Consider the following 72,089-nt stretch of genomic DNA (forward strand, 5'->3'; position numbering starts at 1 on the left):
CAAAGGAATTCTAAGGATAATGAGGGAAGGTTATTAACAACTTTATGACAATGAACTGATAACACTGATGAGCTGAACAAATAACTTGAAAGACACTAACTACTGAAGTTTACTCAAGAAACAGATAACTCGAATAGCCATATATTACCACAAGAAATTGAGTATGTCCTTAAAAACCTTCCCACAAAGGAAACATGTGCAAATGGTTTCTCTACCAAACACTTAAGGAAAAATAATACCAAGCACAATTCAAAAAAATTTTAAAGGAGGGATACTTCTCAACTCATTCTATTAAGTCAGCGTCACCCTGAAAACAAACAGACAGACAAAACCAGTACCAGAAGAAAAGTATCAATAACTTTCATGAAAATAGATAGAAAAATTCCAAACAAAATTTTACCAAGTAGAATATAAGAATAAGAAAATATAAAAAGGATAGTACATCTGGACCAAATGGGATTTCTGTCAGGAATACAGGTCGGTTTAACATTCGAAAGTCAATCAATACAATTCATCATTTAACAAACTATCCTCGTAAATCCATGTGTTCATCTCAAAAACGGCAGAAAAAAACATTTGTCAAAAAACAACAATCATTTTCTATTAAAAACAAATCTCAGCAAAGTAGGGATAGAAGGGAACCTCATCTACAGGCATCTCTAAAAATCTATAGCTAATTGAAACTTACTGGTAAAAATCTGAATGCCTTCCCTCTGATATGAGGAAACAGACCAATAAAATCTGTTCTCATCACTTCTATTTAACATTGTACTGGAGGTTCCAACCAGTACAACAAGGCAAGAAAAAGAAGTAACAAGCATCTAGATTGGAAAAGAAAAGGTTAAAATGTCTTTATTCACAGATAACACAACCATCAATGTAAAAAACCTCATGGAATTTGCCCCAAAAAACTACTGAAGTGCACTTAGCAAAATTTCAGGACACAAGATAAATATGCAAAAATAAATTATGTATTTACATACTGGCAGTGAACAATTAGAAACTGAAATTGTTTAAAATGCCATTTGTAACAGTATCATAAATATGAAATGCTTATGGAAAAATCTGACAAAAGATGTAAATAACTGTATGCTAACGACAGAAAACTACTGAGAGAAATTAAAGACCCAAATAAATGAAGAGATATGTCTTTTTCATGTACAGGAAGATGTAGTATTGTTAAAGTGTCAATTATCCCCTAACTAATGTACATACAATCCCAATTAAATCCCAACAGGCCTTTTTGTAGAATTCGACAACTTGATTCTAAGATCCATATGTGAATGCTAATGACTTAGAACAGTCAGAACAATTTGAAAAAGAAGAACAAATCTGGAGAAATAACACTCCATGATTTTTTTTTTTAACATTTATTTATTTTTGAGACAGAGAGAGACAGAGCATGAACGGGGGCGGGGCAGAGAGAGAGGGAGACACAGAATGGGAAGCAGGCTCCAGGCTCTGAGCCATCAGCTCAGAGCCCGATGCGGGGCTCGAACTCATGGACCGCGAGATCGTGACTTGAGCTGAAGTCGGACGCTTAACCGACTGAGCCACCCAGGCGCCCCAACACTCCATGATTTTAAAGCTCGTTAAAAAGTCACAATAATCAATAAAGTGCGGCACTGGCATCGAGAGATATGGATAAACCACACAGAATGGAGGGTCCAGAAATGGACATACACGTATATGAACAACTGATTTCTTTGACAAAGACACAAAAGCAACTGTGTGAAAAGTAAGTTTTCCAACAAAGAGGGCTGGAAGAAGTGGATATCCACATGCAAAAAATAACTTCAAGCCATATCTCATACCATTTACAAGAATTAGCTTCATATGGAACATAAAACTAAATGTAATACTTCAAAAAATAAAACTTCTCGAAGAAACCACAGGAGAAAATCTTTGTGACTCTGTTACCAGCAATGACTGCTCAGATAAGGGCACTAAAAGCACAATGTGTAAAATAATCCAAATTGATACACGGAACTTGGTGAAAATGAAAATCTTCTGCTTATCAAAAGACACTATTGAAAGAATAAAAAAACAAGCCACGGACCAAGAAAAAATATTTGGGAATCATATACCTGAAAAAGAATGTGTTTCCGGAATACATAAAGAACTCTCAAAAGTCATTAATCATAAGTGACTCGATCAAAAAATACAGATAAAGATTTGAAAGGACTTATCAAAAAAGAAGATATGTCGATGGCAGATCAGCACATGAAAAGATGCTCAACGTCATTAGTCATTATTTCCAACCTGGCAAAATTCTATTCCCAGCCAAACTATGGAAGGTTGAAGGTAAAAGAAAGGCACTTTTAGATGTGTAAAATCTTAAAACGGTTACCTCCAAATCACCTTTCTCAGGAAGTTACTGATGTTCATTCATACAACCACCTAAAAACGAAATGAAAGCACAAGACAAGAAAGAGAAAGAGGTGGGCTGCAGGAAATGAGAGATTTGACATGGCAGGGGAGTGAAGAGGCCAGCATGATTTTGATGGGAAGATCCAGGGCAACAGCGGTGCAGGGAGCCGTCCAGCCCAGACAGAAGGTAAGAAACGTTCCAAGAGAAAGGTCTCCAAGGATGAAAACACTACCAATCAACCAGATGAGGAGTTTGGCTCTGTTGGGTGAAAGTGCAAGATCTGTCAGAAAGTCTGAGGTCAGAGTGGCACATATCACTTTAGGGGGGCGGGACGGGGCGGGGGTGTGTGCGGAGACAATTAGTAGCTCTAAGGAAAACAAGAAAGTGGTAGTACAATTGACAACATATAGTTATGTGATTCAGCTGTGAATTGTCCTACATCGCATGGAATTTCAGGATCCTACACCTCACTAATGCTAAGCAGACTTGAACCTGTACTCATTAAGTGGGCTCTATGCACGTCAGAAAGTAAAGGGATGGTGGCTATGAGAAATGGAGACACTTAACCATAACGTCAAATGAGAAATGTGCCAAAGTCACACCTTCTGTGTGACTTGTTTCACCATCAAAACCTGTCTGTCTTGTCTCTAAGGTCAGCCTGGATCTTATTTTTGCAGTTGCTCTCCCCAGACAAGGCTAATAATTCTGGCCAATGAAAAGAATCTCCACCTCATCTAAATCAAGACCCAATGCAAAGCCTGGTGGTCAGGGGGGAGAGAAAGAATTTGGGCACGAGTGCGATGTGTACGTGCACAGAGGGTGGGTATTTGATAATAGTCACTTTCATTTTTCATTATAAGAAGGTCGATGCTTTCATTATAAGAAAGTAATAGGTGAGACAGCAAGTCAAGAAATAGGCACATGTCTAGAATGTGTACTGTGTGCCTCAGTTCCAGTTCCATAGCTCAGAGCATTGTATAAGGAAGTGCCCCACAAATCTGTTATCTTAGCAACTAGTCTCTGTAATTCTCTAGTCTAGAAAATGACAATAATCAATGCACAATCTGACTTGTGAAGAAATAGGAGACAGATAGGGGAGAGGATTATAGAAGCAGCAGCTTTGAAACTTGCTATTCATACCCGTAGTCCATACACAGGAGAAGAGCAGTCAGGAAACAGGGTTGACCCTACAATCTTCTGCATTCACAGTAGCACCCTTGTCCTGGGGGCCGCATTCAATCTTTGAAAAGCAAAATTTAGGGTCACATCATAACTTAACCACTAGAGGGAGTTTAAATAGCTATTAAATATAATGGGGAAAAGACGGGTCACATAAAAGGCAGCTTTTTTTTTCTCATTTGGAGCCATGGCTATAACTCTTAGGAAAAAATTATGACAGAAATATAAACAAACAAACAAACAAACAAATAAGAGTTTAAATGGTGATAACATGTTAGCGTAGATTTTTATTTCTTTTCAATATTGGAAGTGTTCGGGGTGCCTGGGTGGCTTGGTCAGTTAAGCGTCGGACTTCGGCTCAGGTCATGATCTCACGGTCCGTGAGTTCAAGCCCCGCATCGGGCTCTGTGCTGACAGCTCAGAGCCTGGAGCCCGTTTCAGATTCTGTGTCTCCCTCTCTCTCTGCCCCTCCCCTGTTCATGCTCTCTCTCTGTCTCAAAAATAAATAAACGTTAAAAAAAATTAAAAAAAAATATTGGAAGTGTTCATCTTCAGGTGATTAAAATACTGCCTTCAGCGTAATGGTTTTTTTCAACTGTGTCTCAGGTGTTACAACCCCCAGTTTAATATTTACATGATATTGATAGGTTTTCCTTCAATTATGTATTCATCAATGCAGCCCTGACTGTAACAGGAATTGTTTCACAGTTCTGTATTTCCTTAGGACATTCACAGGGTGGTGCAACTAGCGGCCAGAGCTGATTTTCAGAACATTTGCAGCATTCTCTAAACAAACCCAGGACCCCATTAACAGCCATTCTCCAATCTCTTCTACCCTCAGGCCCTGACGACCGTCAATCTACTTTCTGTCTACATGGATTTGCCTATGTGGCACTTCATATCCACAGACTTGTATAATATGTAGTCTTTTGTATTTGGGTTCTTCCACGTGGCTTAATGTTTTCAAGGTTCATCCACACTGCAGCAGGAATCAGCACCTCATGCCTTTCTCTGAGTGAATATTCCATTATGTGGACATGCCACATTTTGGTTATCCATTCATCCACCGAAGGGCATTTGAATTGCTTCCTCCTTTTGGCTATTCTGAAAAAAGCTTCTATAAACAGTTGTATACAAATTTTTATGTGGACATTCTTTCATTTCTCTTCAGTATATATCTAGGAGTCTAGCTGGTTGATGTGGTCATTCTACATTTAACTTTTTAAGAAACGGCCAAACTGTTTTCCAAAGCACCTATACCATTTTACACTTCCACCTGCATTGTACGAGGGTTCCAATTTCACCGCATCACCACCAACATTTGTTACGGTCTATGTTTTTGGTAACAACCATCCTAGTTGGTGGGAAGTGTTATCTCACTATGGCATTTTCCTAATGATTAATGATGTTAAGCATTTTTCCTTGACTTTATTGGCCATTTGTATGCCTTTTTGGGGAAATGCCTATCCTACTCCCTTCTTAAAAATTTCATTTATTTATTTTGAGAAAGAGAGAGAGAGAGAGAGAGAGAGAGAGAGAGAGAGAGAATGAGTGAAGGAGCAGGAAGGGGGCAGAGAGAGAGGGAGAGAGAGGATCCCAAGCAGGCTCCGCACTGTCAGCACAGAGCCCGGCACAGGAATCGAACCCATGAACCATGAGATCATGACCTGAGCCAAAATCAGAGTCAGATGTTAACCTTAGCCACCCAGGCACCCTGCCTATCCAAGTCATTGGACCATTTTTTTTTATAATTGGATTATTTGTCTTTTTACTGTTGAGTTATAAGAGTTCTTTATATATCCTGTACACAGGATATGTATATAAATAACCTGAAAATTTGTCTCCCATTTTGTGGGTTGTCTTTTCACTTTCTTGAAGGTGTTCTTTGAAGCACAAACTTTTAAAAATGTTTTAGAAATCCAATTTATTTTTTCTTTTTTTAATTATCTTTTTTGGTGGTATATCAAAGAAATTACTGCATAATCTAAAGTCATGAATACTTATTCCTATGTTTTCTTCTAAGAGTTTTATAATTTTAGCTCTTACTTCTAGGAGTATAATCCATTTTGAGTTTCATTTTTGTATATGGTGTGAGGCAGGGGTCCAACTTCATTCTTTTGCATGTGCAGAACAGCAACCATTAAAAGTGTTTTCAATACAGTGTTACAATACACCATGCATATACACATGATATTCAGTCATTCATTCAACAAATACACACAGCAAGAACAATATTGTGAGATACGAACTGACAACTTTTCTTCCTCTGTTTTCCCCATTCCTTCCCAACATTCAAGCACAAAGCAGGGAGGCTTCCTTGCTTAGGAGAGGTTTATGTCACGGTAGCTTCCGGGGGCTTTTATTTTCCTAAATACCTAAATTGTGGAACCACAGAATTAGAGGAATGGACTCAATTCCAGAAAATCAAGGAAGAACTGGGTTCTCCCTCTGCCAGAGTAGATAGGGAGCCTCCAGAGATGAAGCAGAATGGAGGAGAAAGGGGAACTAACAGGGGATCTGTACTTGGCTCCCGGACATACTGGTGTGGATGCGTCTATATCATATACATCTCAGCTCGGATTCTCAACCCTCAGTGTGGCATGAGGCAGCTAAGATCACTAAACCACAACAGTTTACAAGGACAGGAACAAAACAGCAACAACTGAGCAAACATCATATGAAATACCTCACATATGCATACACACACTATTCTTAGTGCAGTGCTGCATACTGTGCAATCTGGGTGTTACCCTGGAGCTATGTCACCTCTTGAAGAAGCAAGGGGCCATGATGAAACCCAAGAAATATTTATAAGGTCGTAATCTCTTTCTCCACCAGCAAGGCAAAATGGTAACTCAGAGTCAGAAATCCTGTTTCTAGGAAGCAGTTATATTTCTTTCGCCTTTGATCTTATATGTGTGACATCAAACACATTTATTGAGAACCCACTATATGTAGGGCATCCTGCTAGTCTAAGTTGCGGTAGAAAATACAGAAGTCAATCAAGTCATGGTTAGCCAAGGCATTTATAGTCTGGTAAAAGCACACAAGAGTTACTGTAATTAACACTTATTACGCACCACCGGTGTGCACACCAGGTGCTACCCTCTTTGTAAATGGATCACATTTAACGGTATCTTCCTCACAACAAGCCTTTGAAGCTCAGAGTTTTAAAGAAGGCAAGGGACTTGGCTAAGGATGCACACTAGTAATCTGTGGGACTTGGATATGAACCGCGATACATCTAACTAACTCCCAGTCTATTTTCATTCCTGCAGTTATGACTCTCTCCCACGAGAGATTAATATGAATGCTATCCTTTAATAATCAAACATCCATTGGATGTAGACTCTGGCTCATGTTTTCTAAGAGTTAGGATAGGGGTTAAGTCAAGCAAACCTTCTCTAACTTGGTGTTCAACGCACCCATTGGCAGATGACTAGCCAAGGTCAGATGAAGGCCTGAGGCTGGACAAGAGTCATCAGGCAAATTCATTCCCATGACCATTGGACCCAGGGCTTTGACTGTATCTGTCAAGATGTGTCAGCCAGTTCCTCCAAACAGTCTAGATTCGCATTACCACTCACACTGTCTACATGTGCAGCAAAGAAGTGACATCATTGATTTGGCGGTGAAATCCCAACTTTTCTATCTAAAGCAAACAGAATTTTGGAAGGAAGAGTTTGGTTATAAGCAAAAGGCACAGAAAAATCTCATAGAGCTGTTTTGCTTTGAGATCCAGGAACTTAAGTCCATCCCTAAGAAACTATTTTAAAGTCTTCTCGGATGCTTCCTAGAAACAGTAAAAGGAAAATAAGTTGATTCTGGCAATAAAATGTTAATAGCTTTTCCTTAAGTATTAATCTACTGAACAAATGCTGAGAATGAAAGCAGCAGTCATATAAACGCTGAGATTTATATATTTTCTTTGCTGCTTCTGCTATTTGATCCTGGGCAAGTGACTAAACCAAATCTCAAACCCCGAAGAAAAGTATATTGAATCATACAAAAAAGTAGGAAACACAGAGAAATCTAAATGATAAAAGACGAATATCTCTTCCTTTGTGTCCTTTTCTGGAAAAAACTCTCCCCATTTGGGGTTATAGAACCATTTAACTTTCATTTTCTCATATACAAACTGGATTTCATCACTGAAGACCCTCAGAATTCAGTTGGTCCACCGTCCCATTCTGTAAATGGGAACATGTGAGATTCCATGAGGTGAAGTGACTTACCCAGTGTCGTGTGTACATTAGGACAAATAAGGTTATTATTTCAACTAAGTGGGAAGGGTGTTGACATAGGAATGAAAAGATCTGGATTCTCCTTTCCACACAGCCATTAATGAGACTTTCTGTATCAAATAAAAGTATTAGATTAGGTGCTTTTGAAAATTCCTTCCCTCCCTGAAGGTGCCATAATTCTGTGAACGTGAACATCAGTTGTTCTTGATTGTTTTTCTTTCTAGAAACTCAATAACTTTCTTTGCAGTTACGATAAAGAGGCAACATATACAAAGTTGTGAGTTCAGGCTCTGACCCCAATCCCAGCCCTCACATGTCCGTGTAGGGAAAGCCTGAACAAATTAACCTGTCTGCCTCATCTGCAAAATGAAGCCTGTCACAGTATCTGCTACATATGGTCCCCATAATGATTAAATGCAGTAACACATGTCAGGTATTCAACACAGTGCATGGCACATAGTAACAACTCAGTAAACAGAGGTCGCCATAATACCACCATAAAGGAACTAGATATGACGTCTTCGTGTGAGTTCTAAGAAAGGCACCCCTTCCTCAGGGCAGAAGCACCCCAAGTACTAAGGTCCACATCAAGACAGGATCTCATTCTCTACGGCTATGTGCCTGGCTTTAAAAACAAAACAACAGGGGCGCCCGGACGGCTCAGTTGGTTAAGCCTCAGATTGATCGCCACTCAGGTCACAATCTCACAGGTGTGAGACTGGACTCTTCGCTAAGCAGGAAATCTGCTTGGTATTCTATCTCTCTCTCTCTCTGCCCCTCCCTGGCTCCTGCATGCCTGCCTGCTCTCAATCAATCAATCAATCGACGTTTAAAAACACACACCCAAAACAACAACAACAAAACCAGTTTCCCAAACTCCCTTCCTGCTAGCGGTAGGCAGCCAACACTGTGTTGGTGTTTGCTGTAACAAAGGACTTCTGAAATGCTCTTCAGACAGGGCCTACTTGGATGGCAGGAACACTTTCCAACTGCCCTTTCCCTTTTTTTTTTTTTTTTTTTTCCAGCCTGGAATGCAGAAGTAATGGCTGGAGAGTCAGCACCTTACTGATCATACGGGAAGGACTAAAAGACTCAGAAATTCAGTCCTTGAGCCAATAATCGAACGCCAGCAACCACTGACTTCTGGACTTCTTGTTCAGAAACTCATGTCCATATTTAAGCTACCCTTATCAAAACACACTTCCTAACCAAAAAATATCCTCCAAAATCTATTTTTCTCTGCTGTCAACAGATATTTGCAGACTTCCTGGTCAGCTGCCTACTTGCTCCTGGCCACTTAGGGGTCCTAAGTCTTTGGCCATCACTTAGATTTTGGCAAAAGGTCCAAGCTGTCCTTGAGGTCCTTTCTACTCAGTGTGGTGTGTGGACCAGGAACACAGCGTCACCTAGCAACATGTTGGACATGCAGAATCTTTGGTTCCATCCCAGACCTACTGAGTCATAATCTGCATTTTAACAGCATCCCAGGGATATCTGTGTACATTAAAGTCTGAGGCTCCGGACTAGACTTTCAGGGTCTATTCTGTCCTTCCTCTTAATTAAGCACTACTGCCAAAAGAATCTTCCTGAAGCACAGTTCTAACAATGTCACTCTCCTCGGAAAACTTCAGGGCACCTCACTGCTTACAGATGAAATTTTTGACTCCTCAGCCTGACACTCAAGGCTTTCTATGATCTTATGTCTTCCTGGAAATGTCCATCAAAGTGCCTGCCATGTCCATAGTAGGTGGGCAATAAATAATGTTCTGCATAAAAGAAAAGAAAAGTGAGTGTACCTGAGAAACAACATATTTCTCAATTCTGGCTGTACTACGCTAGGCATTTGGGATAGACTAGTACAAAAAACAGACATGGTCCCTTGCCTTCATGGAGCTTAGAGACTGGCTGGAAGGATAGAATTTTAAAACACGAATAAAACTATGCAATGATAAATGATAAGCGCTAGATAAAAAAAAAAAAAAACATAAAATAAAATAAATGATCAGGCAGTGATACAGAGTAAGGTGGCCTGGTCAGAAGGATGGCCCCAAAGAGTGGAGTGGGGTGGGGTGGGGTGGGGAGCAGCCTGCTGGACCAGGCTGGGGGACGGCGCGAGCAAAGCCTTGAGAGAATTTCAGGATCGGAAGATCGGCTGCCCTTTCAGGCTCACCCAGAAAACAGACTCCCTGGGGGGCTATGGGGTGCACCTTCCAGGTCACTTAAGAGAAAACGCTGAATTTCTTTTCCCTCACATATGTCTTCACTGGGACCACGGGTTAGGCCGAGAGCAGGGCTCGCTGCAGAGTCGCGGGGAGTCCAGCCCTGGAAATTAGACCTAGAGATACTCGAATCCGCCACTTCCTGGCTCGCAACTCCCTTGAGCCCTAAGCTTCTGCTCCCTCAGGTACTAAGTGAGGTTAAGAAAAGAAGCAACTTTGCAGTCACTGTGAACGTCAGGTTGATAACGCTTGAAAAGCTGCCCAGAACACTGCCACCCACATCGGTGCTCACCTGAACGTCGGCGGCTACATGATTACGACGGTGACGATCACTACTGTTAATCATTAGCTAGTGGGCAGAAGGCTCTACCCACAGATTCCTGCCCGCCCCCCCTCCCCCCAGGCCTCCCGACCCTGCCATCCCTAGCCACCTCCCCCCTGCGCACGGCCACCGTGACCCCAGCGCGGGCGCCAGACGCCGCCGCCGGACCCCCGTTACCTGGGGCCAAACGCGACTTGTCGCCACCTTGCGTCCTGGGCCCTGCCTCCCTCCCGGCCGCCTCCCGGCCCCGCGGCTGGCCGCGGCGGCGCCCCCCAGCCCAGCCCGGCCCGGGCGGCGCGGGCTGCCTCGGCGGGGCTGGCGGCGGCGGCCACGCTGCGCGCTCCGGCAGAGGGGAGGGGGCTCCGCGGCGGCGGCGACGGCGGCGGCGGCGGCAGCAGCGGCAGCGGCGGCGGCGGCGGCGGTGGCGGCGGGCCCGGCGGGGGGCAGAGCCAAGAGGCGCGGCGGCGGCGGAGGAGGAGAAGGAGGAGGATGCGGGGGGCTGCGGGCGGCGGCACGGCCCTGTCCGCAGTGAAGCCCGCGGCGCCCAAGGTGCAGGGAGTGGCCGTCGCCTCCTGCGCGCATCATTCCTGAGATGGCGGCGGCGCGGCGGCGGCTCGGAGAGCCCGGGAGGGGCCAGCCGGCCGCGGGCTGAGCCCCGCCGGCCGGGGAGCTCGCCCCGGGGCCCGCGCGGCGGCGGAGCCCGGGCCGGGCGGGCCTGGGGAGCGGCGAGGCCGGGAGCGGCCCCGGAGCGGAGCGCACGGCCTGGGGAGGCCGCGATGGCGAACGCTAGCGAGCCGGGCGGCGGCGGCGGCGGCGAGGCGGCCGCCCTGGGCCTCAAGCTGGCCACGCTGAGCCTGCTGCTGTGCGTGAGCCTGGCGGGCAACGTGCTGTTCGCGTTGCTCATCGTGCGGGAGCGCAGCCTGCACCGCGCCCCGTACTACCTGCTGCTCGACCTGTGCCTGGCCGACGGGCTGCGCGCGCTCGCCTGCCTCCCGGCCGTCATGCTGGCGGCGCGGCGTGCGGCGGCCGCGGCGGGGGCGCCGCCGGGCGCGCTGGGCTGCAAGCTGCTCGCCTTCCTGGCCGCGCTCTTCTGCTTCCACGCCGCCTTCCTGCTGCTCGGCGTGGGCGTCACCCGCTACCTGGCCATCGCGCACCACCGCTTCTACGCCGAGCGCCTGGCCGGCTGGCCGTGCGCCGCCATGCTGGTGTGCGCCGCCTGGGCGCTGGCGCTGGCCGCGGCCTTCCCGCCGGTGCTGGACGGCGGCGGCGGCGACGACGAGGACGCGCCGTGCGCCCTGGAGCAGCGGCCCGACGGTGCCCCGGGCGCGCTCGGCTTCCTGCTGCTGCTGGCCGTGGTCGTGGGCGCCACGCACCTCGTCTACCTCCGCCTGCTCTTCTTCATCCACGACCGCCGCAAGATGCGGCCCGCGCGCCTCGTGCCCGCCGTCAGCCACGACTGGACCTTCCACGGCCCCGGCGCCACCGGCCAGGCGGCCGCCAACTGGACGGCGGGCTTCGGCCGCGGGCCCACGCCGCCCGCGCTCGTGGGCATCCGGCCGGCGGGGCCCGGCCGCGGCGCGCGCCGCCTCCTCGTGCTCGAGGAGTTCAAGACGGAGAAGAGGCTGTGCAAGATGTTCTACGCCGTCACGCTGCTCTTCCTGCTCCTCTGGGGGCCCTACGTCGTGGCCAGTTACCTGCGGGTCTTGGTGCGGCCCGGCGCCGTCCCCCAGGCCTACCTGACGGCCTCCGTGTGGCTCACCTTCGCCCAGGCCGGCATCAACCCTGTCGTGTGCTTCCTCTTCAACAGGGAGCTGAGGGACTGCTTCAGGGCCCAGTTCCCCTGCTGCCAGAGCCCCCAGACCACCCAGGCCACCCTCCCCTGCGATTTGAAAGGCATCGGCTTGTGAGGGGCTCTCCTGCCTCGTACGCCCCACCCGGCCTTTCCCTTTGGCTCGGACAGTGACGTCGTTTCTCTCTCTTATGCCCCCTTCTTAATTTTCTAAGCTGCCTTCAAAATGACTCTCAAAGTGGTTAAGCACTTGGATTGTACAGACTACTTTTTTTTTGGTGGGGGGGGGGGAGGGAGGGATGGGTTTCGATGTTCCAGCCCCACCTCCAGCTCCGTGCATTTGTCCTACTAAGTATATTTTCATCCTGAACAATAGGCCTTGGAGTCTTTGTACTGGTACTGACGTCTTTTATCCCATGTGTTCCTTTTTTTTTTTTTTTTTTTTTTTTTAATAAAGCCTACACTAATTTTCTTCATGCAACGTTTCCTAAAGACCTTGGCCAGTTTTCTACAGAAGCTATTTTTGACAACCTCAAGTGGCATTACATTTCGCAGTGAAGTAGAGGAACCTAGGGGACTTCACAAGTTCGATTTCTTGAGGGTCTTCTGTGGGAAGCAGGAGAAAGGGGGGGAGGGGAAATTGTCGTCAGTTCCCCCTTGAGTTGCCGGCCGTGGGGTCAGTTGTGCTGCTCTGGTTCTTTGAAAGCGTTGAAAACTTTGTTCAGTATGGGTAATGAATTTGAAGAGCAGAAATGGCAGCGTAAAGTAGCGAGGCAGTGTTTTTTCAGCAGTGACAAGTGACAAGATTTGTTTCCTACCTTACTTTATACTACTAGAAAAATACACATCAGCGGCAACAACTGCTCTCTGTATTATACCAATCTTGAGTGGAAACATTTCTGTAAAATTGTAACTTTTAAAAAGAGTAAAAGTGTTTTGGTCAGTGATGGTGTGGAGAAAAAAAAACCAGTATTGCATGTTTTTGTACTGATTGTGGTTCACGGATTGGGAAGGCTCTGGGAAGCAGAGTCAGAACTAAGTCAGAATTGCTTAGGTATTTTTTGCCAATAAAAATGAAAATACGTTTATGGAAACAGCTTGTGCTTTGAGACGCCCAGTTTTATTCTGTCTTATGAAACTAATTTCCACTTTGAAAACTGTTCTCCTTTTGTTCATGGTATCAATGAATGGAATATAATGATAACTCTACTTCTACAAGACAAAGCATTTCCTTAAAATGTTTGCTAGGTTAAGCTGTGCTGTTCATCTGATGGATATTTTAAATTAATAATGACAACCATACTTTTAAATATTTGGTAGACACACTGTAATCTTAAACGGAAAGACTAAATTCTGCAAGTACTGTATAATATTTTTTGCTTATAATGCTACATTTTTATTAATGTACCTTCCGTTTTGAGGATTTATATCTGTATTTCTCTTTGCATTATACAAATATACCAGTATTTTCATTCTGGAGTGGTTTCTTGTTGCTGTTGTTTGAGACTGTGACTGGTACTGATACACTTCTAAATACGGTATTCGTTCCATTATCCTGTGAGTGCATGGCTCTTGAGTTGACCATCAGAATATCTAAGGCATTTGGAGTCTAGCTAAGATACAAGATAAAAAGATGCACATCTTTTCTTTAAAGGAACGCAGTAGTATATATTGCTTTAAAACTTTTTTTTTTTAATTTTTTTTTCAACGTTTATTTATTTTTGGGACAGAGAGAGACAGAGCATGAACGGGGGAGGGGCAGAGAGAGAGGGAGACACAGAATCGGAAGCAGGCTCCAGGCTCTGAGCCATCAGCCCATAGCCTGACGCGGGGCTCGAACCCACGGACCGCGAGATCGTGACCTGGCTGAAGTCGGACGCTTAACCGACTGCGCCACCCAGGCGCCCCTAAAACTTTTTTTAATAAACATACGGAAGACGAGTGTGAGCAAAGCGATCATTTTGATAAAAACAATAAATATGAGCACAGTAAATATGTTGAAATTTATTGTAGTTCATATTGTATAATATGAACTATTAAGTATTCAGTGCAAGAGGGATAAGTCATAATGAGGGTGTGGCGAATTTATCTCTGATAAATGGTCAGCAGTATTCTTTTTTGTCCGCAGAAGACAGTCTGAAGATGGTCTCATAGTTGGAAAATACAAGTAACAATTACCTTCTTCCTCCCCAGGTCGTGAGACCAGGTAGATGTTAATTATCCGACAGCCACTTGCCAGAAATCTCAGCTAACCCAAAGACAGACAGGCCCAGGCTCTTCATCTAACCCTCCTCTGCCTCCCAGGGATCCAAGTTCAAAACAACAGAAGTCACTAAGCCCATGTGATTTGTAGACTATTTAGCACCTGGCATGGAGCAAGGCCCAAACCATTTGACCCCTGAACATCTTCAGCCTTAGGCAGCAACCTGACTGTTGAGACAACCCGTTCAGACTGCTCTCTATATATGGATTTGAGTTCGTGGTTGTTTTTTAACAGGAAAATCCATAAACCCGTGATTCTCAAATTTTAATATACATAAGAATTACCTGAAGTGCTTGCATGGTCCAGAGATTATTAGGAGGGGTTGTGGGTGGATCCAAGAAAGAACATCTTTAAGAAGCACACCGGTTGGCTGGAGATATACCAACAGGCCTTTGTTCAAAGATTTACTTTATTATTTTATTTCTTAAAAAAATGTATTTGTTTTGAGAGAGTGAGCGAGCAAACACGAGTCAGGGCGGGGCAGAGAGAGACAGGGAAAGAGAGCATTCCACACAGGCTCCGTGCTGTCAGTGCAGAGCCCAACCCGGGGATCGAACCCACGAACTGTGAGATCATTACCTGAGCCAAAATCATGCGTGGGACGCTTAAGTGACTGAGCCACCCCGGTGCCCCTCAGACAGAGATTCACTTCAGATGGCATGTCTACACATTCGATTATGTGGTTCTGTTTTGTTGTGCTTCATTCTGATTAGGTGGATGATTTCTAATGAGAGTTCAGGTGAAGAGTAATGAGAAATGACAGTCAACTGTAAAAGAAACAGAAGAACAAAGAGGCAGAGAAGCGAGCTGTCTAGGGGAATGGTGTAGAGATGCAAAAAGCCCCTCACACCTCAACAGCTTTTTGGATCAATGAATCTATTAACATGTACTTTGATTGCTAATTAATAAAACATCATCAAGAAAAAGTTTAGTTGCGTTTCAGAATACTCATCAATTGCCGGACAGGTACAAAGTCTTTGGGGAAGACTTCTATTAAAATAGCACATTTGTTTACTTGGGAAGTTTATTTAGCACGTCTCCACCCCTCCCACTCTCCCGTGAGATAAACAGGTAATCACTGCACTTGAGGCAATGGAAAATAGATTTCATGTACATAAATCTTCATCTGAATGTCCTGGCATGGAACTGTTGGTTCAAAACTATGCATTTTTACGTGTTTTGATATCCTACGTCTATAAGCTTTGCAGAAAAAGGGTATCTATTTACATTTCCACCTAACTGTTCCTTTTTTAAAAAAAGAAATATCTCAAGTGGGGAAGCATATAACAAGCCAATAAACAATGACAATAATCTATTTAGTATCCAGCCTTGACAAATCTTGTCATTTTTTGCCATATTTGTTTCCACTTTCCTTTTCTTTCTTGACTTTTTTTTTTTACTTTTCCTTCTTTCTTTGTCCCTCTTCTCTATTCCCTCTCTCCACTCTTCTCTCTCTCCCTTTCCTTTTTTCCTTTCTCTTTTTGAAAGATGTAAAACATGGCACAATTACTTTTGCCAAGTCTTGGATCTCACCCCCCCCCCCCCCGCCTTCTCAAGTGCCTTGCCCACTAAAAGATAACAGGTGCTGAGTCCTAGGGCTGAGCTAGGGTTTCCTTTTGCAGAGGGATGGGGGGTGGGTGGGGTGGGATCCAGTCTAACCTTTACCATCTTTCTAAGGCCTGCAGGATGGAATGCAAAGACATCCTCCCTTTGATGATGACCTTTGTATATGCTCTCCTTGCAAAGCCTATGTCCCCTTCTCTGGGAATCTCTCACCAATCCCTCCAGAGCAGAGGCAATATTTGCAGTATTTAAGAACTGGGATGGCATAGGTGGAACTCACCTGTATACCCATACCTCTGGGTCCTGGTGAACATTGGGTTCGTGCTGGACCCAGATCCAAGACTTTGCAAGCCTTTCTTGGCCCAGCCACCCTCCTCCGGGCTCTCCTGGTGCACTGTGTTTACCTGTATGAATCCTCGTGTATGCCCGTGGCTCTCAGCTCCCTTAGCTTTCACCTCTGTCCTTTCCTTTCCCAGGCCCTGCCCTCCAGCCGCTCCACAACTGCCATACCCTGAACAGATTGCAATGGGTCAAGTCTTTGCATGTATTGTTCCTTGTGTCTAAAGTCCTCATGCCCATTCCCCAATGCAACTGCTACTAAGCGTTCAGATGTAAGGTGTGAATTCCTAGACATTAGGAGTCAACTAGCTGCCACGGGGGAGGGGAGGGGGTAAGACGGTTCTAGGGCAAACCCTGCAAAACGTTCCAGTCTCCAAACCTACTCTTTAGATCTGAGGGCCATGGTGGGTTGAGTAGCAAGTTTATGGTCTTACTGGCATTCTGAATTGTCTGTGTGCTGAGATATCTGGGGTTAGAAAGTGCAGTGGATGTAAAATATTGTTCTCCATTCACCTGGCAGATGTGTCATTCTGTGTCACCTGCCAAGGCCGCTGAGCTTCAGGACCCTCTCCATGAGAGGCAAAGGAGGTAATGGGAAACTGTCTCCACCCACTCACATTCTAGACCAAAATCAATAATATACTTTGCATTGCTTTTTAGCTGCTTCTGGAGTGAACAGAAGTTAAAGCAAACTTAGTCTGAGTCGAAGGGGTTCTTTATGCCTTTTCCTCAACTTAGACAAGACCCTGGGGGTTCAACCCAGCCCAAGAATAGAGCTCTCTTGTCTTCCCCCAGCCCTACCACTTCCTTTCTTTGGGGGTGTTTTTGGTGAGGATTTGGCATTGGGAGCCACAGCAGCCATCTTGCAACCATGAGGAGAGATACTGTCAACACAGTGAAGGTAACAGACCAGAAAGGCATCTATTTTAACAGAGGTGAGCTGCTTAACCAAACAAGCAAGCTCATGGGATGCCTGCGTGGCTCAGCAGGTTAAATGTCTGACTCTTGGTTTCTGCTCAGGTCACGACTGCACAATTTGTGGGACTGAGCCCCACATTGGGCTCTGTGTTGACAGCTTGGAGCCTGCTTGGGATTTTGTCTCTCTCTCTCTCTCTCTGCCCCTCCGCTACTTAAACTCTCTCTCTCTCTCTCAAAATAAATAAACATTAAAAAAAAACCCATAAGCAACCTCATACCTATAGACTCCTAGTCTTGAAATAGAAACTACTATTGCTTCAGGCACTAATAATGATGCTTTTTGAAGCAACAATTACCGGCAACAGTACTTAAAATATTCGATTCCCTTCGCTCCTTTGACAGGAATACTTGATATCCTAGAACTGTATTTAAAAAGTTAAAAAAAAATTAGACTTATTTAAATCACTCACTCTTTCCAAGTATCAGGTCATTCAGCCTGCTGTTGACTGTTGAATTAACCTGCCTTTGGAAAAAGAGGAACTTTGACCTGATTTCTTAGAATGAAATAAACCTAGAAGATGAAAAAGACTACCTATTACCAGGCTAGTTTTGACCAGTGTATGTTTAAGATTTTGACATCATAAATCTAGTTACAGGAAAATGGAAAACCACTTGAATAAACCCATGGACAGTAATCAATTCGTATTGTAAGCTAATAAGCAGCCAGTTTCTGTGTGTTGGGCAGGGCGGGAGGAGACGGGGATATGGAAGGTCCCCGTATGCTAATGAGTTAGCAAGCTAATTGGAGACACCTAGCAAACGTGCCTCGAGCCACAAATCAAGTCAGAACATAATATATGTCCAAAGCAGGCCCTAGATAAGGCCCTTGGGGATAATGAGGAGATCAGACATCATCATCAATTGTCTGGGATCTCTGGTTACCCAAGTGAGGAAAGGAGGAAAAACCGGAAGACTGGAACAAAATTGTCCAGTTTTCTTCTTCCCCCTCCTCTTGGGTTCTTCTTACCTTCTGACTCCCACATTCTCCTCACCCTGGTGTCCATTAAAAAAAAATAAAGTCCTCTAAGTGAAATAAAACCACGTAATTCTCTGCTCAACATTTTCTGTTCCAATTCTCCCCAGATGTCCAAGCGCCAGTAAGGAATGTGGTCATTTTAATGGAGGAAATTTGTTATATAAAATCTTGCTTCAAGGAGAGCCCGCAAAGCCATTATTAATTAGACAAGTCAGAACTTAACAGAAATGAAACAGGTAGTCCTCAAGAAGACCACTCCACTTCCCTGCCAAAAGAAGAAAGAGTAGCAGGCTTTCACTACAGAAAAAGGTATTTTGTGCTTTTGGTCAAGGAAAAAGCAGGGGGAAAGCCTTAGTAGGTATTTAGTGCATCCTGTGTCCTGCATGCAGTCATTTAAGAGAAACAGGCAGCTTGAAATTTGTTATCTGAAAGCCTCAAGTCTTGAAGTCACTTCAAATTACATGGTGAAAACATGCAAAAACATTTTAAGCTGCAATGTCAAGGCATAAATACAATTCTCTTATTTCTCTGTAACATCAAGGAGATGGGTACATTAAAGCTAATATTACTTGGCTTCTAGGAGGAATAATTTCGCCATTTATAAATAAAGATTTAAGTGACCAGTCTACTCTAGGTGGAGAACATATAAACTGTTGGCTAAGTACAGATGTAAAAATTTCCCTGATTGATTTCTACTACCTGAATGTGCCAATCTACGGAGCTTTCTAGGATATGCCAGGATATGATATGTGAGAGGAGCACATTGTTTTTTGGTTAGGCCCTGTGTTGGAACCTGGTCAGGGCAATAAATGGTTTCATTTTCCTGAACTACAGACGTGCTGTAATTCCAAAAGGCTTTGGAAAATTATTAAAGTTTCGATGCTGACTTAATACATGCCGTATTAGAATATTCTCCAGAGATCATGAAATGTAAAATGCATGTGGAGATGAAACTTTTCCATGTCTTCGTCACTTCACATTTTATTTTCTCCCCGCTTATTCCTCCATATATTTTCCCCAACGTGTTTCCTGAGCACTGACCAATTTGCATGGCAATGTGCTTAGTAGAAGAGGAAGAAGGAGACGAGACAGGGAGGAACCCCTGTCGCAGGTTCGCATCAGGGATAGCGACATAAAGAGTGTAACTGTACATTGTGTAATTCTTTCAACCCAGTCACGAGCAGTGTAATTTGCATATCTATCTTGAGGAATTATGGGATACCCGGAGCTATTTCTAGAATTTGATTTGCATAATTGTTCTAATCCTTTATGAGTATGGTGACATGTGGTCTGACAAAAGATTTCCTTTTAATTTCTAAGTTTCCTTATAAGTTTTAGAAAGGTATTAGAATTAAACACCTTTAGATATATATTTAATAACCTGCCTCTATTGAAAGGAACACAGTTATACAAAGGCATAATTAGTCTTCTGCTAATGGCATATTACTTTACTTTTTGCTACTTGAAAAAACAGCTTTGTTCACTCAAAGTTTGTCACTTAAAGTCTTTTTTTTTCTCTTCCCTTTATCTCGCGCTTCTTGGTGAGATTAAAATTCATTTAAACATCCTAAGAAAATTTACAGTCATAAAGGGCCTCAGGGACATTCCCTGTCTCCAAAATTTCTTAATCCAGGGATAGAGGACATATTTGAATTAAGAGGAGTGGCATAGAGAAATGGATTTATGCATTTTCTTAGGTCTGGAGAATTAATATTTTCATGACCAAAATACATAAGTGAGTTCAGCCATTACTGGTTTGAGGATTATTCTTCCATTTGATTATCAGGTTCTCATGAAGATATTATTTCAGGGCTGCGATAAAGAGGAAAACCCCAGTATGGATGTCTGAACACTGCTCTCAAGCCTCAGACTCCCCTTTTCTTTTTGCCCTACAGCCGAGCTACCCAGCCCCAGCAGGCAGGAATTCTCAGGTTGGCCCTGCCTCCTGATCACAGTGAAATCTACGAACAACCAAACTGCCTGCCTAGTGCCCCCTGGACTGATGTGCGCCTGCCCCACCCTTGCCAGCAGATCCCAGGAGTCATAAATCTTGTCACATCCTTTGGGGGTGTGCCATCACCAGTCCCCAAATGCCCATCAGTTTTGGGTGGGGGGCTGATCCCACTCTCTGCAGGACAGCTGCTAAATGAAAACACGGACGCTATGTTTTTCAAGGCCACAGAATGAAGTCTGAAGTGTAACGAAATGATGCACTTTGGGAAAGAATGACTCCATTAGGATTGATTAGGGGAGAGGTGGAAGTGTTGGATAGAGACCCAAAATAAGAGTGGCTCAATTGTTTCTCTGGGGTTCTGGAGGCCTGCTTCAGGAGGTGATCCAGCGACTGGCTAGTGGGTCAGCTCCATTATCTTCCCCAAGTGCCTCCTACCCTCGGGGCTCAAAGTAGCCAGGTTCATTACTGAATCTCCCTATTGGGGAGGAAGTGGAGCGTGATGTCCTTTGAAGCAAGTGGGGCAGAGGACTGGTGCTCACATTCCACTGCTAAGATCTCAGTCATATGGCCACACCTAGCCAAAGGATACTGGTAAATGAAGTCTCTAGATGGCTAGATGAGTGGCCATGTGCCTAGCTAAAACTTTTGGGGGAAGGGGAAGGAGGCAGAGGAGAGGAACGAAGGAAGGAAGCAAGCAAGGAAGGAAGGAGGGGAGAAGAGAAGAGAACGTGAGAATAAAGGAATGAATTAGGGAAGACAGATGGAGTTTACCAGTCATGTCTTCAAGGATTTTCCCAAATCCTTCTCACCAAACCCAGGGAAATTAATAGAGAATACTAACATTTGCTATCCAAAGGACTACTGGCTGCAGACGACATTCAACTCCCCAGAACCCAATCACAACACCATAGTTGGCATATTCTCCTGTGAGTCTCTTACTTTGAGCAGCAATTATTTTCTTTTAAAATTTTATACAGGAGAAAATATTCTTTCGTATGTTCTTATGCCAGGCCTGAGATATTTTTCTCCTCCATTTTGAACTCCAACTTGGGATATGAAAAATGTATCTCAAGAGTAAATGGGTAGGGGCATAGGCTGATCAGTGAAAGGACCCTAGCAAGGTCCAAGCAGAGAGCTGCCCTTAAAAGAAAATGGACTGATATCATCAGTAACACACAAGACTGTGGCTCCCTTTCCCTTAAGAGGCCCTTTCTATCGAGGACAAGACTGATTTGCTTCAAGGCCACACAGGAGAGGCAGAGGTCCTGGGGTGAGAAGCAGTCAGGTAGAGCTGGCTTTGAGATGGGGACTGCTGAGAAGATACTGGATGATGAATACATGAGGCTGTCTTACACAATTTTGATTACTTTCATGTTTAAATATTTCCATAATGAAAGGTTTTTGTTTTGCTTGGCTGAACCACACACACTGAAGCCCAGCCTCAGTCCTGCCTAATGGGAACAGGTCCGTACTCAGTCGCACTCAGAAAACTCAATCTGTGAAGCTTCTCAATAGCTATTCAAATCTCATTTAATTAAAAAAACCACAATTTTCTTCAACTTTTTTTTGTGAAGCTTTTGAATTTCTGTGACAAAAACATTTTTCATAAATTATATCACATTTTAATCAAGATGGTGAAATCTGGATTTGAACAATGTGGAAATTTGCTCAGAAGTCTACTCCAAAGATGTGAAATCTTTCATCTCCTCTTGAGGTTATCTGAGCCTGTGGCCTTAAGCTTTAATGAGTGGCTTATTAAAAAATTTCTCCCTTGAAACAGTAAACTATACAGCTGACATACAATTGATATTTCTTTTTTAATATATACATATTTTTTACTTTAGAGAGAGAAAGAGAAAAAGAGAGCACATGTGAACCCCCCGGGGGAGAGGGGTGGAGGGAGAAAGGGAGAAAATCTCAAGCAGGCTCCACGCTCAGTGTGGAGCCTGACACGGGACTTGATCCCACAACCCTGGGATCATGACCTGAGCCAAAACCGAGAGTCAGACTTTTAACCAACTGAGCCACCCAGGCACCCCACAACTGGTATTTCTTTGGTTGGCTATTAGAATGTATCAAGTATTTACCTTTCCATTCTTTTGAATATAAATGGTAGTTTTCTATTTGTGTTTTTTAGTTTTTAGAATACCTATTTGGTAGAGCCCCCATTTGGGGGTTTAATTTTTTAATACTGTTGTTTCAAATTTTGTCTGATACTGAAACAAAATTGATATGAGCAGACACAAAGTATCTTCAGACGACACCAGTGGGTTTCGTAGGGGGACAATTTACCCCTACCTACTCATTTGGTAATGCCTAGAGACATTTTGGGGTGTGACGGCTTAGGGGAACTACTGGCATCTAGTGGGCAGGAGACAGGGATGCTGTTAAACAGCCTACAGAATACGGGACCGTGCCTCACAACAAAAACTGGCCTGGCCCAGGAAGTCAGTAGCGTCAGTGTTGACAAATCCTGGATGAAAGTGAGCGAATGCCTGGAAATACCCCCCAGCTGCCCCTGCAGGGCGCAGGCCCCGTTTTGCCTGGCTGTGGCACAGCTCATGAGTGCGTGTTCCAGGCCTTCATGATGATGAAAGTCCGCCGTGGACACAATGGTACACACTGTGTACGTACATGACACAGCTTACCCCGGGCATTTGCCCCATGATTTTCTACTTTCTTGCCTTTCAATCTCTTGTGGCATATGTACGTTTTATTAAAATGCTTACTAATGTGAGTTACTCAGTTACAATCTGCTGCGATAAGTATTTTGAGGATTTATAGCTCCAGTAACATAGAATGAAATCTGGAGATATATAGGAACGTGGGGCTAGGAGAGGGGGCAGTTCAGAAGCTATCACCTGGGAGGGTATGCCTGGAGGATGACCGAGGTCAACAAACCAAGGGAGCCGGCTGCACAGCCTCCTCAGGGCCAGCAGGAGAGCCAGCACCAGCCAGGCTGCACCCAGGCCTGCTTCCCTAGCGTAATTCAGAGGAGCTTTGAATAGACTCCTCAAATGAGCTATGTAACCCACTAAAGTTCTCAAGCAGGACCCTTCTGTGAAGGTCCCTCTAGAAGTCGTGGTGGGAGAAGAAAAAAAAAAAAAACATCCCAAAACAGAGATTCATTTATGCTTGAGGATCCCAGGGACTTTTGAGGGTGGCAAGAAAAGGCAGACATTAGCTACTTCTTCCACTTCTCATCTAGTTACAAAGGTGTCTCGTAAAGGGGTTTCATGGGGAAGCAACAGTTCTATAAAGCATATTCCTTTGTTCTTTCTCAGTGGCTCTCAACCATGGGTGCACCTTAGAATCAAATAAGTAGCTTCCAAAAAAAAAAAAATCCCAACACCCAGGCCTCACCCCAGACAAACTGAACCAGAATAAGGGTGATAGATAATGGGGGGGGGGGAGTGGTCCTTCAAGAACAGTGTACTAATGGCATCTCGACTCTTGGGAGATGTGTGCTCTGAAAAGTGCCCTGACTTTTGGGGGAGTCAGAGTAGAGGGTAATAAATTTACTTAAGGATTATGTTGTCAAAGATACTAGAAGATAAACAGTTCTCTTTAGTACCGTAGGGTGTACTGACTGTTAACAAATCAGGGGGAAGATGTCTAAGAACCAAAGAAATATTAATTCTGGGGATATTACTGGAAATACAGGGCAACATGTTAGAAGAGAATGATCGTAAAAGGTTGTCAGTGAATTTTAGGCAGTGATCCTCACTGAATACCAAAACTGTCCTGTTTTTAAAACTAAAATGGTCCCCAACTTTAATCCTCTAAAAAAATGAAGTTAGAAAATTCTGAATGGGATGAGGTTTCTGATACTGAAACCAATGAAGAAGAAAATTGGCTTAGATGAGTGATCTATCACTGGACTGACTTTACAGAGCTCCAACACTAGAACAACACTGAAATGCTGGGAAGAAAAAAGGCCTTCAGTTAGATGAGAGGGTTTGTAAGGAAAGACTTTTAGCACAAACTTCTCTATGCTCAAAAAAAGATGTTGCTTTAAAAAAAAAAAAAAGGTTGAAGTCCGAAATGATAGTTTTCAAGAAAGTCAGTGTTTGCAAAGGAATCCACAGGTCCACTTGAGTTTAGCTCATAGGTTCTGGCATCAGATCTGTTTCTCTCCCAGCATGGATGGAATTCACACCCGATAATGACATCAAAGTAGATTGCTGACTTTAACTTTTCTTGCGCAAATTTTCAGTTTGCCTTACCTTGCAGAAATTCTGGCCTATGAAGTCCCAGTTTCAGGGAGAGAGTGTCCTGAGGAGGGAAGAAACAGCAGCACAGTCTTTATAGTGCAGGAATTTGTGCACTTTGTGTACAGTGAGCTTAAAGAATCTCCATGGAACATGATTATGAGTTTTTGAAACAATTATTCGAAAGATGCTAACCCTGGTGACAAGTTAAAAGAACAGTAACCAAATAAAGCTGTACCTTACAAAGAACGGAGTTAGTTATTCCCCAGTAAAAATAACAATCGAGGGGAGAGGTTAACAAATAGTAAGGTTCTGTTTTTCTTTGAATGGTAGTAGGTGAGTCAGTAGATATAGTTCTGAGTTTTCTACACAAACCTCACATTCCTTCTCATGGCTATACTACGAGCTACCTCTTTTTAGTGATTTTTTTTTTATTGAGTTGGTTGATGTAAAAGCAGAATTTTATAAAAGTCGTAAGCTTTTTAACTTGGGTGAAAATGGATGGTTGACCCAATCAAGTTTTCAGACTTAAGAAAAAGGATGTACCACACATTACAAGAAAACAACATTTAGCGTAACGGCTGAAGTGCCTGCCTCTTCACCCATAATTTCACTTGCTGAAGGCGATGTTTTTCCAACAAACTCACTGAGGAATGCTTCTCGCACACAAACTAAACTGAACCAAAAATAATACTTCTGTGACTAAATATGGTAATTAGTACAGCAAAATCTCATTCATTTATTTATGGGACATGTTAGCCCCCAGGGTAACGTTACACACAATGTGCAACTGTGAGCGCCGGCTGAATAAGTTAAGTTACTACAAAATGGACGTTTCTTTTTTTTGCAACGGTTAGTGGGTTGGCATGGTCAAGTTTACTCAGTTGAACACATTTCATAAGCTGTTTATTTGTTGACGTTGATTCCATTTACAATACTTGGTGGGTTTTGCAAGGCTGGGCCACTGGCATCACCTTAAGGCTATCACCTCGCATCCTGCCTGACCACTCTTGGTAAACACTGGGTCACTATATGCTGAATCAATACAGTGAAATCCCATGAGTCCATTCCTGATTACAACCAGTTCTGCATATCACAATTTTCCTTCTTGTTCCAAAACCCTCACCGATTTACACATTGTTTATTTTTTGTACTACCTTACAATTTCATGCAAACAGAACTTTCCTGTATGTAAAGTGAACACGCAAATACTGTTGGTGCTATTTTACCAATTTGGGGGTCTTTACCCATTTTAGAATGTGAGCTAATAGAAATCTGCTTGTAATAAAAACTGACAACAACTGTGACAAAAATAAGGATATAATATTAAAATAAATCAAATGATATACAATACTGTCATTATTCTGATACAGAATTTTTACACAGCAATATTGATACAGGGACACATGGCAGGATGTCAGGTAACCCATTACAATAGACCTTTTGGTTACAAGTTTAAATTACAGCTTAATACCGACTTTAAAATGGTAACTAGTGTTATGCCAGATTAAAATTAATACTTCCTCTTCAAGGGACATTTTCTGGAAAATCTCTAATTATGAGACTTAAAAAATAAACTTCACAAGAAGAAAAAGAAGTGTAACATATTGGAGAAGTGTTTCTTACTAAAAAACCCAAAAAACCCTAAATCTAGAAATAAGGTCTAAACGGACTTTCCATGCCTTCTGAGCTCACACCTGTCACACAGCGGATCTGAGGTTCTGTCGCATGGACAGGTTCCACGAAAGCTGGAGAGTATGCCCACCTCTACTTCGTCCAGGAAAATTGTGGAGTGTCTAGTTCAACCACACACCCTTTGCTGTTTAAGTATCAGGCAAAAAAGCTTGATTTTCCACACTGATTTTCCCAGCAAGCTGAAGGATATCTAACAACCCTGTTCCCCTCGTTAAAATGCTAGAGGGCCCAGAAGGGAAATGGCAAAGAATAAGTGGGGGCCTTAAAATTCTTTGAGGAGAGAAAAGAGACCAGAGGGTGTGTGTGTGTGTGTGTGTGTGTGTGTGGTGGTGGGCAGGGCTGGGGTGAGGGGGTTTCAGACAAAAAGTTTCTGTAACAAAAGACCAAATTCTTATTCTCCTCATTTCTGTGAAAATGGGTGAGTTACTGGCATTAAAAAAGGCCAGACCAAGCCAAAACACAAACAGGGAAATGAGAACCGGTTCCATGATGCCCCGCACTCTACATTTCTATCCAAAATAGAAATCCTCTTTCAGAAAAAAAAAAAAAAAGTCATTTAAACATCAAAGATAGAAACGTTACTTGGATAGCTGAGGAAGCAAGAGCATTTCTTTCTGGCATATTATACTTGTTGGGCACAATCACAAGTAAATAGACTTTACAGACATCATGTGGTTGTTCACATTTAAAGTTTCTACTCTGAAGTGATTACTTTCGGGCTAAACAAATAAATCGATTAAATGAAGTCCGTAAACAGGCTAAGCCCGGCATACATGGACATGTGTGATGCATTCTCCGCCCAAAAAATGGAACCTAAGATAAAAGAAAAAAACTGAGTCAGAGCAGGAATCATTAAAAACAAAACAAAACACCAAAACACCCAAACACACATAACAAAAAACAATTCTCGAGAAATCTCTGAATAACAACAGCTGGTGTTATATGGTGAACTATTCATCAAGTAATATGCTCAGCTCTTTATATATTATCCTTTTCCATCCTTACAACCACTCTGTGAAGATGACAAATGCTTTAATTATACCCATTTTACAGATGAGAGACGGAGGCACAGAGAGATTAGTAACTTGCCCAAGGTCACATACCCAGAACTCGAAGCTTGGCTGGCCACCTGGGCCAGAGAGACCAAGCTTTTAACCACCAAGCTACACTGCCTTTCACTTCTTCTCATTTTTTGGTCTGTATATCATCCTACTAATGAAGCTCATTAAGGAGGGCATAACATTATGGGCATGTTCACATTGATATAATGAGTAAATATGAAGTCACTGACAAGGATCAACACATAAATTCACACATTTGCACACAGATGGCAGAGGGGTCAAAATTCCGGGGGGGGGGGGTTGGAGAAGAACAAAAGAGAAATTAGGGAAGGAGGCAAGCTCGAGTCACAGAAATGGAACAAACCAAGCCCTGGCCTAGGGAGAGCCAGCAGAGAAAGGTCGGATTCATTCCAAGAGTCTTCCAGTGGGTATTTCTCAGTCTTGCCCATGCCACGAATGAAGCTGGGCTAAGGAGGCAAGTGGCATGGTGGTCCTTTGTCTGAGGGGCACGGGAGTACCTCAAAGTACATATTCTTTCTAGAGGCAAAGGACAACATCCATTCTCCCTCCCCTGGGAATCGTGCCCTCTTGAGAATCTGTCTACTTTGCAAGTTATAGCAAGAAACTTTCAGCCCAGGCCTGGAGGCAGTTGATAATCAATGAAATGGCAGATTACTCCCAGCCAGGGTAACGTGAGAGAGAGGCAAGCTCTCAGAGACTCATGCCTCAGGGATCCTTTTTCGGTTGACACATGGCACAAAAATGCATCCTTTCTGTTTCTCAATTCAAATGCTTTTTCCGCTAATCATTCTTAGTGGATTTCCTAATTCTATTCCACCAAAAGAGGCCGCCCCATACCAATTATCTGTCTTGAGGAGGAAATCTCGGATACATCTTCCAGATGCCTTCTAAATAATTTCTTTGCACATAAGAAAAGAAAGACTGTGCAGACAGTGACAGAACCATTCTAACCTTCTTTTGTGGTTGAAATAATAGGACAAACCCAACTGTATGGTGGTCCAACAACGGTCAGGACTGATTATTCTGCGCATTGTCTTTGGGTTGGTACCATGCTCATGTCCTTCTTACCTCCTTTTTCCTTTTTCTTCTCTTCCTCTTTCTTCTCTCCTGCCTTCCATTTCCAAAATGGTTCTGGAAGGGCCAGGGAAATGACTGTGATCAATAAATACAAAAGGAAGAGAGGGAAGCAATAGGAGGGCAGGGTGTGCATGGGGTGAACAGGCAGAGACACCCTTCTGCCTTTTTTTCACAAGGGCCTCATTTTCAGTGCCTACACGCAGGTGCCACGGCCGTCAGCTCCATGCAGACTTGTGCGCAGAATGGTTCTGTCACTGTGTGTGTCAAAGGGCACACAGATGGCTAGCTCAGTTGTTGGCATGGAGACCATGTCAGAGGAAGTGGGTGCGGGTCGACTGGCTTAGACGATCACACGTGGACCGTATAAGAAGTTAGCACCCAGGACCTTCATCATCTATTCTAGCCCTGAGCCTCTGAGTGCTTCACTTTGTCAGACCTAAAACCACTAGCATGGGCCAGAGGTTCTGAGTTGGGGGGGATTCTGTCCCAGAGGGCACATCTGGCAATATCCAGAGACACTTTGGTTTGTCACGGCTTGGGGGAAGGAGTGTCAGTCACATCCAGTGGGTGGAGGTCAGAGAATGCTGTTTAACAGCCTACAATGCACAGCACAGCCTCCCAACAACAAACAACTATCTGGCCCAACGTGCCAACAGAGCTGGCGTTGAGAAAAACAAACACGGGCAGCAATAATGAAGGAAAAAGACCCGAAATAAGCGTACGAGAACTATAATGCACACGTCCGGCTGTTCCACATGGACAACGCCAAACGTGTTTCTTTCATTCACTCATTCAGCAGTAGTTCAGTGAGGGTCACCAGCACATCCATCCTCGTTCTAGGTGCTAGGATACAGAGATGGACAGGAGATGAAAGGCCTCTGCCGAGCATGGAGCTTACTTCTTAATGAGGGAAGACAGGTAACCAGCAAGACAGTTTAAGCTATGAGTAAGTGTCCTCATGGTGCTTACAGTCTTGTGATTTGTCCTTCAAGACACCATGATCACTCTCTGGCCTGTCATGTGGGTTCTCAGTACCCTGAAGAGAGCAGCAAAGGAAAATAACAGTGGAGACCTGCCATGGCCAGGCTTCATAAGGCACTGGGCATCAATGTCACACCAAACCCGTGTGCCAGATTTTTGCCTCATTTTGACACAAGCCAAGTGGCTTCTTCTTTTTTTCAATGCGTATTTATTTTTGAGACAGAGAGAGAGCAAGAGAGAGCAGGAAAGGGGCAGAGAGAGAAGGGGACAGAGGACCTGAAGCAGGCTCTGTGCTGACAGCAGCGAACCCGAAGTGGGGCTCGAACGCACGAACCATGAAATCATCACCTGAGCTGAATTCGGAAGCTCAAGCGACTGAGCCACCCAGGCACCCCGTAAGTGGCTTCCTCTTGGGCTGAAGTAATGTGGCTGACTGCAGTCACCCAGCTGAAAGTGGACATGTCACAGACCCAGTCCCACTTTCTTCCAGAGTTTGCTCTTTTCTCAAATACCACCATCCCCCCCACTTTGAAGCTTTGTGAAGAAATCTCCTTTGTGAGCACATGGCACTTAGCCTGGTCCACAGGAGACACTGGAGAAAATATGTGTTAAAGGCCTCTCTCCTGGCAAAGCCCCCACCACAGACTATGTGCCACCTGAAGGCAGAGGGGTGGCCTTCCCAGATCCTGTGGCTTCTGCTCACTCGGCACACCAATGCCTGGCACAGGCAGGAACCCAAGGGGCTCATGCCACCAAAGTTAGAGATGGATTTACTGCGAAGCCAAAGAGGGTGAGGGCCTTCACTCGTGTGGTTCCCTGCAGGGCTTAGGTAGGGCCCTGGCAGTGTGTTCACAAGGTCACAGGTCTGTGTGACTCTTTAAAAAATATTGTGGGGGGCACCTGGGTGGCTCAGTGGGTTGAGCATCCAACTTCGGTTCGGGTCATCATCTCACAGTTTGTGAGTTCGAGCCCCACATCGGGCTCGCTGCTGTCAGCAAAGAGCCTGCTTTGGATCCTCTGCCCCCCTCTCTCTGCCCCTGCTCTTTGTGCGCTCTCTTGCTCTCTCTCAAAAATAAATAAAACATCAAAAATATTGTGAATTCTTCTTTTTCTTATTGAGGGCACCAACAGGGTATTAGCCTAGGCCCAGATCTGCCCTGGCAATCTTAACATAATGATTAGACTGTCTTACAGGACCTTTTATACCTGGATTCCCTTGTCTTATTCTTATCAAGTCCACTTCCCCTCTTTCAATATCTGTCTTTCTTTCACCCCCTGCCATAGATATTTTTCTTTTTCTTTTTTTTTATCTGCACCTGCCCTTAGCGGGTTTTCCTCCTCCCCTTCCATCTGTGAGCTCATAATGACAAAGAACTCCATTTCTGATATTATACACTTATTAGATACTTGACATTTTCTCAACAGGCCCGTTCATTTCTAGATCTACATATACTGTGTGACAAACTTAATAGATATCTAACAGCCAGATACATTACAAAGTATATAGAAGATGCATATTCAGAGGCATATATATAGCCAAGGAGCTAACTATTCAGTCCAAATTTGATGGCTTATTTTAGAATTAACTCAATCCGTTTCTTATAGACTAAAATTTGAAACAGAAAATTCTAGAAATAGCCAAGGTAGAACCTTTAGAACTTTCCAGAAGGCATGATTCTTATCCATTTGTGGCATTTTTAAAGAGAAAATAATAGCACTGCCACAAAACAAATGTATTGTTTGTGATTTCTCTCACAACAGAGTCAGTTTTGCTAAAGAAAGAAACATAAAGAAGGATACATGAGGGTGCCTGGGTGGCTCAGTCAGTTAAGCGTCTGACTATTTCAGCTCAAGTCATGATCTCACAGCTCATGGGATCGAGCCCCGCGTCGGGCTCTGTGCTGACAGTGTAGAGCTTGCTTGGGATTCTCAATCTCTTTCTTTCTCTCTCTCCCCCGCTCCTCTCTCTCTCTTCCCACCCCTCCCCTGCTTGTGCTCTGTCTTTCTCAAAATAAATAAATAAACTTAAAAAAAAAGCATACATGAAGAAAACTGTGGTCATGTCACATAAAAAGCACTAGTCCAATATGGGAGGAATTGGGGGGGCAGGCAAAATGGGGAAAGGGGGTTAATGGAACAGTGGCAGATGGTAGCTAGACTTTGGATGGTGATCACTTTATACTTCAGACAGATCTCAAATTACAATGTTGTTTGCATAACTTACATAATTTATATACCAATTTTATCTCAATAAAAAAGTTACGTGTTTTTAATAAAGCCAGTTTTGTACATTAACTTTTGTCAACAAAAGTACATAGTTCACAAAATTTCAAATAGCCATAGTAGTGCCTAAAATAGAAGCCCAAAATCTCAGAATTTCTGCCACTCCCAGTCTCCAGTTTTAATAATTAGGAAGATCGCCAATGTATTTGATTGGGTCAAGTCTTAAAATGTTTCTTCAATTTTTTTTTTTTGGAGTAAGTATATATTCATACAACCCTAAATAATGCAATTATTTGTCTTCTTGTGAGTAGAGGGTTCACATGGAACTGCACTGTGCCCTCTGAAAGAGTAAAGGAAAACAGGGAATGAGGGGGTTGGCCTCATGGGTTGTGTGGAACTTCACGTGGGTTGGGGAAGCTGTTGGCATATATGCCCGGGGCCTCTGGGTCTAGAGGGGAGTAAAATACTGGCAAGAAGTAAGGGTGGTAAGGATGGGTCTAGGGGAACCCACGTGGCTCTCATCTGTGGCAGCCACAAGTACCCCTTGTGGTAGGGAGGACACACGAAGTATGTGCCTGGGTAGCTGCTGGGCACCTAATACAATGGTGCTGCTGTGTCCCCTCACTGCGCCCTGTGAGGCTAAGTACAATGTAGTGTGAGGCCAGGGGTGCCCAACCAGAACAATTTCCATCTCCCAAACTGTCACAGGGAACATTTGTCATAGTCCGGAGACACGGCTGGTTGTCACAACTGAGAGAGGAGGCTGCTGACCTCTAGTGGGAGGAAGCCAGGGATGCTGCTAAAACATCCTATAGGGTCCAGGCCGGCCCCCACAACAAAGAGCTATGGGGCCCATACTGTCAGCAGTATATTTAGTATATCTGTCAGTATACAGACTAAAGTATATTTATGTCCTCTGAGTCTTTCTAACAATGAACTTGTATGCACAGCCATGATGCTGTCCTGAGGGAGAAAATGTAAATAGTGGCTTCTGACACCTGTGATAGGAAACATGAGGAAATTAATGTACTAAGCTTTCTTCGACCCATCTTCCACTAAATTCTATACTTACATAAGTTATATTTTAGTTAATATTGTTTTAAGAAGTACTCTCTATCCTGAAATTATAATTACAATGTTTTATCATTGTAATTCTAAATTTATCATTTTAAAATAGAAACAGCTAATAATTTTTAAAATCTTCCTTTAAAAAAAACACAAAAATGTCCCAGGTTTTAACTGGAAAAAAAATGTTTTTTCAGAAAAGGAAAATATATTGGTCAAGTATTGAAGTGTCATGCCATATATATATATGTGTGTGTGTGTGTGTGTGTGTGTGTGTATATGTGTGTGTGTGTGTGTGTGTGTATATATGTGTGTGTGTGTGTATATATATATATATGTGTGTGTGTGTGTATATGCGTGTCTATATACGTGTATATATATACACACATATATATATATATATGTAAAACCCAGAAAACAAAAAACAAAACTGGTACAAAAAAGTGTTAAATATACAAAACAGAGCAGAAACAACTTTTTGGAGGAAACACAGTTGTTTAAAATGAAAAAATAGGGGCGCCTGGGTGGCTCAGTCGGTTAAGCGTCCGACTTTGGCTCAGGTCATGATCTCGCGGTCCTTGGTTTCGAGCCCCGCGTCGGGCTCTGTGCTGACAGCTCAGAGCCTGAAGCCTGTTTCAGATTCTGTGTCTCCCTCTTTCTCTGACCCTCCCCTGTTCATGCTCTCTCTCTGTCTCAAAAATAAATAAATGTTAAAAAAATTAAAAAAAAGAAAAAATAATAAATCACACATTATAAAAATAAAAGTATTAATCACAGAATGATAAACTTCCAAAGCCAAGCAGTAATCAGAACAGGATAGAAATGGCTAATCTTTGTCAACTGTGAAAAGTGTTGGTATTAATTAAAATATTAAAATAATGTTTTTCTTTTTAAACAGTAAAATACTCCTTGCAGACATACGATTCAGCAATTCATCCTTAATTGTTAGAAAATTGTTAAAAATGAATACATGTTAAAACTTTCATTTGACCAAATATGTATTTGGAAAACATACACTCTGTCCTTCTTAGGGAGGATGATCTTTTATTCTACTTTTGAATTATCAAATGTAAACTTAAAAACTGTACAATTATAAGATTATAGCCTAGCAGTCACTATAAAGTCCACAAGTTAGTTAATGCATCTGAAATAAAACAGTAAACTGAATCCAGTGACTATCAATTCCTACCTGTAGTTTGTAATTTCATTCATCAAATATTATTCACTTTATCAAAATAAACACACATTTGTGGCTAATGACTAAGTCAAGCCAGAATGGAAAGTTTAAAATTTAAACAGGAGCAGTCTGCACTTACAGTCTGGTGTTTTAAAAACACTGATCCCTGTGACCCTTCTTTAAAAACAAAGCAAAACAAACAACCCCCCCCCCAAAAAAAAGAAGAAGAAAGAAAGTACTGAACACGTCATATTAAAATACAATTTTCTATGCAGTGTCTACATTTTTACCATTTACCGATGAGCTATTAAACTGTAGTCTGAAGTTGAATTCTATATATTACATTCACCAGGAAACATTTACAAACATTTTTTTCCTCAAGTTGTTTTGAATACAATATAGTGGAGAGATAATCTGGAAATAACTAGATTTTTACCAGGATAAGTTAATTCCGCCCAGAACAAATAATAACTCCTGGACCTACTCTAAAAATAGGCCACTGAAATAACCGATGAAAACGTATTTTCAAGACAGAAAAGTATCCAGGATGAAAAGTTGTAACACTGAGTTCTAGAAAAACTTTTCAGGTGGGCATCTGAATAGGGGAAAAGTTAAGATCTGACAAAAAGAAACCTTTCTTTTTTTTTTAATCCTTCAGTTCTTTTATCACTTAATTCTAATATGAAAACCATAATTTGTCATTAAAGACTTCATTATTAAAACTATGGTAAAAACAAAGTGCAGAGATGTACCTGGGTTTATGGGAGAAGAATGATTTTGTTTACTCTCAGAAATGACCTTGCACGAGACCTGAACTGGAAGTTATCTAGAAACCCAGGGAAACACTATTTGGTTCTCTTTTTTAAAATAACCTCAGATTTGGGAAGCTCATCAAAACTACATAGGATGTGACAAATTCCCATGCGGACACCATTATCTCTCGTCCCACACAAACCAGTCTTGGTTAACTGGAGTACAAAGCGTTCCAACGAAACCGCTTTTGTGGAGGCAGAAGAGTATGGTGATTCACACCACAAAAACACTGGCTGGAGCGTCAGACAGAAATGGAGCCCGGTGTCTCTCTGCAACCTATCACCTTGTGACCTCAGCCAGTTACTGAGTCTCCTCTGAGGCTGCAGGTGGTTGTATGCAGCACAGGACAGAAACAAATGTGCTTCATAGGCACATCTTGTATTAAATTAAAAAAACGCATATATAACATTTAGTACAGAGTGTGGGGTACGTCACAGCCTTCAACAGGTGGCAACTGTAATTGCTATGAATACAAACAGCAGTTGAGTAGAATGTGTCACTTTCTCCTTGTTTTAGCAAGCAGGCCACGTGACTCTAGTATGCAGGGAGCGTAAGGTTATGCTAACACTGTGTGAGAATGTCATTCTTAAAAGAAAAGGTTAAGAGTAGACTTTTCAATGGCTCAAATGACTCACATGTACAAACGTGGACTTGCCCTTGATAAGGGTGATGAAAAACGAGACATCAATGCCAAGGGTGACTGGGTTGGTGTCACTTCCCTGCAGGGAGTTTGGCATTGAGACAGACAACTAACGGCTTACAACCTTTCCTGTCTTACAGCGGCCAAGAATAAAAGGTGCATGTCATACTTTAAAATGACTGTAAAACCACAGGAGGGATGGTCTACGCAGAACAGGAAGTATTTCTCAAGGAAACCACAGGAAAGCCAAACAGCCTTCAGAGAGACCCAAACAAGTGGAGTCTCTATTACAGCTCACAGAACTAAAACAATCCAGTTTACTGCATTACCTTTACTCCGAGAAAGTCAAAATAGTAACTGTTATCTACAACTGTAGCATATGAGGAAGATGGTGGGCCTTACTACAGCTTTCAACCCCAAACTACATGTAGAAGGCGGGGTCGAGTTTGCTTCAAAAACACTCCATCTATTAAAAAAAATTGTTTTGGGGCACCTGGGTGGCTTAGTCGGTTGGGCGGCCGACTTCGGCTCAGGTCATGATCTCGCGGTCCGTGAGTTCGAGCCCCGTGTTGGGCTCTGTGCTGACCTCTCAGAGCCTGGAGCCTGTTTCAGATTCTGTGTCTCCCTCTCTCTAACCCTCCCCCGTTCATGCTCTGTCTCTCTCTGTCTCAAAAATAAATAAAACGTTAAAAAAAATTAAAAAAATTGTTTTAATGTTTATTTATTTTTGAGAGAGAGAAAGAGAGGGACAGAGCACAAGCAGGGGAAGGGCAGACAGAGAGGGAGACACAGAATCTGAAGCAGGGTCCAGGCTCTGAACTGTCAGCACAGAGCCCGATGCAGGGCTCGAGCTCATAAACCGTGAGATCATGGCCTGAGCCAAAGTCAGCTCAATGGACTGAGCCATCCAGGCGCCTGGTCACCCCATCTATTTTAAAACAGGAGTATACAACACGGAGAGAGAATGCTGCAGAAAGACTGAGCTCTGCCTCCCAACAAGCCACCTGGCCTGGGAAACGCCTTTTGATGCTCTGGACTTCACTTTGCTGCTGGGTGAAACCAGGAGGTGGCACTAGGGGAGCAGTCACTGTCACCTGGTATTGCTGGGGAAGCCTGCCGAGATCCCATCATTTTCAAAGTTTTGATCTGGAAGGGCTGAGACTCTCCAGTCTCCACAGACTTTTCTGCTCCCTCCTGACTCCTACCCACCCTTTCCTGAAGTAACATAACTGACAGACCCTTGCGGACGGGACAGTCTGCAACACACCCTCTAAAGCACCGTCCAACCCTGCCTTCATATGGTCATACCACTAACTGCTAAAACTGTCCAAAAGTGTTGTTGAGGTCATTAGGGTATTTATACTTGAGATAAAAGAATAAACTGGAAAATTAAACGCCATTAACCTCTAGGATTATGAACTGTGTACTGCGTAGACTAAGGGAAAATAGAGGATTTTTAAATTAAGATACAAGGTAACTGTATCATTGATGGTTTTCAGTAAGAGACAAAACACAAAGTTATTTACCTCTGCCTTATCAGTACGTCTGATATTTGTATTTATATTGTCCTAAATAATTTTTAGGCAAATTCATGGTTTTGAAGTTATTTTTATGACATGTTTCTAAGGTCATGAAAGCCATGGTATGAAAATGATTCACAGGGTGAGGACAGTAGAGGACACAGCTGGTTATAATGGAAGGAGAGAGGGGAGAGGATGTGGTTTCCCGTCGTCACCTTCTCTCACTTGTGATTTCAAGCGCATTACCCTGGGTTTTATGCCATACAGGCCTTGCCGGGAGTTGAGTTACCACAACGTAAGGGAACCACTGAGCACCTGGGTATATATACTAACTTTACGAGTCAGCGGATGGCAGCTGTCTCCCACTTTGCCCATAGGTGTGCAAATCCTTATGCTCTTAACCCAGATACTAACAGCACAGCACATGCCTCCACCACACTGGGGGTCCTTGTCGCAGGCCTGAAAAGTAACAGACAGACAGATAAATACAGATAGCAGGGAAGACTCAGGCTAAGGAAATCCAAAATTAGCAGTAAAAAGGGCTCTTTAAATATCCAACCACTAGGATTTTAATACTCACGCATAAAAAATAACTGTAATCTTCATTTTCTTGAACATATTTAGAATAAAATCTGATCAGAAGAGATTTTCCTAGTTTAAAAACAATGGCCTACATAATGGTCCACACATTATGAAAATCTTAAATCAATACACATAGAAAATGTTATGTGTGTTAAAAAACGCACATAGAAAATCACCTCTCTTTTCTAGGATTTTGTGGCTGAATTGGCTTTGAACTTGAAAAACGAGGCTACATTAGTCTTATACCATACATGGCCATTAGGAACTACATAAATTGAATCAAAAGATTTTATGACTATTAACTGCAGAATACGTTGGGCCCAATTTTAAAAAGGGATTTAAGTGGTCTCTAAATCTGGCATGAAATGCTCCAGACCCATAAAGGCACTGATGTAAATTTTAAAAGTGCTCATTCTCCCTTTCAAATATTTGCATTTTGGTCCATGAGACTTGATGTTTCTCACACCACTGACTTGATTTTCACCATTTCCTCTTTAAAGAAAGAAATTTCATGGGTTGGGAATGGACAAACCAAGACTTTTGTCTTCTGTTATGCTTTTTTTGGGGTAAGTAACCTACAAAAAGGAAATTATTGGCTTAGGATATACATATGTGTACATTATAAAATCAGTGGAACTATTCTTTAAGATTTATCCGATTTAGAAATGCAAACGACAGATACACTTATCAACAATGATTATTCAGGCCATCTGTTCCCAATATAAAAATTGTAAATACAAGTAATTAAAGAATCAACTATGGAGAAATTTTCATACTCTCTCTAAATGGAAATAAATAATGCAGTCTAAATTTATTTGCATGAAAATAGATCTAAAGGACAATTGTTCCTTCCTAGAACCAACAAAAAATAGGAAGCTTAGTTTGAGTGGTGTGCAATACTCTGTTTTGCTAGAGCTAAGGTAAAACATACTGTACTGTATGTGTAAGAAACTAAAAAGTCTACAATTTAGACAGAAATTCAAGTTTTTAACATTTACTGGAAACAACTAGCACACTCTTCCAAAGTTCTTTTTCTTCAATGTTTTGGGGCCAGTCCCAAGTTCTCAAAACATAAATATATGAGCACACCCTTGTTTACTATTTTTCTTTAAAAACTACGAACCATCTAGCTCCAGGGTTGGTTTATTTCCCTCATGAGAATTTTTTTCTCATTCTATTTAAGGCAACTATCTGATCAAAAACTACAGTTTTCACTTCCGACTGTTAGGACATTTATATGAAAACATCCAAACGTTTCTATTTTCTAATTTTTATGCGTTTGCCAGAAATCACGTACATGTGGCCTTTACATTCCGTAAATGAGAGGTTCAGTACGTGATCTTTTCCAATATGTTCTTAACAAATCTATGTGGAATATAAATCAATTTCAAATGAACGACATATATTACAAAAAAAAAAAAAAGGTAAATATTTAAGGTGGAGGTTTCAGGCAGTATTTTATATCAACAGATGCCCAAGACCCAGAATTCTGAAGCCCCACTAACCCTTTTTTATACGACAATCAAAAGCCAGCCAAAATCTTTTAAAAATTCAATCAATCACTTGGATGTTTAACATCCTGAAGACGAGAAGTTACTAAGTTTTTCATTTGGCTCCAGATGGTTCCTGTCATGAAGACATAACTACATTTCTTTATTGCCATGTCGCTTAGAGAAAATTTTTTAAAAAATCACTGAGGTAAAACAACAACAAAAACAGTATATGTAAGTCCACGCTAAACTTCTCTAACAGATAAACATTCAATGTGATAAAATTTCATTTTTGTAACAAAAAACTTCAGTTCTTGGAAATATTCACAAAGAATTGCATAGGTTTATGTATTTTTAATTAGACAGCTGTTGCCTAATGCCCCGCATCCTTAACCCATTGCAGATCTATTCAAATAGTGTTGTCCTGTGAATGGAACAAAAAGATACTTATATTGCAGAGGAATTCTGGGCTCAGAGGATTAGGGAGAAATTTAAAATGAGCCAGCAGGGGAAGAGGGGAAAAAAACCCCAATCATGTTCCAACTCATATATTAAAAAGACCTGTAAAAACTTGTTTTTTTCCAACCACACTGACAAAGCTATTCAAATACATTTTGTAAAAACCTCTATTTTAATAAATACCACAATGCTTATAATACGTATTGGATATAACCAAATACTGTTACTGTGCAAGGTCTTTCAAGATGCTATAAACCCTATTAACTAACTTGGGAGAGTGGAGCTTTATTTTCTCAATACAATGACATTTCCCTCAAATTTAAATATTTCATTACGCATCATCTGTTCAAACATAAAAGGTTTATTGAAATCCCATGATGTGCACTTAGATAATTGAAGTAATTTCATGGAGGTGTTAATTTAAGACTTAAAAAAAAAAAGAGTAAAGCAGGTGAACAACCAGGAAACGGTAGCAGTTTTGCATTGTTGATGTTAAAATAGACAAGATTTTTAAATTTTGTACTGTAAACTCATCCTTCGGGTGCACCCAGAGAAAACTGTTGGTAGGAGCAGGAGAGAAAACTGAATCAGCTCCTACTTCCAAAAATGATGAGGACAACTTCTCAAAGCTGAAACTAACACCTACATTGCAACCTACTCCATAATTATGCCGGGACACTGGAGGTGCTTTATCAGGAACTGGAAATGGAGAACTTTTACAAGGAAAACCTCAAGACACTGGGGGGGGGGGGGGAAAGCCCTGGAAACAGAAGGAAGTGCCCCCATTGCTTTTCAAAGCGCACACATGGCCTCGGACCAAGTTATTTCTAAGGGTTTCTGCGGAGGAAGCCAGACGAGCAAATTCCTTGACCATAGGACAAGTCTCAGGATTGGGGGATATTCGTCTTGCCCCTTTGCATTTCAGAAAGGGCCTCGCAAATTGTAAGGTTCGACGCTGGAACGTCTCAAAGAAGTACTAGAGAAGACTCTGAAAGCAAACTTCTTTCAGCTTAACAGAAAAACCGACCAAACTCGAGGAGAGAGCTTGTAAGGAGATCGGACGGAAACAAGCGGGAGAAGGTGGTGATAAAGGAGGTGGGTAACACTTCGCTCACTTTTTCTTCCAAGTCGCACCCAATGTCCCGGACCGTCTGCCGCTTTTGGAGCAGCGCACCTCTCCCAGCGCGCCAAAGGGCCACCGGGGCAGGTGTCCCTGCCCGGGGCGACCCTCCCCGTGCCGCTCCCCTCCTGACCCACCCACCCCCACCCCCGGGCGCAGCGCGGGCGCGCATCCCCGGCGGACAGGTGCGTCCGGGGCCGCTTACCCCAGTGATGACGGCGGCGTCCCCGGCGGGGGGCGTGAGCAGCAGCAGCAGGAGCAGCAGCGGGGCGCAGCGCGGGCCCCTCATGGCGCCCTCGGGACTGCGCGGCGGTTGGGGGCCGTTGGGGGGCGCGGGGCCGGGGCGCGCTCGCTGGAGCGCGGAGCGGCGGGCGGGCGGGCTGGCGGGCGGTTGGCGCGAGCCTGCGGGCCGTTATAAAGGCGAGCCCCGCCGTGACTCACGCCGGCGCCCGCCCGGCAGCACGCGCGGGGGGCACGGCGCGGGCACACACCCCACGCCCCACGCGCACACGCGCTCCCACCCCGGCCCGGCGGCCCCGGGACGAGCACGTGCCGGCGCGCGACTCCCCGCGCCCCCGCCCCGGGCGCCACGCAGGCAGAGCCCCCCGCGGGGCGCCCGGCTCCCGGCCCGCGCCTCGCCTCCAGCCCGCCGCCGCCTCTCACACGCGCCCGAGCCGCTTTGTGGTCTGAGGCACGCTCGTTCAATGTCCTGGTTTCCAAAGCTCCACGTGCTCGACGCCTAAAACTTGCAGCTCATTTGCTGTGCAGATGTTTAGGGAGCGCCTACTACGTGCCAGGCGCTTGGACACCCGGGGGAGCGGGGAGGGGAGGGACAGGCGCCTCGGAACCCTTTCATTTGTTCTGTAGGTCTTCACAGAGCGCCTGCTGCATGCCAGGTACTGCCACTGGGGTCTGGCCTCATGGTCCAATAACCGAACAGAAAAGGCACACATCAAACAAATAAGCCGGGAAACGTGGAAGACAGGAAAAAAGAACAAAGGGCGAGCAAAATCACCCCTAATCCCACATCCCTGACGACACTGTGGGGTTTGTCCTTCCAGCTGTGGGAGTCCAATTTCTTTCTTTCATTTCTAACGCTTTCCCTTTATGTTCACATCTGTTCCCGACCCTCTCCTCTCTGATTTTCCTCGCATGCATTTCCTCCTTTCTTTAACATTGCGCCAGCTTCAGGCTGAGCAGTTCAGGATGATGCCAAAGGGAAATGAGAACGCCTGGCTTCGGGTGCCAGCCTGAGGCCCCTTGAACTGTAGGTAGGCAGCTCTCTCTTTTACGGTCCAGCCCAGGAAAATCACCCCTCGGTCTTGGAAGATGCCACACAGCACCACTGTGATTTGTTCATTCATGTAAATATGAGTGGAGGGCCTACCGGGTTCTAGACTACCCATGGCAGGATAGTGGCAGATTTGCCCTCTGTCTCTGACCCTAGTTCCAAGGATCTCCAGCCTGTTTTCCTTCAGCGAAAACAACTTCAAGAAGACCCAGCTGTGGCCACTGCCCACCTTGCTTACATCAAAATTTTGGGAAGCCCAACTTTGTTTCTGAATGTTAGAACCTCTGGCTTTCCCTGGTCCCTTAAGGACCAGAAACTGTTGAAAAGCAGATGCTTCTTTCAGCCTCTTTAATAAATGCAGTGAGGAGAGTTGGGACAAAGTTACTTTCAGACTGTGGGGTTCCCCATGCCAAAGCATTCAGACTAAATGTGGAAAAAAAAAAAAAAGGAAGGCAATTATCTGAATGTTAAACAGCTGAATATTTGGAAAACCAAATCTTTGAGTTTTAAAAGCTTTCTTTTTTACCCGTGGTTACGTTTGAGAAACGTCCTGGAACAGAAAAGAAAAAAAGAATAAAACTTTTTTAACTTTGAAAAAATTGTTAAAATTGGACTCACAGTAAAGTAAGTGGAAACAGTAGCAAGTGACAGATTGGTGGAAAGTTTCCTTTTCCAGTCTCCATGCCAACGCTAGCATGGGAATGCTGCCAGGTAAATGTAAAAACCAGTCAACATGGATTTTAACATTCCTACAATTTTTAAAAAATGGTCTATTTCATTTTTGCTACTATTGAATGCCAGCTTGGGTATTCCCTGCTTCTCCAAGCACAGGAAACAGGATATGTCTACACAGGAAAATCAGATTTCAAAAGTGGATGGCTTCATATATGGCTGTTTGGAAAACAATCCTCATTAGGCTGTTTTGAAACAAGATCGGAAACACTTAAAAATAGGGTTGGTTTGTTTTCATGTTGTTTCTTTTGATTATTATTTTTTTTTTCATTGCTTTTAATGCTTTAGAGGAGACATGAAGTCCCCTGGTACGACAAATCTTTGCATCTCAGCTTAGAGAATTTAAGTCTGAAAGTTTCATCTTATAAGAGGAAAGATGAAAGGTTGAGTTTGGATTAGTTCATAAAAACCAGTTAGGTGGAAAGGCCGACTTCAGAATGCTGAGATAGAAATTGAAGAGTGGCTTAACTATTCTATTTATTACTACAACCTGTTGATATTGCCACATGATAAGTGCAGTCCGAGGATAACTGCATACGGACAACCAAACTTTGTGTAGATCAGAGTGGAGACCACCATCTAGTAGCAGGCTATCAAGGTTGAGCTGAATTGAAGAGGCAGTACAGGAAAGGCCATGGGATTTCAAATTTGTGAATCAGACCAACCTGGAATGGAATCCTGAATGACCATTGGGCAAGTGGCTTAAGACTTTCTAAGCTTGTGGGGTGCCTGGATAGCTCAGTCAGTTAAGTTAGTTAGCTCAGTCAGATCAGTTAAGTGTCAGTCTCCTGATTTTGGCTTGGGTCATGATCTCACAGTTCGTGAGTTTGAGCCCTGTGTCTGGCTCTGTGCTGACAGTGCGGAGCCTGCCTGGGATTCTCTCTCTCTCTCTCTCTCTCTCTCTCTCTCTCTCTCTCTCTCTCTCTCTGTCTTCCCCTCCCCTACTTGTGTGTGTGCGTGTTCTCTCTCTCTCTCTCAAAATAAATAAACATTAAAAAAAAAAAAGACTTTATAAGCTTGTTTCCTCACCCATAAAATAGAAAACACCAACCCAAAGTGGTATCGCCTCCATGGGGTTGAAAGGCTATAATACCTGTAAAGTGCTTCCTATAGTACCTAGAACAGACTGTGAGCCCTATTAGCATTACCTCTTATTAAGTCATATTATTTAGTGTCTGATAATTTCAGCCAACCCTGATAGTTTTTTCTGTTTCATCCACCAGATTAGATTATATACTCCTTATAACTGGGCTCTTTGTGTCTAATTTCCCACATGTTCCTCTTGGCACATAGCACAATGATAAGCATATGGCAGATACAAAAAACTAATGATCAACAGGAATATATTCTATGGAAGAACAGACAAGAAAATGGTATACAGCCTAGACACATTTAATTTGCATGAATCAGGGAAATGGAGTCATCAAACAGCTATAGGGATAAATACTTGTCCTGGTGCAGGTGATTCAGGTCACCGGTCTACCTAGGAGACATGGGACTGAACTGAGGTGAACTGGGAGACACAAACCTGTCTCCCAGCAATAACCCTGGGACCCAGGCTGATGAAGGCTCCATCTCAAGGTGTGCTTCACAGGTAGAATGGGTTCACTTGTGTCCCTGCCAAAAGCTATGTTCAAGTTCTAAACTTCCATACCTGTCAGTGTGACCTTGTTTGTAAGTAGGGGCTTTGCAGTTATAATCATTTAAGATGAGGTCAGCCTGGACCAGGGTGGGCCCCAAATCTAATAATTGGTATTTTTGTAAGAGAAAGGAGAAGGAGACTTTGACACAGAGACGTGGAAGAAACATACGGGGAGATGGTCATGTGAAGACTAGGGCAGAGACTGGAGTCATGTATCTACAAGGCAAGGAACGCCATGGATTGCCAGCAACCACCAGAACACAGAAGAGTCAAAGATTCTTCCTCAGAGCCTTCAGAAGAAGCATGGCTTCATCCACACCTTAATTTTTGACTCTTAGTCTCCTGAACTGTGACAGAATACATCTCTGTCATTTGAAGCCACTCAATTGTGATAAATTATTATGGCAGCCACAGGAAACTAACCCAGATGGATGGAACTGGAGGGTTGCACACCAGTTTTCAAATGCATCTGCCTTGAGTTGATGTCTCTCACTTTTGCCCACATTTTAATGGCCAAAGCAAATCACATGATTTAGTCTGTCTTCAAAGGGATGGACAACGTAAATCTGAGGGGAACCAGAAATCTGGTGAGCAAGGCCGTATTTTACAGGAAAGGGATCAACCATGGCTTGGATTCCTGAATGAGCATATTGAACTTTGAATGATTATAAATGATAACGTTGTATTATTCATTTTGTGTTTTTGTTTTCGAGTTCAGTATTCCTTATGCTAGAATTATACCGAGACTCTGAAAAAGAATAAATGTGTAAGTTGGTATTTTCTTTTAGGTGGGTAATAAACCATAATTCATTCAATCACCAGACATTTACTAAATACTTACTATATGTCAGATAATGTGGGAGGAACCGGAAGTACAATAATGACCAAGAAAGATATGAATCCAGCCGTCTGAGAGCTTACAGTCTAGTGGGAAGGACATGAATCAAACAATCATACAATTATATAATTATAGGAAACCAATGTAGTGCACTCGGACACAGCATGTGGGAAGACCTAAAGGTTTCTTAAAGTAAAGAAGCATAAGCCGAGATCTGAAGCTTGAGCTGGATTTAAGTGACATGAAGAATGGGGACAGCAGGAGCAGAGGGGGCTGAACACTCCAGGCAGGGGAATCAGCTTGTGCTGGGGTTTGGAAAGAGCATCCTCTATTATTGACTTTTATGTTTATTGCTCTGTCCCACATACCCTACACATAGCCCAGAATACAAGCTCTATGAGATCAAGAATTTTTTTAAATATCTTTTGCTTACCGATTTGCCTCCAGTGCCTGGAAGAGTAACTGGCACACAGCAGGTACTCAGCAAATATGTGCTGAACAAATTACTGGGAATGTGGAGAAGAGGTTGCAGGTGGGATACGGTAGATGAGGACGGATCTGATGATGTCCAGGGGGCTGTAGTGGTCCAGGGGGCTTCTGCTAACATCATTGGCAGTAAAGAGGGACAGAAGTGAATTGATTCACTTTAGAAGTGAAACAGGTAGAGTTTACTGTTGGTTAAGATAAAGAGTGAAGAAAATACCAAGATTTATCCCTAGGATTCACCTTGTCTCAACAGCAGTGATGTTGGGGATGCAGGAAATTTACCTGGGTGTGGGAGAGGCAGTCACAGACAGGCCTGGGGTGCAGAGAAGAGGCTGGGCTGGGGATAAAATTCTAGCCAGTTTCCTTTAAACTTTTTTATTTGTCTGTATCACATACTATAGCCACAATGGTAAAAAAAAAAAAAATTAGATCAGGGGTTGGCAAACTGTGACCTAGTGCCTGTTTCTGTAAATAAAGTTTTATTAGAACACAGCCACACTTGTTTATGTCCTGTCTATCACTGCTTTTACACTACAACAGCAGAGTGGAGTATTTTTTTTAATGCTTATTTATCTCTGAGAGAGAGGGAGCACACAAGGATGGGGAGACAGACAGAGAGAGAGACAGAAGATCTGAAGCAGGCTCTGCACTGGTAGCGCTGGGCTTGAACCCACGAACTGTGAGGTCATGACCTGAGCTGAAACCAAGAGCTGGATGCTTAACCGACTGAGCCACCCAGGAGTCCCAGAGTGGGGTATTTTTCAGAGACAGATTGTATGGCCTGCAAAGCTAAAAACATTTATGACCTGGCCTTTTATAGAAAGTTTGTATAAAAAGCTCATTGACTCTTGCTTTAGATAATAAAGAAGAGGAATCGCAAGTTTTTCTACTGGTCCTCAGGGCAAATTTGTTACCATGAAATTTTCCTGAGCCTAGTATGGACCGTACTTCAGATGTTCCCTCTGGGTTATCAGTTTAACCCATCTGCTTCCCAAATTTGGGAAGTTGCCCCCAACACTCGTTCTTCGATGGACCCCTGACATGTTCATCATGTTATATGTACTTTTACTTCAATTGCTTGTTACATAGTAGGTGGTCAATCAATATTTCCTGGTAGAACTGGAGGTAGAAGGGCAATAAATTTGTTTGGTCTGACATCTTGAGCTGGAAGACTAAAATATTTTCTCAACCATATAAATCAAGAAAACTTTTATTACCCATGTATATGGAGCTCTAGTTTTTAAAGTGATTCCAGCTTGCTAGAGGACATACTTTCTTGTGTGTCTTCTTCCTATGACTTCTGATTATTATAACATAATAGGTGGACCTATTAACTTCATAGCTGGGTCCCATGTGTCTTAGTAAATGATTTTCATTTAGATGGTCTAAAAAAAGTAAAATAGATATTCTGCTTGTTTTCTTACTCTCCATCTTTCATCACTGTACTATTACACAGTGGCGTTTCTTGTTAACAAACCCATATTATAGTCTGAAATATTTTTTAAAAATAATAACCAGGCTTTAAATGTGACATATGAAAAATGAATTGCTTTTAAAGTTCTAAATAAGACATCTATTTTAATCTATTTCAATGCTGATGATTTCTCTTTATTTTTAAAAATAAATCACCCTGCTTCAATTTGAAAGCCAATTGTCTGTGGAGGCACTAAAATTATTTAGTCTATTCAAGTGATAATGTACAATAAAGTTTACCTATTTTTAAATAGTTGAAGTATAATCGAAGAGAAAGAGTTTTCTTAAAACAATTAGTATAAAACTCATTTGAAATAATACGAGGGGTCAGGATGAATAGATGTTTCTAAAAGATTTAGGTTTTGTTCATTAAAATGCTGAATGTATTTAATATTCATTGCTAGCACTGAACATGGGCCTGAAGGCTAAGGTTTATATATCATGTACTTCATTAAAAAGAAGAGATTGTTATGCAAATCTGTAGTATATTCAGTAACTTTCCACAGAGAAAAAAAGAAAGCACATATAGTAAAGAGTTTTAAGATAAAAACGAGGGCTAGTTAATTACCTCTATCAACATTTATTAGCTATCCATGCAAGTAAATTTCACCTAGCAATTTGTTCTTCTCCCCCATATTTGGAGATTTATTTTTCTACTAAGGGAAAGGCCTTGGAATAATAAGGCATCTGGGCATAGGAATTTAAGGCACAAACCAGTTAACAGAGCCTCCATTTCCAAATGTAAAGGATGGCTATTTCTATGCTTTGCACATGGTAGTGCTAATAAATTTCAATACATTTTCTATAAGACCCCCAGTTATTCTCTGGGGTAGCTACTATCACAATTCCCATTTTACAGACGAGAAAAGTGTGATGCACAGAGATGGACAATATTGCACAGAATCACAACCATTTCTAAGTAGTAGAGTGGGGGGTTCAACCCAGTCAGTCCGGTGCCAAATACTTCAATATTATAGCTTTGCCTCCTATTTATATGGTTTACGTAAACAGTGCCATACAAAATTTAGGTAGCCAATAACCAGAAGCAAGAAATTACCACTATGGTGTGAATTTTCCTCAAACTTATCTCAAAGCCTTCCTTTTTTTGTCTCTCTCTTTCAACTCAAGAGATCAAACTCAAGAACAAAATGTCAGATCTGGTGCAAGTCTAGATTTTTTGTTTGAGACTTTTTTCCAGAGGGATTCCCTAAACAACAGGGAAGGGTCAGAAGACGTCTTTTTTTCTTTTTTCTTTTTGTCAAGGAAACAGGTGATCAACATTTCTGCTCTGCAGGTTCGTCTGTCAGAGTTCTAAGACCAGATTGGTGCCTCTGCTCATAAGGTAAGGACCCTGTCAAAAGCATCCTGCTTGCTTTTTTTAGGCAGGAAGAGAAGTCATCATTTCTATCAATACATCATAGGCCCTGAGAAGTCCTTCAAAAAAGAAACCAGCCCAACTTGGTGCAACCCAGCATTTCCAAAACATTTGGTAATAGAGCACATCTTGCATGTATCAGGGATAAGATTTTAGACAAGTCTAAATCTCCCATCATGACCACATACGAGCCGTAACAAAAACCCCACTAAATTTAGAATAAGGGCCTTGAAGATGGAATGAGTCTTAGGCGAACTCATCAATCAAATACAAGGAATACTGAGACACTCAGATCCATCTAGCTTGCTTTTCAGCTGAGGAAACTGAGAATCGAAAAGATTTCATCTTATAGGAAGCAGGAGAAAGAGTTGTCTTGCTTCCTCACTCAAAAATTTTCCAACTATACATGCACCTCTTTGAGGTATGGGGACCTATCCAGAAAACAGTTGTAAACACATCTTCCAAAAAAAGGAGACTACTCTGTGGAGATTCTTGCCCTATATATTGAGTCCTTACAATCACTGGTTCCACTGTCCCTAGAGTGAGAGATGACCATCAAATTGTGCATTCGATGTTAAAGCATCCTGTGTATCTATCCACTGGTGTCATCATGATTGGGCAGTTTGGGTTTGTTAAATGTATACGTTACGTATTATCAACGTTTGGTCCGTGAATTAGCAAACAGGGTAGCATAGGCTTGGAGGTAGAGCCTCCAAGGTGTATTTTTGTTTCCCCCAATATTGTTGGGAAATTACCTTTGGTGGGATAAACCCTCACTTGGAGAATCCTAAGCAGTAAACTGCTAACTCATTTGTTTACTTCTAAAATGTCTGTGAGCTGATAGATGCAATTCACCATAATGAAAGTATTTCCAAGCCCTAGCCAATGATCCATAGTAATTGTGCTTTTATGATCTTATTACACATTCTCCCCTCCACTTCCTCCTGTGTTTGTCTGTTTAATAGACCCCGATCATAATAGCTGGAGGTGGAGGAGAGTGAGTGAGGTCAGGAGATGGGTTTACTGGGGTGCTTCAAAGTGTTTTCCTCATAGAACCGGTGGGGTCCCAGAACCCCACCTCGACAGAGGTGCTCATTGTCTTCCTTAAAGCTGATGAAAAACCACAAATCTTTTCCCAGCACAAGCTGCTTCCAATTATTCAGTAATATTTAAATTAATTAATTGCTAGTCTGATTTGTAAATTGATCTCTTAGACATTCAGTTTGTGTAAAATAGTAGATTTCAAACTTTTTCCCCCCTCAGCGGAACATCCAAGTTTTGGTAAGCACACTGTCAGATAAAATTCTTCCTGACTGCCTGTCATTTCTGGTGTTTTCATATGCAGATGGGGCAGGGATAGCTGTGAAGAGAGAGCACAGGCAATTTTATCAACTAGAGACAAACTGGGTCTGTAGGCACTGTTGAGAAAAGTCCCATGAGAACCACTCTACACCACACGCTGGTACCAGACAGTTCTTTCCAGGCTAAAAGTCTCACCACGACCATGTTCAAAGTCCTAAAGTGATTTTCTTTTCTTTTTTTTCCTTTTATTTTAAATTCTGGTATAATTGGGGCACCTGGGTGGCTCAGTCGGTTAAGTGTCCGACTTCGGCTCAGGTCATGATCTCGCAGTTTGTGAGTTCAGGCCCTGTGTTGGGCTCTGTGCTGACAGCTCAGAGCCTGGAGCCTGCTTCGGATTCTGTGTCTCCCTCTCTCTCTCTGCCCCTCCTCTGCTCACGCTCTGTCTCTCAAAAATAAACATTAAAAATAAAAAGAGTAGTATATCTATGCAATGGAATACTCCTTGGTGATCAAAAAGAATGAAATCTTGCCATTTGTAACAATGTGGATGGAACTGGAGTGTATTTTGCTAAGTGACATAAGTCAGTCAGGGAAAGACAGATATATGATTTCACTCATATGTAGAATTTAACAAACACAACAGATGAACCCGGGGGAGGGAAGGAAAAATAAGATAAAACCAGAGAGGGAGGGAAACCATAAGAGTGCCTTAAATACCAAGAACGAATGGAGAGTTGCTGGAGGGGAGGTGGGTGGGGAAATGGGCTAGAGGAGTGATGGGCATTTAGGAGGACACTTGTTGGATGAGCACTGGGTGTTATATGTAAGTGATGAATCATTGGGTTCTACTCCTGAAACCAATACTATATATTCACTAACTTTCACTTAAATAAATACATTCCAAAAAATCTGAGAGCATTTGGAGTGCACCCCCAATTACTTACAGACAAATCTGGATCTGGATCAGGGCTTAGGGGCTCATCCTGTAAAATGGAGATAATGATGGCTCCAGCCTCAAAGGGCTGTTATGGGAACCAAATGAAATAATGAATAAATATGATCCATCAACTGCATCATCATAAGAGCTCAATATATGTAAACTATCAATATCCTCATACCTACGTGATAGGTAGGAAATGACAGGTGGGCAAAAACAAAAGGACTGGAAGTATTAAATGAGATCATGGACAGCGTCTAGCAGACTATATGGCATACTTTGGTACCTCGTATATGATGGCGATGATGATGAGATCGTGTTTTTTTGACTATACGTGCACCTCTTTCAGGTATGGGTACCCATCTCCAACCCCATTATAAACACATTTTCCAGTTCACGGAAATCTGGAGTAAGAAATAAAGGAAGTTAACATATTCTAAAGGGCTTACTTACCACAGTGCCTGACATATAAGCGTTGGAAAAATGGTAGCTATTATCACTGTATATTTTTATAGCATTATATTCCTTCAAAGTAAGTCTATTTATATATTTTTTGTTTCCCCCAATATTAGGCCTCTGGGGGGTATTTTTTGATTACCGAATGTTTGCCCCAATTATGAGCCATGATATCAAATGAGGAGCTCTTGAAGCAAAGAGTATGAAAGTACAAATTATCTGCAGTATATATTTCGAATGCTATTAATTACCTTTCCTAAACATCACAATAAATTTACTGAAAGTTTGAGCAAACTTGGGGTTTGACCACATGTTGGCAGAATTTGGGACCTGTGGTCACAACTGCTTTCCCTTCCTTCTACTGTGGCATGTCTGGTCTTGAGGCCTGCTTGTTAATCTTCTTACCCCAATTGTATTTGGAGAGTGCTGCTCTGAGGTTAGATCTGAGGGGGTCCAGTCCCAGTGCTGCCATTGACAGCCTGACTAGCCTTGGGGGAGACACTTAAGCTCTTAGAGTGTCAGTTCTTTTCTCAATAATATGGAACTAAAAATAGTAATACCTGCAGTACAGGGTTGTTAGGAGAATTAAAAGACAATGTACCTGATATAATGAAAGGACCCAATGAAACATCTGCTATTATCAAAGGAAAAGGGTACTGTGCCAATGTCAGTGTCCTGGTCCTGACAATGTGTTCTGGTCATGTACGATGCTATGTTGGGGGCAGCTGGGTGGAGGGTACTCAGGAACTCTCTAAATCATTTTTGCTATCTCTTGTGAGTATAAGATTAGTTCAAAATAGTTAAAAAAAGGAAGGAAGGAAGGAAGGAAGGAAGGAAGGAAGGAAGGAAGGGAAAAGAGAAAAGAAAAGAAAAAAAGGAAGGAAGGAAGGAAGAAGGAGAGATGGAAGGGAAGAAGGGAGGGAAAGAGGGAGGGAGGGAGGGAGGGAGGAAGGAAGCAAGTCAGCAAAGCTGACCATTACCAGGCCCAAAGTCTTCTGGCCTGAGAAGGTACCTGTCCAGCTCCAGTGGCAGGCAGGTCTCCCTTGAACTTGGGGAAAAGCACACTCAGACCACACAAACCAATGCCCTTGCTCTGACTCTGGAGCACTCCAGCTCTCTGCTTCTCTCTGCTTCTCACCACAGCTGGGAGAGGCTCTGGGAACCAGAGGGCCTGAGTGCCAGTCCTTGGGCAATGAAGGTTTTCATTGTAAAACAAGAGATTGGCATTCTGATTTCACGACCCAAACTGAGGAGGCCTGGTTATCCTAAGTGCCCTGCTCCTTCTCTGGAGGTGCAGACAGGTCAGGGAGACACTGGACTATTGTCACTGGGTCAAGGTGAGAGGTCACCTGTGACTCCTTTCGTGACACAGCCAGAAAACCTTCCCCCCAAAAGTACAATGTTTCCAAGCAACAAAAATGGAGGATTTTATGCTTTTCCAGTTCTGGTTTCAGTCACTCCCCGAACAGCACATTGCAGTCCTACAGAACTTTCCACAATGATGGATATATTCCATATCTGCCCAGTCCACAACAGTACAACGAGCCTCATACACCTGTAGAGCACTTGAAATGAGGCTCGTCCAACTGAGGAATACATTTTTCTTTTTCTTTTTTTTTTTTTATTAAATTTTTTTTTTCAACGTTTATTTATTTTTGGGACAGAGAGAGACAGAGCATGAATGGGGGAGGGGCAGAGAGAGAGAGGGAGACACAGAATCGGAAACAGGCTCCAGGCTCTGAGCCATCAGCCCAGAGCCCGACGCGGGGCTCGAACTCACGGACCGCGAGATCGTGACCTGGCTGAAGTCGGACGCTTAACCGACTGCGCCACCCAGGCGCCCCGAGGAATACATTTTTCAATGAAATTTAAATTGCAATAGCCACAGGTAGCTAGTGACTACTCTATGGTACAGTACAGGTACAAATCAAAATTCTTCTACGCTGCTGCAAAGATTCGTCAAATGTAAGGCTGGGAAGAAACACTAAAGATGTCCCCGTTTCTCTACTCGTATTGTTTTTGTACAAAACGTCTCGTATAACCTGAATGGTAGGAGAAAAATACTCAGCCCACAAATACCATGGGTGATCTGCTTCTATGGAAGATGTGTTGGTCAGAGAAACATATTAACCCGTTATGATAAAAATGATAATAGCAAACATTAATCTCTTACTAGATGTGGAAGTAGTGCTAAGTGTTTAATATGCATTATCTTCTATAATCCTCCCAACATCCCCAAAGTTATTATTAGAACAGCATCTAACATCTACTGAGCACATGCCGTGCGTGAGGCATGATGTTAAAGCCTTACATGCTTTGCCTCATTTAATCCTCACAACCCTGTGAGATAAAGTACTAATATTACCCCATTTATAAGTCCTGCGACTTTGTGCAAGTTTCCTAACCTCAGAAAAATAGAAATACATAATGTATACATAGAAGTATATAAAATAATAATAAAAAATAATTTAAAAATAAAAAATAATAATTTTTTAAAATTAAAAATAATTAACAAATAATAATAATTAAAAAATAATAACAAATTAAGTGCCTGTGTGGCCAACACCCAGCTTCAACGTCTGAACACTGCCAGTGCTCCTGAAGTCCTTGGAGTGCTTCCCCAAATATGTATCCTGATTTTTCGTTTGCTAACTACTTCCTAAGTTTGTGCTTTGTAGTTCCGCTGACTACATACAGCTCCCTAAATAAACGTGGATTCTTCTTTGAACTCCATTCCACATGCATCTCTGAGCTCTTAGTCTTCTCCAGGTTCTACAGAACTTGATTTTCTGAATTCCTCAGGAATCCTTCATTTGCAAGTAATAAAATCCAGTGCAAACTGGCTTAGGCAAAGAAAGAATTTACGCACTCTAGAAAGAGGACCGGTCATGAGTTCAGGCTGGTCTTCAATCGTGTTTTGGGTTGGGTTGGTCTCCACTGCCAGGCTCTCTTGAATGATCTACCCCAGCAGATCCCGGATGACATGCTCACTGTTTCCCATTTAGCAAAAATGGGGCTCTCTACCTGCCTCCTGCACCAGGCATCCTAGCAGGAATCTCAGGACTGAGTTTCAGAGGATCATTCTGGGTTAGGCACTCATCTCTGAGCCAATCACTACAGCCACAGGGATGGAATGTGCTGTTGGACATGATTGTGACTTGGGGGTATGATGCTGATACACATATGAGGGTAGCCCCACAAGACCTCTTCTATTTAAGGTGAGAGAGAATGGTTTTCCTAAGGAAAATGAGGTACTGTTCACAAACAAGAGAGGGTTGGGGTACCTGGTGACCCAGATGGTTAAGGGACTGACTCTTGATTTCGGTTTGGGTACGATCTCACAGTTCATGAGATCGAGCCCTGAATCGGGCTCTGTGCTGACAGTGGGGAGCCTGCTTGGGATTCTCTCTCTCTCCCTCTCTCTCCCCTGCTTGCACTCTCTCTCTCTTTCTCTCTCAAAGTAAATAAGTAAACTTGAAAAAAAAAAGATGGTGGACATGGATAGGTAAAGGCAAGACATGTGTGCCCCACTTCTAAGCAAAGAGGGTAACTCTGACACACCTCAGTTGCTGATGCTCCAGGTACCCCCTCCCAAGACACAAGAAACAACCTAACTGCTCCTGTGCATGGTTGACCTCCTTAACCTCTTAGGATATTTTAAAAATTACTCTATTCCAAAAGGAAAACATTACTGAGGACTTTATCTTTGGGTTTTCATTTTTATATACAATACTCTTTGACTCTAAAAATGTACTTTATTTGTTTAAATCAGATAGTTATGTCTCTACTTCCTACTGATGACTACATATTCTCTCTCTACCAGAGTGAGGTAAATGAAAAAGAAATTAGTGGGTGTTATTTCAGAGATGTATGGCACAGAGATCAGCAGAAAAAGCCAGAAACAAACAAAAAAGCAACCCATGATTACTCATAATAAAGATTACCACCAAACAATGAGACTTTATGGGGCTAAAATTATGAAATATTTATAGACCAGTTCATTTTGTTTGCCACTGAAAACTAGTTTTCATTTTTCACATTTCTCTCCCTACTTCTGTTAGAAGCCATGGAAACAGCCCTCTCTTTTTCTCCCCTATGCAAATTGATTCACCTCAGCATGTACTGACCTTTTTTCCTTGGCGTATTCTGTTTTTGACTGTGGCCATGTCAGTTGTAAAAAGCAGTGAAGAACCTGATAATGAATGCTTTCACAAGATAACAGTGTGAAAACCTGACCTTGAATCAATGAGAGCACAATTGCTTTGTCGAATTAAAAAGAAAAATAGTCATATATATCAATGACTGTTTTTCTTCCTTAAAATAATGATAGTCCTCAACAAGACTTTTGGAAGGAAAAACAGTATGTCTCATTCTATAGACCTATTTTCCCCAAATTGGCATGTCAATCACATTTTTGTAAACCGAATCATCATTTAAGGTCCAGGGTAACCCCAGAAATATTTTCAGTGAATCATGGAATAATCTTAATTTTAAAGGGAAAAAATACTTGTGAGTTGTCTTACATAAGTTCTTCCATTTAGAGATTTGGAAACTGAGGTACGTGGTGGAAAATGACTTACCAGAAGGCAGGCTTAAAGAGTTTCTTCTGTGATTTGTATTACTATTCTTTTTTTTTTTTTTTTTTTGCTAAATGCAGATTCTGTTTTCAATGTTTACTTAAAAGAAGGTAGGCCTAAAGGAACAAAAGATTGCTTTCTTCACAAAGCAAGATTGCTTTCCTGTAGCTTAAATATAATTTATCATTAATTGTAAAGTTTGTAGATAAAACTACGTAGCTATTGAAACTAAATAGCTATTTGAAAGAAAAAGCTTTCAACTGGGTGTGACTTTGCCTTTCCCTCTCCCCCCCTCCCCCCCCCCCAGGACATTCTGTAATGCCTGGAGACTTTTTTGTTTGTCAACAACTAGGGTGAGGGGGTGCTACCAGCCACCAGAGGGTAGAAGCCAGGCACGCTGGTAAACATCCCATAAGGATTCCTTTCCTACAGAAAGGAATGATCTGGCCCCAAACGTTAATTGTGCTGATGCTGGGAAAGCCCTGGTTCAATGAACCCATTACTGCAGGTGAAGATTCCCACAAAGATAATATATCACCTTATTGTACTTACTCTGCTGATAACTGCTATATTAAAGTGTCATAATAATGCTATATCCAGCTGTAGAGAAGTTAGTGTCAGAAGCCTTCCAACCTATTTCTGTATTTACCTCTGCTTCTTCCTTCCTGCGAAATTGATCTTCTCTAGAAGGTCAACCCCTCCTCCAAGGCTTGGGAGCTGCTTAAGAATAAATCTGGCTGTGGGGTACATGGGTGGCTCAGTTGGTTAAGTATCAGACTCTTGATTTCCACTCAGGTTGTGATCTCACAGTCATGAGAGAGCCCCAAGTCAGCTCTTCCCTGGGTTGGGGGTGCAGCCTACTTACGATTTTCTCTCTCCCTTTTCCCCCTCCCCCTTCCCCTGCTAGAGCAAATGCACATGTGCTCTCTCTTTCTCTCAACAACAACAAAAACAACCCCAAAATAATATATATATACACACACACACACACGTGTGTGTGTGTGTGTGTGTGTGTGTGTGTGTGTGTGTGTATGAATTCGGCTGCACGTAACAGAAAAATCTGATTTCCTCTGGCTTCAACAAACAGGAATTTTGTTTTCCACACAAAAAAGAAGTCTGAAGGTGACTATCCAGGATGGTACACTGGCTCCATGATGCCACCAGAGACAAGGGATGGTTCTACCCTTCTACCCAGCCATTCTTAGAACTTTGGTCCTCATACATATCCCCTCAGGGTGATCAGATGGCAGTTCCATTGAAAGCCATGGGGAGAGGAGAGAAGAGCAAAGGGTAAAGGATGCCTGCGGGTTGACAATGTCCACCTCTGGCGACCATTCCAACTAGATACTCACCGGTTAGTCTCTAAAAATCACACTCTGGGCAATGGCCCATGTGCACTCATCACATACGATAATGACATAGTTACGTGTTTTCTTGTCGTGGCTCCCTTGGGCCAACCCAGTAGATGACAAACTCTGTAAGGAGTAGGTGGTAGCCTGGTCCATGCTCTGCCCAGCTGCCCTCCCATCCTTCTTCTGGTTCTGTGCTCCCCTCCCTTAGCTGCCTTAAACCTTTGTTGCTAACAGTAGAGCCTGGGTCAGGATTAGTCAAGGCTTTCCTCTGTGCAGGGAGACAGAAAAGCCTGAGTGTTTCCATCCTGGGGGCTGAGGGGGGGTGGTGGGGAGACGCGGTGTGTGTGGGGGGGTGGCCTGTAGCCAGTGAGTGCTAACACAGGACTAGGAAAGCCTACTCCCTCGTCTTGAGTAGGACACAACTTGGAGGTGTAGTTACCCTCCAGAGCTCCCTGCAGGAACTGCCGAAGACTGGAGTTTTGCCTAAGAGCACCACCTGGCTTGCCTTCTTCCTTTACTAGTTCTATCCTCCTGCCCCCCCCCAACCCCACCCTCTGCTTTACGAGGGTCTCCCAGGAACACTGCATTAAGAAATCATTTTCACAAGAATCTTTAGTCTGCTTCTGGGGGACAAATCATGTTGCTTTGATTCACCAGCGCCTAGCACAGAGCCTGACACGTAGTGAGTGCTTGAGAGCCTCGGCAAGACTGCTTTAAAAAGCAAACAAAACAACGTTAAACTTGACCAAATAACCAATTCTAGCGAAAAGAAACATTCGAATTCAGTCAAGTTCATATGATTCAGTAACAGTTACTAATTCTCTATATAAGTTTGATTCAGTTTAGTGGAACTCAAATTCAAGGTAACCTAGTCAAAGTTGGATATTAAATTTTCACTAAAATTTGAGGTGATGGATCAATATAATATGAGCAGGACTAAGATTTTAAAATGTGTCTCAGGGCACCTGGGTGGCTCAGTCAGTTATGTGTCCAACTTTTGATCTCAGCTCAGGTCATGATCTCAGGGTTGTGAGTTCAAGCCCTGTGTTGGGTTCTGCACTGGATGTAAAGCCTATTAACATTTTTTTTTCTTTTTAATGTGTCTCATTTTTTTAAATGTTTATTTCTTTTTGAAGGAGAGACAGAGCACGAGCAGGGAAGGGCAGACAGAGAGGGAGACACAGAATCTGAAGCAGCCTCCAGGCTCTGAGACGTCAGCACAGAGCCCAACGTGGGGCTCAAACTCACAAACTGTGAGATTATGACCTGAGCCAAAGTTGGAGGTTCAACCGACTGAGCCACCCAGGTGCCCCTTTAATGTGCCTCATTCTTTAATTAGCTTTAGGTTCCCACTGAGAAGCCCAGTAGTCTCACCCTACTAGATGTCACAAAACCCTCTTTTTGGTAAGCAGTCTGGCTACAATGGCAGCCCAGAAGCAAAGCTACAGGTAACATTAAATAAAGTTGCTCCAATGAGTGGAGGTCTGGGAAGAAGGATGAATTCCTAAGGGGAGTTTAAATCTGTGCAGAGCTCTCCTGGGGCCTCAGCCCTCACAGTTTCTGTTTGCTGCACTCTTTCTAGCCTGCTGACTGCCCTTCATGGTCCTGGGTGCTCTCTCGCAGTGAGTCCACTGCAGGTCATGGTGCCTGACCCCCGGGGCAAGGCCTTTTCCAAGACACGCAGAACCCTCTCTGGGAAAACAGAGGTTTGAAAGAAGGGAGTCTGGGATTGGTTGAGTACTGTGACTGAATTTCAGTTAACACCTTACTTCACATTTACAGTACTTCACTTAGAGCCAAACATTTTCCTGTCCCAACTTACTCTTGGCGTTGGAGTTAGATTCCCTGAATTCAAATCCCAACTCTGTCACATTCAAGCTCTGTGATATGGTGCACCTCATTCTCTCTCCCTGGGCTGCAGTTTCCTAAGTACAGAATGCAGGGGACATGAGAGAATGAGGTCTTGGTCTTTTGTGACTGTTACTATATTCCTAGTGACTAGACAGTGCCTGAAACATGGGATGTACTCAGTAAGTATTGCCTTATTAACGAATGATGTGTATGTGAAGATTGAAGGAAATCAGTTAGTACAAAGGACTTTACATAGTGTCTGGCACAAAGCAGTCTCTCAATAAATATTAGCTATCCACATGTAAAATAGACATATAAATATATACTTTATTTTTTATACCTGGTCACATAGCTTCTAGGCTTAATGCAATGTTCTCTAATCCATTCTTTTCATTAACAGAGGTATCTCCCTACTTCCTGACAGCAATAGTACATGTAGTAAACACTGCTGATTGCCCAATCAGCCTCCATTCACCCCTTTCTTTCTTCTTAACAGAACCTAGCTCCTGAGCAAGTATTCAACATGCCACATGTCTCATGACTCGGGAGAATGTAATCCAAGACTAAGCTCTAGAGTGGATCTTAAGCAGTCTGAGCCAATCACATGGCATCCTTTCCCCCTTGCCCCACTTCTGTGATTCTGATTGGTCACATAATTAATGCCGGTCCAATAAGAATGAGGGAAATATTTCCATTTCACACTTGGAGTGTGGTTTTTCCCTCTTCCATCAGGGGCTCAACTGAGAACAAAGAAGCAGGTGGATCTAACTGCCACTGACGTGTCACAATCACGTGGAGCTCCAGAATTACGTTTCACTCATCATGAGAAAATGGAATAGAGAGATAGAGAGGGCAAGGCAATTGATAGTATCTTTGATGGTTCCGCTCTTTCCAGGTATGTCTTGTTTGTCATTTAGGATGGGCTTTTCAGCACCTTGCAACAAGAAGCATTCTACCTAATGGATTCCAAAATTATTTTGGAGGTGATACTAAAAATGCCTTCTTCAAATAATGATAGTAATGATCGCCAATGCTTACTCATCACTGTGTCAGACACTGTGCCAAACTCTTTGGCTATTTTACTTATTTATGCTTCCAAACAATCATTATGAGGTAGAGATTGTTATTAAGCTCATTTTCAGATAAGGAAATCTTTGTCCAGCTGTATGTCAAAGACACACACACGCACACATGCACACACACACACACACACACACACACACACAACAGGTTAGTGAGGGAGGTGGAATTTAAACACTGGCAATCTGGCTCTAGAGCCAAACTTATACCTAGTCCTACACCTAACCAGTGAACTATACAGTGTTTAATGTGATGAAGGTTCACAGTGACACACATATACACCACCACCACAACAAAAATAAGAATGGAGTGTGCTTCGCTTAAAAAAAAAAAAAAGTATACTAAGCCTTTCTCAGGAAATAATTGAACACTAGCTCAATTTTTTTGCTGGTGTATCTTTTTTGTCCATAAAATGTATCCCTTTTTGAAAACACATATTCATCCATTCAGTCATTCATTAAATATTTATTGGGTTCTTATGTGTCTGCCTTTGTGCCAGGTGCTACAGGTACAAAAGTGAATAACTTCCTGTCTAGCGGGAAAGACCAGCAAATGGCAATCACCATGCTGGGTGAGGAGCACTTCCACGGGGTGGCGGGGGGTGGGGGGGATAATGTCTACACCACGGGAACATCAAAACATGGTACCTTAACCAGCTGGTGCAACAGTAGTGTCAAGGAATGCTTTCCACGTGAGACAGAAGACTTCTCTATGGGAGGCAGGAGAGCATCTGTACAGAGGCCTGCAGGGGGAAAGAGAATATGGCATATTCATCATGCTGCTGAGTGTGGGGATTCTGTGTGGGGTCTGGGCAAGTAGGGACTGAGCAAGAGAGAGGGGAAAGCAGACTCGAGAGTCAGGGAGATAAGCAGTGGCCAGGAAGTTTGGTCTTTGTCTAACCCAGGTCCTCTAGAAAGTGGACTACAAGGCAGAAATGAAAGCAATGGCGCTTAATGTGGGGGGTGCAAGGCCAGGGCAGTGAGGAAAGTTATAAAGGGAAGGAAGGCAGATGCAGAAGCAAAGCAACATGAGGGAACTATAACACATGGCCTTGGTGGCCACCATGTTACAATGAGCCAAAAGGAGGCACAGCAAGTAACTAACTCAGCAGGTGAATCTGCATGGGACAAGGGACTTTGCTTGAAAGATTATAAGAAGAAACCTCTCCTTGTAGTCCACAAAAGTAGCAAGAAGGGGAAAGTTCTCTGCCCAGCTCCCTTCCATATCCTACTTTCCTTTGTTTAAGGAATATCTATTCGAAGTTAACTTCTCCATCTTTCTGGTTATGTCACCTGGCACAGCCCAAGAAGTCAGACGTCATGCTCCGTCGTGTGGCATTTCATGCGATTTTGGAAGTGGAGGTTGGTGTGTGACACTGGAAGGCCATGCAGGCCCACCACTTCAACTTTGGACCCCAGACAGCAGAGCCGAGCTCCTTCATAAAGGAAAAAGGTAAAAGAATCTACGAAGGTGGGGAGGTTTGTGTGCAACACAGTCTTTCCCCTGAAAGAAGCTCTGAAGGGCTTCAAGCCTAAGGAAGCCACAATCAGGTTAGAGCTTAGAAAGCTCATCCAGGCTGTAGTGTGAAGGGGGGATTTGAAAGGGCAGATCCAAGAATATGCAGACCACACTAGAGTCTGGTCTAAGGTGGATGGACTTGTCCAAAACCAAAGCAGTCAAGTTGACTGTACTTTGTAACTAAGTGGATATGGAGGGTGAGGGAGAGAGGTGGCACCCAGCTGTTTGGCTTGGGCAGCTAAGGATTAGAGTGTGGTGCCATTTCCTGAGATGGGGAATGGATAGAAAGGAACAGGCTGGAGGTGGGGCAGGGTAGGGAGGAAATAAAGATGGTGAGTTCAGTTTTGAACATATTGAAGTTGAGCAATTTGAGACACATCCAAGTAGATGTGTTTTAAGGCTGTCGGTGACACAAGTCTGGTGTTTGGGAGCAATAGCTCAGCAGGAGACACAGATTTTTGATCAGTGGAGGTGGGTAATGAAGCAGGTACGGGGGTGCATGAGATGTGTCAAAGAGAACATGTCAGAGAAGAAGAAAACAGGTTTGAGGGTCCAGCTTTCTTAGGCTCCACAATGCTACTGTATAATAACTGGGCAGCAAGACCAAGAGGAGACTCCAAAGGAAGCCAAGAATGACCAGAGATGTCCCTGGGGCAGGAAAGCTCTCCAAGGACATGGGGAACAATGTCAGCTGCTGCAAAGGAGTCAAGTCAGAAAAAGAGTGAGAAGTGTTCAATGGATTTAGAAATGAGCAGGTGATTGGTATCCTTGTTGTGAGCAGGGCCAATGGAGTGGGTTGGATTTGGGGTATGTAGAAGCAAAATGGGGAGAAAATACTGATCTCTCGTGCAGAGCTTACTTACAATTCAGAATAGTCACTGTGATTAGTGATGATGCAAAGGTCAAGAGATTGCAGGGCAAAAGAGAGTTCCAGTGGATTTTAGCTCCATACCCTATTCTGTTTCTTCACAGCACCTTTCACAATGTGAAGCAGTATTACTTATGTGCTTACTTGTTGTCTTGTCCTCTAGAATGGAAGCACCATGAAGTCTGAAATTTTGTCTTGTTCACTCCTGCATCCCCAGTGCGTGGCACAAAGTAGCCATTTAATAAATATTTGTTGAATAAAGGATTGGCTGAATCTGATGAAAATAGGTAAAGGAAAAAAATAAACACAATGAGGTTAATTATATGGACATAATGTTCAGATTCTTTATGAGGAATTATAGATGCGCATTAAAATCAGGAAAAGCAAGTTGTGAGGATGCCTGTAAGACATCTCCTGGGGTTGGCCTCCCAGACTTTACTCATAATGTAAGTGGACATCAACAATACTCAAAGACTGTGATGTACTTCCAGAAGACTTCTAATCTACAACTCTCCTATAGACTTTTATTTATTTTAATTTTTTTAATGTTTATTTATTTTTGAGACAGAGAGAGACAGAGCATGAGCAGGGGAGGGGCAGAGAAAGAGGGAGACACAGAACCCTAAGCAGGCTCCAGGCTCTGAGCTGTCAACATATAGCCCAACGCGGGGCTGGAACTCGTCAACTTCGAGATCATGACCTGAGCTCGCCCAACCGACTGAGCCACCCAGGCTCTCCTCTCCTATAGACTTTTATGAAGAAGTGTTACTAGCAATTAGATTCTAAACTGCAAAGTAACTATCTTAGGGACTAAATAACATTAAATAAATAAATAAACAGATAGATAGATATGTATATTTGTGCGTGTGTGTGTATTTCCATTACTTTACTCAACTAAAAGACAGAAGTTATGTACTCGAATTTTGAAGCTTGCATATTCATAATCTTGTATTCCTAGTAAAGGCAACATCATACATAGTATACAACAACGATGTCAAAGACCTACTTTACTGTATTGCAGGATGAAAGACCTACTCCCTATGGAATCAATTTTAGCGGAAGTAAACACTGAAATGGCAATTCCAAGAAGAATGCTGTCCTTGGCATAATTTCCTTTTTATCTCTACTTTCTATAGCTTCTATATGGTCCCATGTTTTAGCCACAATCAATTAATTATGTGCTCTTAAGTATTTAATAACTTTACCAGGCCCAATTCTGTTAGTGACTCACTATGGTAGATGTGTGTTCCATTTAGATTGTGAATTCTGGTCTCCAAACCTTGTGATTTCAGTGATAAGAATGAAATGTGGAGATATGGAAAGAGAATGTCTTCTCAATTTAAGGAGCATTGTTCTTCATGACTGTAGTAGAAATTAAGAAGGAAAGAGTACCACTTAAAGTATGTTACCAGTGTAAGGAGAAGAGCAAAACTCATAAAACCAGTGTGCTTTGGGGAAATTCACTGGTCTTTGAATGGATTTCACAAGTCCAGGGGTGAAACAGTCAGAGTAATATCCCAGATTGCCCTAGCTGGCTAATTAGTCAGTTTAGGGTAAATTAGGCTGGAGGAACATATATACCTTCAAATCTCAATGGCTTTCAATCATAACATCTTCTTTCTTTTTTTTTTTTTTTAATTTTTTTTTTCAACGTTTATTTATTTTTGGGACAGAGAGAGACAGAGCATGAACGGGGGAGGGGCAGAGAGAGAGGGAGACACAGAATCGGAAACAGGCTCCAGGCTCCGAGCCATCAGCCCAGAGCCTGACGTGGGGCTCGAACTCCCGGACTGCGAGATCGTGACCTGGCTGAAGTCGGACGCTTAACTGACTGCGCCACCCAGGCGCCCCCATAACATCTTATTTCTGATTCTCCTTATACACCTATTTCAGAATTGGCTTTAGAGAGTTCTGCTTCCACTATGGTAGAGTAGGTTCCATTATCTGCTCTTCCTGCAAATAATGACTGTGGAACTCTGAACAAAATACATTAAAAACAAAACAAAACAAAACAACAACAACAATAAAACTACTGAAGGTTCTGGAGAGTGAGCAAAAGCAGACAGATTTAGGGAGTCAAAACTTGTAAGAGTCATCATCAGAGCTGATGATAACAGGAATTTCCCCTTTCAGTGGTGTTAGATTAAGCTTAAGTAGTAGCATGGGTGGGTTCAAATTTGACTAGAAAACCTGCTGTTCTTTCTGGCTTGAGGAATCACAGGCTCTGAGCTGGTCATTGCTGCTGGAAAGTAATGAGGGAATCCCAGAAGAGAGGCAGAGCAAAAGGGCCACCACTTCTGTGCATAAACTTTGTCCAAGTCTCTGACCCCTGAACAATGTGTGAGGCAGACTTAAAGCAGCTTGGAGGGGGGCACGGGAAGGCTAAGAGAAGCACATTGAGATGTGAGCTGCGATCCTCCACAGGCAACAGAGTTCACTGTTTGACTCTTTCCAAGTTAATCGCCTGCTAAAACAAAATCATCAACACTCTTTGTAGGAATGTAATAGAAGCAAGAGTTTCCACAATATAACCAGAAAAAAGGCAGGAAAGGGGGAAAAGAGGAACAAAAGGCAGAGGGGAAAACAGAAAAAAACCCAGAATATCTAAATAAAATCATATTGATAATTGCATTAAATATTAATGGATAAACACTTCCATCAAAAGGCAGACAGTATCACATCTGCTTCTAGCTCCTCACTCTACCTAAACTACAGGGAAGACTTTCTAACATGTTGCTTCTATATAGTAAAAGGAAAGGAGCAGTGGGGGAAGCACATGATGGTTCTTACAGCTTCTGTTCAAAACTGACAGCCATCATTTTCACTAGCATTTTACTGGCTAAGGCAAGTCATATGGCCAAGTCTGACTTTAGTGGGACAGGAAACTATCATCCACTCCCACTCAGAGGAGACAAATATTTTAAAATAAATAATAAAGTGTACTCATAAAGGCATGTTTACTGTCATGGAAGGGTAATTATCTTAGGGTGAATGACTTCTGCATAACAGGAATATTCTTACAGAGTATAGACTCGCCTGACAAAATCCAGCATCATCAATGTAACACAGAAAGCTGAGTGACCAACTTGCTTGCCCGATCCATACACTTTTCTCAGAGATTCTGTCTTTTGCAAATCTGAACCACATGAAACCACTTCTGTGGATGCAGCTGTTTGGGCCAGGGTGTGGATGCCTGGCCCATGTTAGGTCATCTGGATTTTCCAATCTGGTCTGTCCTATTATATGCCTAAACTGCAGTGCCAAGCAAAGCCAGGAAGATGAGATGGAAGTCTTTGGCCCTTGTAAAGGTGGAGAGAAAAATATCAAACAGCAGGAAATGCTCTATGTTGATATAACCTCACCCACTTTTGTTAATTTCTAGGGCTTAAGCTAACTTGAGGGCATTTGCACCATTCCAAATGCACCACTCACATGGTAGTCTATATAAACAGTGCTAGGGATTCACTTAGACTAAAATGTGAATGTTGCCCCTGAAGTTGTACAATACGGTAGCCCTGGGTTTCTTTTTTCCTTTTGCCATTACAGAGAACTCATGGAACTTGCAGAGAGAAAGACACAGAGACCTCATTCTCAGGGTAATAGGCAATGACCACAGTAATTTTGCTGAGCATATTGAAAGAGAACAAACTTCCAGTTTGGTGCTTGGATCAGTCAGTGCAGGACCAAATTTGTAATGGGATTGGTTAGCATGATGGGATACAATGGATGGAGACCAAATGAAGTGTAAACTGTGACTAATCACAGAATTTTTGCACTTTTGGTGTAAAAATCCTTGCTATAACAGTTAATTCTAACATGGCAACATACATATATATACATATTGCAAATACCATATAGTTATTTGATAATGCCTTTTCTCTTTTCAAACACAAAAGAATATAATCCAGTACATATTTTATGTATATACATACCTCTCATTGACTAATTTATCTTCGTATCTTATTTCCGGATAGAAATTCCACATTCTATAGCTTTAGCTCTTTGATTTACCTTCCAAAACTGTGTAAGCATGTCTCTATCAATTTGATTTTACAAACCTGTCTCTTTAAAAAGTGAAACATCTAAATATAAGTTCAGAGCCTCATATATTTTAAGACTTTTGCCTTCCTTTGTCACATAATTTAAAAATATGGCACATAATCTTATCTCGTACAATTCAAAACAGGAATACAAAATGTATAGACAAAGCCTCTCCTGCTGGTTTAAACACCATTTAGCAATTTTTACAGTTGAAGGGTTTGCCAACCTAACTATCAATTCCTTATTATAGTGAGTATATGAATTTTTTTAATAAACCAAATAAAGATGCTTCTATAGCCAAGCACAGCATGTATCTTTCAAAAGTCAGTTCTAAGCCCCTTGCTTTTAATCCTATTCCAGTATTTTTTGGAATCATTAAAACACAGTAAACTCTCAATACCTAGACTCACAGAGAGAAATGCACAGCACAATTCATTCCCCAATCATTCTTAGTTGGTTTGGGTTTGCATTTTGATACTTAGAACATGCATGTGAAATTAAAAATTTTTTTTTAATTTTTAAAATTATTATTTATTTGAGAGAGAGTGCACGAGCGAGTGCATGAGTGGGGGAAGGACAGAGAGAGAGGGAGAGAGAGATTCTTATGCAGTCTCCATGCTCAGTGTGGAGCCCAGTGTTGCAGCTTGATCCCACAATCGTGAGATCATGACGTGATCAAGAGTCGAACGCTCAACCAACTGAGCCACCCAGATGCCCACCAATTTTTTTTATATTATCTAGTGTTCTTTATTCATTTGCCTTTATGTAGATATTTTCTCTTTGGGGACTAAATAAATTGTACCAGATACATTTCTTTAGATCATGTCATCATCACTTAAATTGTTTAGAAAAAAAAAAAGATGTATTGACAATCCTTCTTAGCATGTCTTTCTGTATAATGTGCTAGCCTGCTGTCTTGGACCATCAGTTGAAAATTATAGCACAGTACAACAAAGTAGATCAGTTGATAAATGAACTTGACCATCTTTTGCAAAGTTAAAAGCGCCATATCAATTTAAAGTGTTGTTATTGCCCATAATTAAGGAGACAAAAATCACCAGCTGAGGCTAAACTCAATCTGTTAACCAGTGGAACAGATTGTAAAAATATTTCCTTACAGCTCTTCTGAACTGTGTAGTTTTTTTTTTTTTTAAGAACAAGCTTTGCACATAAAAGGAAATTGTTTCTGAACGCTAGCTAATTTGGTTTTGCCTGATGGTTCTAGGACTCATTTAGATGCCTTTGGTGAGCCCTCAGATAAGCTTCATTCAAGGATCAGAGTTATTTACTGGAAGACGCTTGACTGGATTTGCCAATTCCCTAATATGCTCCCTTGATAAGACGACAGGATATGAAAGTCCGTTCTCAAACAGTTGAACCTCCCATCTATCTCAAAAGACGTTTGTTCCCCTCGAAAGCACAGTTGGTCTTCTTGAAACCTTGACTAATTTCACTTAAGATGTTACACTTGCTCCCCTCTGCCAGACAGCTCTTGTAATAAGGGGACTCTGTGGGTTCCACACTCTTTCCTGTCTAGTTGGCTTCTGTCTGCAATATTGTGAATAGCTTCACTAACATAGTTCTGCAGTTCAACTCAGGCAAGAATTACAATCAAAGGCGGGCAAAATGCATTTCAGGAATTTATTATTTGCCATTTAGTATCTCTCAATAGCTTGAAAAGTGTTTTAAAACAGCTGCATCAATATTTCTGTGTCACCCAGCCTTGTGGGTAAGCTGAAGACAAATCACTCCACCCAGAACTGGAAACCCTAACTTTTTAACCCTAAATAAACAATGGCAGCATTTACTTGAGGAAGGGGGATATGAGGGAGACACCTGTCTCTGTCAGGTACCAGCTGGATGGACCTTGGGCAAGTCACTTGCTTTCTTAGGCCAGTTTGCTTCTTTGTAAATGCGGGTAATATGGCTTTTATGAAGAATAAGTGAGATGATATTCAAAGTGATAAATAATATGTATGAAGGGCTTGGAAATACTAGTTACATTATCCTGTAGTATATTAGTTAGGGTCCCCAGAGAAAGAGAGCCAATAGAATGTATATCTATATCTATCTATCTATCTATCTATCTATCTATCTATCTATCCATCCATCTATCCATGCATCCATCTTTATATTTATATGTATTTATAGTCATAAGATTCCACCCATCCATCCATCTTTATATATATTTATAGTCATAAGATTCCATATGTATATATGAAGGTCAGTATTTTTCTGTCAAGCCTTTCAAGTGTTTGGATAAGACGTATCCACATTTTTGATAATGTGCTTTACTCAAGGTCTACCTATTTTAGTGTTAATCTCATCTAAAAAATACCTTCTCAAACCAAATAGCTGGGCATTGCGGCCTAGCCGAGTTGACACATAAAATTAATCATGACACACAGTAATGAGAAAATAGTACTTTGTGGGTGCCACTGTGCTAAGCACTTCATATTTATTAATTTATCTACTCCTTCACCATAACCCTTTGAGGTAGGTACTGTTTTCCATTGTACAGATGAGAAAACTTGAGCACAGAGAGGCTAAATAACTTGCCCAAGGTCATGCAGCCAGGCTTTTGTGCTTTTAACCACTGGGCTAGACTGTTAGCAACCTGAGGACAGACACATGGGGTCTGTCTCTGCTGTGGCTGGCATAAGGCTATATGAATATTTGTGAAGTGGATACTTTGAATATCCAAATGGCTCACTTAGCTAACCTCTTGGATTCCTTTAAGCAATGTGATCTTTTCTGTAAATTGACTAGCTGTTTTGTTTTTGACTTCATCTTGTGGATGAAACTTCAAAATGACATATTCTTTTTTATGTCTAAGACACTCCCAGCAATTAGTGACAATGGGCTGTGAAAGTGGATTTAAATGTACACAGCAAATGAAGTCGTCCATATATACAGGCTATAAGAAGACAATGTAAGTTTCCAAGTTGACTTGTGTATGCCAAGGGAATGGCCCAGACAGGGAGAATATCTGGAGTAACTATAAAATATGGATCCATCAGTATAAAATTTTTGCTCAAACATCCCCTATAAATATAATATAATATAATATAATATAATATAATATAATATAATATAATATAATATTATAACATAATATAATTTATAAGTTATATCACATGATACTGCCTGGATGTATAAATACATTATAGCCATACAGAAAGAATGAGCTTTAAAAATGATGAGATGGGGAATAAACGTTCATCAAAATTCTACTTTTCACATCAATACGGCTCTTCTTGTGTCTTCCTCATTTTCATTTTCACTGACTTGAAGTCTTGAGTAATTGGAAGTTTATCCCTCTAAACAACTTAGTGAGAAACGAATTGATTCACCCCATCGACTGCATGTAGTCAATGAGATAATGAGGGCCAGCAGAAGAGTACCTTGAGGGTTAAATAATATGTGAAAGCCTTTGACACGGTGTGTGGCACTTGCTTTTCTCACAAGAGACCCAGTTTTGCATAGTTGTCAAGAGTACAGACTCCAGAGGCAGATCCTTGGTTTCAAATCCCAGCTTCACCAAGGACTAACTGCATCTGATTAGATGGGGTTATTTTGTAGATTAAATGAGTTAAGAAACAAAACAAAACCCAAAACCAAGTAAGTAACATCCTTACAACATCCTGGCATGCAGTCCGCACTATATAAACGTTACTGATCATCATCACAAGGGCCCAGTGAACAATAAGAGTTACTGGTTGTAAAAACCAATGTAATGACATGCCGAGGCCATTACACCTCTATCCCTATTACTTTGTTCATCCAAAATGCTATATAATGAAAATGTTCAGAATGATGACTTTGAGGTGGAGGTGGAAGAGTTAAGATGGCAGGGCTGTAGGGGGACCCTATGTGGAATGATGACTCTGAACCACTGCCCTAGGATTTCATTCACTGTGTACCAGTCATAATTTTTGCCCTACCTGTGTACTTTACTTGATATTTGTCTCTAAATAGACTGGGATCTAACATCAAGACCTACTTCGTTATATTGGAGAGCAGTTATAGTAAAATCACAGACTTGACGTGCTAGTAACATTTATTTTTCCGAAAATACATGACAAGCACATAACCAGTAAACCATTTCCCTCACTAGAAGAAATGCCGCAAAAAAAAAAAAAAAGGCCACGTTACACGACCCTTAAATTATGACTGCTTCAATTATATTCATTCTACTTAATGAGATCGAAGAATTTACCAACATATGTTAGATATCAAACCAAGTTTCCTTCAAAACACCCTAGTTCTCAAGAAGCGTAGCTAATTGGGATTCTAATCTTTTTATTTTCTGATGCTTGATTGTTATTTTCTTTTGGATGAGGAGAATTTCCATTTCTTCATCCTTCTTCATTGGGCCACTTCATAATGGTTCTATTTGCCTTTAAATACATACGGCTTAAAGAAACATTGATCATTGTTATCACAGGCATACTAAACATACCAAGTTAAATTTTATCAAATTAACTGGATTCCATATGCATGCAGAGAGACAGATTCAAGTTAAAGAGCTGAGACTAGAACATTAAAAGAGAAATTCAGCAATACTGAAATCAAATCTACTTCTGTCGAAAGTGTGGAACTGCTACATTGAACTGACCATAAATAATGTTCTAGGTAAATGCAAGTTACAATGAATCAGACCTTGTGATCTTCCCATTATTTGCCATCATTCTTGACGCTGGAGATAGACCCTTCTCATCTAAATGAGAATCCCAAGCAGGTTTCTTTTAAGCATTTTTGGACTAAAATGCTAACATCCTGAAACCCATTAGATAGCCAGATGCTTTTAGTTCAAAATGGCCAAGCTATCCCCTTGAAAATATATCAAAAGTTTGGACAAGTTAAAGTCATTTCTCTAATCTATATTTCTAGGGTTCTATTCTAGCCCTCAACGCTATTGTCTTTATTGCAGATGCTAAAGTCATTATTACTTTAACTATTAGGGGGAAAAATCATGTGATCCAGATCTACACTTTTAGTTGGTCTTCCTCTAAATCTATGTGACAAGATGAAAAGTGATCTCATTTGAGAAAATACCGAATAAAATGGAGCATTCTTTGAATGCGACCCATTTACCTAGGTCAGGGTTTCTTTGTCTTGGGACTGATATTTAGGGCGGGATAATTAACCAATGAAGGAGCTGTCCTGTGCACTGTAGGGTGTTCATCAGCATCTGTGCTCTCCATCCAAGAGCTGCAAGTAACACCCCCCTCAGGTGTGACAACCAAAAATGTCTCCAGACATTGCCAAATGTATCCTAGGGGCCAAGTTCCCTTTCACCCACCCACTGTAAACCTGTCACAGGTCAAGAAGAAAGCTTTGCCATTGTTTTCCTGAACGCCATTGCTGTGTTTGCAGGTAAAAGTTTACTTCTTTCCATGAGATTTTTTTTTTGAGGCTGTATTACAGAATTCAAACTATAAATAACAGAAGGAAGGGAGAAAAGATTGAACATTTATTACCCAAAGCCATATAAATTCAATAATAAATAATGGCTCTCTCTAAAAATATGAGAAGTCTTTTTCAAAGTCATTAGTTCTAATCATAAATGAATTTAGCAGCATTTCTTTAAATATTGCACCTTTGTAATGAACTCTGATAAATTCATGGAACTGGATGTTAAATAAAGAGATAGAAAGGTCTAATTTGCTGGTTCATTAAGCTAGCTTATTTCAAGACATTGTGCATATTGCTTTGAATTTCATATTTCTGAGCAGTGGAGACAATAGTGGTATCCATCTTTAATGTAGTGTGGCAGACAATTAGGAGCTCAAATGGATTAAATCTCATTTCATCAGAGATACACACAGTGATTATTATTTTATTGCCAAATACTGTCAGCATTACATTTCTTCAACAGCTAGTGTGGTACCTGACTCGCATGCTTAAATTTGCATTAAACACTGTGCGGTAACAA

The 72,089-nt window shown here is 42.2% G+C and overlaps 2 protein-coding genes across 3 annotated transcripts; one reads left to right on the forward strand and one right to left on the reverse strand.

Moving 5' to 3' along the window:
* Positions 1–10,733: 10,733 nt before the first annotated feature.
* On the forward strand, positions 10,734–13,603 carry GPR27 (G protein-coupled receptor 27). Its single transcript, XM_023249957.2, has one exon. It carries the CDS (start codon positions 11,112–11,114, stop codon positions 12,240–12,242), a length of 1,131 nt encoding a protein of 376 aa, XP_023105725.1. The 5' UTR covers positions 10,734–11,111; the 3' UTR covers positions 12,243–13,603.
* An 11,694-nt stretch (positions 13,604–25,297) lies between these two features.
* PROK2 (prokineticin 2) lies at positions 25,298–40,740 on the reverse strand. 2 transcript variants are annotated; one of them, XM_023249960.2, is made up of 4 exons: positions 40,538–40,740; positions 37,015–37,140; positions 28,254–28,316; positions 25,298–26,916 (listed from the first exon to the last, which is right to left on the reverse strand). In XM_023249960.2, exons 1-4 carry the CDS (start codon positions 40,619–40,621, stop codon positions 26,812–26,814), a joined length of 378 nt encoding a protein of 125 aa, XP_023105728.1. In that variant the 5' UTR covers positions 40,622–40,740; the 3' UTR covers positions 25,298–26,811. The 2 variants fall into 2 exon arrangements, with proteins under 2 accessions (XP_023105728.1, XP_023105729.1); XM_023249961.2 differs by lacking the exon at positions 28,254–28,316 and having other exon boundaries at positions 40,538–40,691.
* Between the last annotated feature and the right edge of the window lie 31,349 nt (positions 40,741–72,089).

Source organism: Felis catus, chromosome A2 (assembly GCF_018350175.1).
Source record: "Felis catus isolate Fca126 chromosome A2, F.catus_Fca126_mat1.0, whole genome shotgun sequence".
NCBI classification, from domain to species: Eukaryota; Metazoa; Chordata; class Mammalia; order Carnivora; family Felidae; genus Felis; species Felis catus.

Coding starts and splice junctions, on each gene's coding strand:
- GPR27 (XM_023249957.2), top strand. CDS start 11,112: ATGGCGAACGCTAGCGAGCCGGGCGGCGGCGGCGGCGGCGAGGCGGCC.
- PROK2 (XM_023249960.2), bottom strand. CDS start 40,621: ATGAGGGGCCCGCGCTGCGCCCCGCTGCTGCTCCTGCTGCTGCTGCTC. Junction 37,141..40,537: donor ACGCCGCCGTCATCACTGGG/GTAAGCGGCCCC, acceptor GTTACTTTTCAG/GCCTGCGACAAGGACCCCCA. Junction 26,917..28,253: donor GAAGAAAAAGGAAAAAGGAG/GTAAGAAGGACA, acceptor CTTTTATCTTAG/GTTCCATTTTTTGGGCGGAG.